The following is a 72,089-nucleotide window of genomic DNA, read 5'->3' as shown; positions in this document are numbered from 1 at the left end:
AAACATCAAAAAGCCATATTGAGTCTCGCCCACAGTCACCTGTTTGGAGGACACCTAGGGGTAGAGAAAACCCAGGCACGGATCCTGCGGAGGTTCTTCTGGCCAGGAGTACATGAATATGTCCGGCGATATTGCACCTCTTGTCCGGAGTGTCAGTTACATAGCCCTCGCCCACACTTGTGGGCTCCTTTGATACCTCTTCCAATAATAGAGGTTCCTTTCAAATGGATAGCCATGGGTCTGGTAGGGCCACTAGAGAAGACAGCTCTGGGCCAACAACATGTGCTTGTTATATTGGACTATGCAACCCGGTACCCGGAAGCTGTTCCCCTGTGCAACACAGCTTCCCAGACAATAGCTAAGGAGCTAGTACAGATCTTTGCCTGGGCTGGGCTACCCAAGGAGATATTGACTGATCAAGGACACCTTTCGTGTCCAAGTTGATGAAAGATCTCTGTTCATTGCTCCATGTACAAGCCCTACAGACCTCTGTATACCACCCGCAAACAGATGGCCTTGTGGAAAGATTCAATAGGACCCTCAAGGCCATGATCAGGCAAGTGGTGAGCCGGGATGGGAAAGATTGGGATACCCTATTGCCTTACCTCATGTTTGCCATCCGGGAGGTTCCGCAAGCCTCCACGGGTTTCTCTCCATTCGAACTACTATATGGGCGCCACCCTCAGGGCATATTGGATATAGTCAGAGAAGTCTGGGAAGAGGAGCCAAAGCCCGGAAGGAACATAGTTGAGCATGTACTGCAGATGAGAGATTGGATAGCCCGAATTATGCCCATTGTACGGGAACACTTAGAGAGAGCACAGGATACCCAACGAACCCATTATAACCACCAAGCGAAGCTTCAACATTTCCAACCAGGGGATTGGGTGATGGTACTGGTGCCCACAGCAGAAAGTAAACTGTTGCCTGAGTGGCAGGGACCCTACGAAGTAATCGAAGCCATGGGAGAGGTGAACTATAAGGTGCGGCAGCCAGGCCGCCGGAAATCGGAGCAAATTTACCACATCTATCTTCTAAAACCTTGGCAGGAGACCCTTCCCCAGGAGGATAACTTACACAAGCAAGTGAGGATATCATCCGACTTGACACCGATCCAAAAGATTGAGGCAGCCGACATTATTAATCGCAACCGAGATGTGTTCTCTACAAAACCAGGGCAGACGACTGAGACCTATCACCATATCCGCACGATCCCCGGAGCCAACGTAACATTGAGACCCTACTGAATCCCAGCAGCCAAAAGAGAAGAAATCAAGGCTGAAGTAAAGAAAATGTTAGAATTAGGGGTTATTGAAGAATCTTACAGTCAGTGGTCCAGTCCAATTGTTCTAGTGCCTAAACCTGACGGTACCATGAGATTCTGTAATGACTTTCGCCGACTGAATGAAATATCCCAGTTTGATGCACACCCCACACCACGCATCGACGAACTGGTTGACCGACTGGGTAGTGCCCAATTCTTGACTACACTGGATCTGACAAAAGGGTACTGGCAGATTCCTCTGACCAAAGAAACTAAAGAAAAGACAGTATTCTCCACCCCAGATGGGCTATTCCACTACACCGTCCTCCCTTTTGGGCTACATGGGGCCCCAGCCACATTCCAGCACCTCATGGATAAGCTGCTGCACCCCCATACTAGTTATGCAGCTGCATACCTAGATGATGTTGTCATCATCCACACGCCAGACTGGGGAACCCACTTGGAGAAAGTTGAGGCAGTACTGCGCACCTTAAGGAGGGCTTGCCTCACTGCTAATCCTGCTAAATGCACCATAGGGCTAGCAGAGGCTAGGTACCTGGGATATATTGTGGGAAGGGGCATAGTGAAGCCCCAAATGAATAAGCTAGAGGCAATTCAAAACTGGCCCTGGCTGACCCGAAAGAAGCAGGTCTGTGCGTTCCTAGGTGTGGTAGGCTACTACCGATGTTTTATTTCCCACTTCGCCACTAGCGCAAGTCCCCTAACGGACCTGGTGAAGGCCCGAGGTCCAGACATGGTAAAGTGGACCGACGCAGCAGTGCGGGCGTTTACAGACCTTTGGACGGCCCTCTGTAATAACCCCGTACTCATAGCCCCGGACTTTAACAGGGAATTTATTTTACAAACAGACGCTTCCAAGGTGGTGGTGGGGACAGTTCTGTCGCAAATGGTGGGAGAAGAGGAACATCCGATCCTCTATCTAAGCAGAAAGCTTCTCCCAAGAGAACAGAAATACGCAGTAGTCAAGAGAGAATGCCTTGCTGTCAAATGGGCTATGGAGGCACTGCGTTATTACCTGTTAGGCTGGCGATTTACTCTTGTGATGGACCATGCACCCCTCCAGTGGATGCAGCGGAATAAGGAAAAGAATGGCAACATTGATGGTCTGTCACAAGCATACTGCCTGGCATCCCATGTTGCCCAACTCTATGGTTGGCTATAGAAAAGTAGTGGGAGATAGATATATTAGCTCCAGGCTAAACAAATCCCTGGTACCAGGATAAGTGAAATGGCAGCTGCTTCAAGTCAGTTAAGACACCTGGGGCCAATTAAGAACTTTCCAGAAGGCAGGGAGAACGCTAGGTTGATTGGGACACCTGAAGCCAATCAGGGGCTGGCTGAAACTAATTAAAAGCCTCCCAGTCAGTCAGGTGGGTGTGCATGTCGAGAGCTGTGGTAGGAAGCTGTGCTGTTGCAGAGACTGAGTAGCACACATCATATCAGGCACAAGGAAGGAGGCCCTGAGGTAAGGGTGAAGTGGAGCTTGAGGAAGTGAGGGCTGCTGTGGGGTGAAGTAGCCCAGGGAATTGTACATGTCATGTTTCTAAAAGGTCAGCTACCATAGCTGATACTAATAGGGTCCCTGGGCTGGAGCCCAGAGTAGAGGGTGGGCCCGGGCTCCCCCACCTTTGCCCCCTGATTAATCACCAAGACTTGGAGACAATAGAGACTGTGCAAGGAAGGATACCTTCTCCTTACCTCCCTGGTTGGCTTATGATGAAAATGGCTCAGTAGATTGTGACCCTTGTCTCTAGAGAGAGAAGGGTTACGTGGAGGGTCACAGTGAGCCTCTGAGGCTAGCGAAATGCGCCAGGAAACGCGGGACCCACTGAGGCAAGGACAGAGCTTTGTCACAGTAGATACATTATGTAAAAGGAAAATCTATTGCATTCTATTGTTTTGGGGGGTGGGGAATAGCTGGTAGGAAAAAACATTCTCCCAGAACTCAGAGTAACAGCCGTGTTAGTCTGTATTCGCAAAAAGAAAAGGAGTACTTGTGGCACCTTAGAGACTAACCAATTTATTAGAGCATAAGCTTTCGTGAGCTACAGCTCACTTCATCAGATGCATCTGATGACAGAGCTGAGTGGATTTTGAGGTTTTGAAAAATTTTAGCATCCCAAAGCAGGATGAAAGGTAAAAATCTCAGAAAATTTTGCAAACTAACAAACAGAAAAGAAATTCAGTTGAAGTCAATTGAAACATTTAGTTTTGATAATTTCAATCATAGATCCTCCAGCCTGGCCTCCAACACCACCCAGCATCCACACACTAAATCTAACAACCAAAATTAGACCAAAGTATTACAGCTCAAAGGAGACTGAACTATTATGCGCCATAGGGAGAGAACAGGAGAGACCAAGGTGCACCAGTGTCTGAGGCCCCTGCAGTGACAGGGAAATGTTTAAGTGAGATATAACCAGCTAATACTGGCAAGTGACCAACACGCACGTGCTGTCGAGGAAGGTGAAAATCCCCCAAGGTCACTGCCAATCTAACTTGGGGAAAGACTCCTTCCTGACCCCACATATTGTGATCAGTTAAACTGTGAGCATGTGAGTAAGAACCAGCCAGCCAAGCACCTGAGAAAAAGAGAGAGTGCTCTTCTCCTCTGTAGCTTCCAAATAACAAAACTTCAACTTTCAGCAGAAATTCTTATTATTAGACCCTAAGTCCATGATCTTGCACTTGGTACTATTCAAATTCATCCCATTTATATCACTCCAGTTTTCCAGGTCATTCAGATTTTCTTGTGTAATATTCCAATCCTCCTCCATATTGATGATGCCTCCCAATTTGTATGATCAACAAATGATCATCATTAGCATTCTCCTACTTTTTTGTGCCAAGGTCTCTAATAAAAATATTGAATAATATTTGTCCCAAGACTGATCCTGAAGGAACTCAACTCAACTACCTGAAAGGGGGTTCCAAAGAGGATGGATCTAGACTGGGGCGGGCAAACTTTTTGGCCTGAGGGCCACATCGGGTTTCTGAAATTGTATGGATGGCCGGTTAAGGGAGGCTGTGCCTCCCAAACAGCCAGGCTTGGCCTGGCCCCCACCCCCTATCCAACCTTCCCCTGCTTTTCATAAGAACATAAGAATGGCCATGCTGGGTCAGACCAAAGGTTCATCCAGCCCAGTATCCTGTCTGCCAACAGTGGCCAATGCCAGGTGCCCCAGAGGGAGTGAACCTAACAGGTAATGATCAAGTGATCTCTCTCCTGCCATCCATCTCCACCCTCTGACAAACAGGCTAGGGACACCATTCCTTACCCATCCTGGCTAATAGCCATTAATTTACTTAGCCTCCATGAATTTATCCAGTTCTCTTTTAAACCCTGTTATAGTCCTAACCTTCACAACCTCCTCAGGCAAGGAGTTCCACAGGTTGACTGCTGAGTGAAGAACTTCCTTTTTTTTGTTTTAAACCTGCTGCCCATTAATTTCATTTGGTGGCCCCTAGTTCTTATCTTATGGGAACAAGTAAATACCTTTTCCTTATTCACTTTTTCCACACCACTCATGATTTTATATACCTCTATCATATCCCCCCTTAGTCTCCTCTTTTCCAAGCTGAAAAGTCCTAGCCTCTTTAATCTCTCCTCATATGGGACCCATTCCAAACCCCTAATCATTTTAATTGCCCTTTTCTGAACCTTTTCTAATGCCAGTATATCCTTTTTGAGATGAGGGGACCACATCTGTATGCGGTATTCAAGATGTGGGCGTACCATGGATTTATATAAGGGCAATAAGATATTCTCCATCTTATTCTCTATCCCTTTTTTAATGATTCCTAACATTCTGTTTGCTTTTTTGACTGCCGCTGTACACTGCATGGACATCTTTAGAGAACTACCCACGATGACTCCAAGATCTTTCTCCTGATTAGTTGTAGCTAAATTAGTCCCCATCATATTGTATGTATAGTTGGGGTTATTTTTTCCAATGTGCATTAGTTTACATTTATCCACATTAAATTTCATTTGCCATTTTGTTGCCCAATCACTTAGTTTTGTAACATCCACTTTCTGATTTTTTTTTTTAAAAAACAAGATTATTTTCCTTTAGGGTTTATTCTTTAGTTTTGCAACATAAAGAAGAAAAGATGGCACTGCTATAATTCAGTTTTTAGGTTAAGGGATAGCACATGAAATGCTAGCCTGTCATTTCCCTGTTACTGTCACAGGAGAACTAATGAATTATTCCCAGTGAATTGATAGACTGAGGGAGTCAGTGTTCATCTATTCAGGAGTAGGCTATTATTTTTTGTCAAGGTCCAAATTTCTTGATCAAGGTATAGGCAAGGTCCAGAATCCAGAGAAAATAATTAAAAAAAAAAGATAGGTAAATAAAAAGATTTCAGGCTTGATTTAAAAGCGTCCAGATGGTGGTCCAGATTTGGCTCACGGTCTGCCTATTGGCTACCCCTCACATAGATGCACAATACCTCACTGGGAAAAGAAACAGTGTGAAAGGAGGGGGAATGGGGATTTGTGTATGAAATCTGAGGGATTAAGATATTTTGCTTTCTCAACCAGGCTTTCAATCAGACCTACCATTCCCCACTGATTCACTTCACACTGTGGTAGATCACTCACTCAGTCATTGTCCCCACAGCAAATCCCTTAGATTTGCTCATTCACATCCTCATCTTTCACATAATTTACTGACCTTCACTCAGTCTCTAACTTTCTTCCTTCCACTATCCACATTTTTCACATCCCCCTCAGTGAGCCCCAGTCTATCATTGTTTTCCTTACTACATCCTTTGCCTTCATTTTGCATTGCTCCCTATCAATGCATCACTTGCTTGCAATTTACCTGGTCAGAAACTACAATACAAACATGTGTAAAGTCAAAAGGAATTAAAGGAAACGCTACCAATGGCACCAGAGTCAGCATAACACCAATACACTGAGATGGAGGAGAATGGAGAACTGGTATGTGGGCATTATTTCAAGAGTATAACCTGTTTTTCTGCTACATATAGTCCACCATTATCTGTCACATTTTCTAAACTCCTGAATTCTTCTACTGGAAGCTAAGCTAGATTTGAGTCACGAGCAGAAATTTGCTTCTTAGATTCCACCAACTGGTCAAAGCAGGTGTTAGATGTCCAACTCCAGGAGAATACATTTTGGAACCAGGGTCCACTTAACAGCAGATGTTGGGTATCATCGGTGTTGTTCTATCACTGCTTCATGCATACATCACTCACTGGATTTCAATCTATCACTAATGATCCAAATTCAGCAATTGGTTTCTAGTGTTAACCTTAAGTATAATTTCTAGGGGCTTGAGGGGGGACATTTTCCAATAACCTACAAGCAGTGGAACAACAATAAACTTTCCTCTGAACTTTGAGCCTGTAGCAGAAAGGAAGGAAGAGGAGGCCAGTCCTGGCTTCATAAGCTCTGATGTTTGCAATGGGGCAGGGTCAACTCTCTCCCCTCTGCAGGGCTGCTTAACAGCTGATGAGAGGAGAGGAGAGCCCTGCATAGCAGCTGAAAAGCAGAGAGAAGCCACACTCAATCAGCATGGGGAGCCAGAGAGAACAGTCCAGTTTTTATGCTGCTGTCCTCACCTGCACTCTCCCTACAGGCCTGGAACAGGTGGGAGGAGACAGAGCAGTGCTTAATTTGTGCCAGAGCTTGCCAGAGCTGAGCCCCAGCACGTCTAGGCTTGGCAGTTCAGAGCCCCAGCACCTCTGGGCTTGCTGCATCAGTTATGAAAGGGGGAAAAAATTGCTTGAGCCCCCAGCACCTCTTTTATTACAAAGTAAACACTCAGGCAGAGGACACACACTAGCCACCCTTTGCATGTGCTGGAGGAAGGAACTGCTAGGAGAAGGACATACAAACCCAGCTGGGGAAGACTGGGCCCAAATTGAGAGGGGAGATTATTTAGAGAGGTATTATAGAAGAACAGAGTGCGCTGAAGGTAGGAGGCATACTAATGCTGGGGCAGCATGTAGGACACAGAGTGCTTGAGAAGGAACAGAGAACACTAGAGCAGGAACACCTGGATGTAGGAGACCCCTGGTTCAAATCCCCCCTCTCTCTGATGAGAAGGGATTGGCCACCTCTCAGGTGAGTGCTCTAACCACTGGATTATAGAATATTCTGATTCAGAGGTTCCCTCAATTGTTCCTACCGAAGTTATTCCACTTTAATTACATATTAATGGGGCCAGTGAAAGAGTTAGAACAACTCTGTAGCCCAGTGCTTAGAGTACTCACCTGAGAGGTGACAGATCCCTGTTTAAATTCCTCATCAGGCAGTGGGGAGACTTGGCCCAGGGATCTTCCACAGCCTGAATGCATACCCAAATTGAGTGTGGTTTAGCTCATGAATTGTTAATATATTTAATATGGATGTGCATGTTATTGGTGTAAGCAGTGTCAGGATGAGCTCCACCCTGACATCTGGTGGTGAGGTGTGGCAAGTTGTGGAAAAGAACTTCAGGGGCCGATCTCATTTGCATAGGCACACCCACCACGCCTAGAATGAGACCATAGCTGCCCAAATGGTCACTTTGGCTGCTGTGGGATCCCCAGTGTCTCTGTTATTGGGGCAGGAAGAATAAATTGTTATTACCCTGATTATGGGAACTGTGCTTGGAACTGTACGTGGCCTTTTGTTATGATGGAGGGATTCACCATCAACTAAGTAGCACTCGCTAGGCAAGGGTCATGGGTTCCAAAACTGTGTGAATGGAGAGAGGCTGGGGACAAGTACTAATACCTGGTGGCATGGGCCCCTTGGTGAGGGCCTTACATGCTAATTGCACTTCCTCCTCTCTCCACTGTGGAATATCAGAGCTAATTTTGATTTCATTAGAAGTCTAGTTATAGGCTGCTGAGCTCATTTTGGGCTGACAGTGCATCAGCACTGGGGCTCCCCTACTACAAACTGAATTCACCTAAGAGCTGAAATCACTGAGTGTTGTGTTAAGTAGTGGGGGAGCCTGAAGATATATTGTGGAGCAGTTGGCGGGCCGGCTGGAGTGCCTTGCGGACCGGCTGGTGGAGCAGTTTGTGGATGGCAGGAGCTGCTTGTGGGCCGTGGAGCTGAGCGAAGGAGTTCGTGGGGCGGCTGGCAGAGCGGAGCACAGCTGAGCGAAGGAGTTCGTGGGGCGGCTGGCAGAGCGGAGCACAGCTGAGCGAAGGAGTTCGTGGGGCGGCTGGCAGAGCGGAGCACAGCTGAGCGAAGGAGTTCGTGGGGCGGCTGGCAGAGCGGAGCACAGCTGAGCGAAGGAGTTCGTGGGGCGGCTGGCAGAGCGGAGCACAGCTGAGCGAAGGAGTTCGTGGGGCGGCTGGCGGAGAGGAGCGCAGCTGAGCGAAGGAGTTCGTGGGGCGGCTGGCGGAGCGGAGCGCTGCTGTGGAGCTATGAGGCGGTCAGCTTCAGATCATGTAAGGTGCCTCTTACCCCCATCCCATTTCCACCCAGGTTGGGAGGTAAAGCTCCGCAGATAAACTTTCGAACTCTGGGGCTGCCCTGACCAGGGACAGAGACTTTTGGGGCATTGGACTTTTGGGACTTTGGGTGATTTGGGGTTGCTGGACTCAAGAACCAAAGGGAAAAGGGCATGCCCCAATTTGCTTGGGGTGGGTTTTTTGCTCATGGGTTTTGTTATGAATCCTGTTGGTGGTGTTTCCCAAACATAATGCCACATTGTTTCTCTCTGTTATTAAAAGGCTTTTGCTACACTCAGACTATGTGCTTGCGAGAGGGGAAGTATTGCCTCTTGGAGGCGCCCAGCGGGGGTGGTATATATTTGTCCCAGGTCACTGGGTGGGGGCTCGAGCCGGTTTGCATTGTGTTATTGGAATGGATCCCCTAGATATTGAACCCGGCCCTTGTTGCTGCCAACTCTGACGGGCAGAAGGGTTACATTGGTAGTGAAAATTATTCTACTGAAATGTTGTTTATGACATACAAGATAGCAATAGTTGTTTCAGGTGCTTAAATATGGTGGTTTTAAACTGTTTTTATTAATTGTATCCCCTTCTGCTTCTGACAATCTAGTCCAATGATTTGTGCCAGGACTACAGCATATCTTTGAGAGAAATCTAATCCCAGATTAGAAACCCCCAAGTGATGGAGGATTTACCACATCCCTTAGGGTATGTCTACACTACGGAATAAGGTCGAATTTATAGAAGTCGTTTTTTTAGAAATCGGTTTTATATATTCGAGTGTGTGTGTCCCCACAGAAAATGCTCTAAGTGAATTAAGTGCATTAACTCGGCGGAGTGCTTCCACAGTACTGAGGCTAGAGTCGACTTCTGGAGCATTGCACTGTGGATAGCTATCCCACAGTTCCCGCAGTCTCCGCTGCCCATTGGAATTCTGGGTTGAGATCCCAATGCCTGATGGGGCTAAAACATTGTCGCGGGTGGTTCTGGGTACATATCGTCAGGCCCCCCTTCCCTCCCTCCCTCCCTCCGTGAAAGCAAGGGCAGACAATCGTTTCGCGCCTTTTTTCCTGAGTTACCTGTGCAGACGCCATACCACGGCAAGCATGGAGCCCGCTCAGGTAACCATCACCCTATGTCTCCTGAGTGCTGGCAGACGCGGTACGGCATTGCTACACAGTAACAGCAACCCAGTGCCTTGTGGCAGCAGACTGTGCAGTACGACTGGTAGCCGTTCTCGTCGTGGCCGAGGTGCTCCTGGCCACGTCGGCTGGGAGCGCCTGGGCAGACATGGGCGCAGGGACTAAATTTGGAGTGACTTGACCAGGTCATTATCTTTAGTCGTGCAGTCAGTCCTATTGAACCGTCTTATTGTGAGCAGGCAGGCAATACGGATTGCTAGCAGTCATACTGTACCATCTTCTGCCGGGCAGGCAAGAGATGAGGATGGCTAGCAGTCGTACTGTACCATCTTCTGCCGAGCAGCCATGAGATGTGGATGGCATGCAGTCCTTCTGCACCGTCTGCTGCCAGCCAAAGATGTAAAAGATAGATGGAGTGGATCAAAACAAGAAATAGATCAGTTTTGTTTTGTATTCATTTGCTTCCCCCCCTCCCCCGTCTAGGGGACTCATTCCTCTAGGTCACACTGCAGTCACTCACAGAGAAGGTGCAGCGAGGTAAATCTAGCCATGTATCAATCAGAGGCCAGGCTAACCTCTTTGTTCCAATAAGAACAATAACTTAGGTGCACCATTTCTTATTGGAACTCTCCGTGAAGTCCTGCCTGAAATACTCCTCGATGTAAAGCCACCTCCTTTGTTGATTTTAGCTGTCTGAAGCCAACCCTGTAAGCCATGTCCTCAGTCGCCCCTCCCTGCATCAGAGCAATGGCAAACAATTGTGCATCTGAGTTGAGAGTGCTGTCCAGAGCAGTCACAATGGAGCACTCTGATGGGGCTAAAACATTGTCGCGGGTGGTTCTGGGTACATATTGTCAGGCCCCCGTTCCCTCCCTCCCTCCGTGAAAGCAAGGGCAGACAATCGTTTCACGCCTTTTTTCCTGAGTTACCTGTGCAGACGCCATACCATGGCAAGCATGGAACCTGCTCAGGTAACCGTCACCCTATGTCTCCTGGGTGCTGACGCGGTATGGCATTGCTACACAGTAGCAGCAACCCATTGCCTTGTGGCAGCAGACGGTACAGTACAACTGGTAGCCGTCCTCGTCATGTCCGAGGTGCTCCTGGCCACGTCGGCTGGGAGCGCCTGGGCAGACATGGGCGCAGGGACTAAATTTGGAATGACTTGACCAGGTCATTCTCTTTAGTCCTGCAGTCAGTCCTATTGAACTGTCTTATGGTGAGCAGGCAGGCGATACGGATTGCTAGCAGTCCTATTGCATCATCTTCTGCTGAGCAGCCATGAAATGTGGATGGCATGCAGTCCTTCTGCACCGTCCGCTGCTAGCCAAAGATGTAAAAGATAGATGGAGTGGATCAAAACAAGAAATAGACCAGATTTGTTTTGTACTCATTTGCCTCCTTCCCTGTCTAGGGGACTCATTCCTCTAGGTCACACTGCAGTCATTCACAGAGAAGGTGCAGCGAGGTAAATCTAGCCATGTATCAATCAGAGGCCAGGCTAACCTCCTTGTTCCAATAAGAACAATAACTTAGGTGCACCATTTCTTATTGGAACCCTCCGTGAAGTCCTGCCTGAAATACTCCTTGATGTAAAGCCACCCCCTTTGTTGATTTTAGCTCCCTGAAGCCAACCCTGTAAGCCGTGTCATCAGTCGCCCCTCCCTCCGTCAGAGCAACGGCAGACAATCGTTCCACGCCTTTTTTCTGTGTGGACGCCATACCAAGGCAAGCATGGAGGCCACTCAGCTCACTTTGGCAATTAGGAGCACATTAAACACCACACGCATTATCCAGCAGTATATGCAGCACCAGAACCTGGCAAAGCGATACCGGGCAAGGAGGCGATGTCAGTGCGGTCACGTGAGTGATCAGGACATGGACACAGATTTCTCTGAAAGCGTGGGCCCTGCCAATGCATGCATCATGGTGCTAATGGGGCAGGTTCATGCTGTGGAACGCCAATCCTGGGCTCGGGAAACAAGCACAGACTGGTGGGACCGCATAGTGTTGCAGGTCTGGGACGATTCCCAGTGGCTGCGAAACTTTCGCATGCGTAAGGGCACTTTCATGGAACTTTGTGACTTTCTTTCCCCTGCCCTGAGGCGCATGAATACCAAGATGAGAGCAGCCCTCACAGTTGAGAAGCGAGTGGCAATAGCCCTGTGGAAGCTTGCAATGCCAGACAGCTACCGGTCAGTTGGGAATCAATTTGGAGTGGGCAAATCTACTGTTGGTGCTGCTGTGATGCAAGTAGCCCACGCAATCAAAGATCTGCTGATATCAAGGGTAGTGACCCTGGGAAATGTGCAGGTCATAGTGGATGGCTTTGCTGCAATGAGATTCCCTAACTGTGGTGGGGCCATAGACGGAACCCATATCCCTATCTTGGCACTGGAGCACCAAGCCGCCGAGTACATAAACTGCAAGGGGTACTTTTCAATAGTGCTGCAAGCTCTGGTGGATCACAAGGGACGTTTCACCAACATCAACGTGGGATGGCTGGGAAAAGGTACATGACGCTCGCATCTTCAGGAACTCTGGTCTGTTTCAAAAGCTGCAGGAAGGGACTTTATTCCCAGACCAGAAAATAACTGTTGGGGGTGTTGAAATGCCTATATGTCTCCTTGGGGACCCAGCCTACCCCTTAATGCCATGGCTCATGAAGCCGTACACAGGCAGCCTGGACAGTAGTCAGGAGCTGTTCAACTACAGACTGAGCAAGTGCAGAATGGTGGTAGAATGTGCATTTGGACATTTAAAGGCGCGCTGGCGCAGTTTACTGACTCGCTTAGACCTCAGCAAAACCAATATTCCCACTGTTATTACTGCTTGCTGTGTGCTCCACAATATCTGTGAGAGTAAGGGGGAGACGTTTATGGCGGGGTGGGAGGTTGAGGCAAATCACCTGGCTGCTGGTTACGCGCAGCCAGACACCAGGGTGGTTAGAAGAGCACAGGAGGGTGTGGTACGCATCAGAGAAACTTTGAAAACCAGTTTCATGACTGGCCAGGCTACTGTGTGAAAGTTCTGTTTGTTTCTCCTTGATGAAACCCCCGACCCCTTGGTTCACTCTACTTCCCTGTAAGCTAACCACCCTTCCCTCCTCCCTTCAATCACCGCTTGCAGAGGCAATAAAGTCATTGTTGCTTCACATTCATGCATTCTTTATTCATTCATCACACAAATAGGGGGATGACTACCAAGGTAGCCCAGGAGGGGTGGTGGAGGAGGGAAGGAAAATTCCACACAACACTTTAAAAGTTTACAACTTTAAAATTTATTGAATGCCAGCCTTCTTTTTTGGGGGCAATCCTCTGTGGTGGAGTGGCTGGTTGGCCGGTGGCCCCCCCACCGTGTTCTTGGGCGTCTGGGTGTGGAGGCTATGGAACTTGGGGAGGAGGGCGGTTGGTTACACAGGGGCTGTAGTGGCAGTCTGTGCTCCAGCTGCCTTTGCTGCAGCTCAACCATACACTGGAGCATACTGGTTTGGTCCTCCAGCAGCCTCAGCATTGAATCCTGCCTCCTCTCATCACACTGCCGCCATATTTGAGCTTCAGCCCTGTCTTCAGCTTGCCACTTACTCTCTTCAGCCCGCCACCTCTCCTCCCGGTCATTTTGTGCTTTCCTGCACTCTGACATTATTTGCCTCCACGCATTCATCTGTGCTCTGTCAGTGTGGGAGGACAGCATGAACTCGGAGAACATTTCATCGCGAGTGCGTTTTTTTTCTTTCTAAGCTTCACTAGCCTCTGGGAAGGAGAAGAAGATCCTGTGATCATTGAAACACATGCAGCTGGTGGAGAAAAAAAAAGGGACAGCGGTATTTAAAAAGACACATTTTATAAAACAGTGGCTACACTCTTTCAGGGTAAACCTTGCTGTTAACATTACGTACATAGCACATGTGCTTTCGTTACAAGGTCGCATTTTGCCTCCCCCCACTAGGTGGCTACCCCCTCAACCTTCCCCCCTCCCTGTGGCTAACAGCGGGGAACATTTCTGTTTAGCCACAGGCAAACAGCCCAGCAGGAATGGGCTCCTCTGAGTGTCCCCTGAAGAAAAGCACTCTATTTCAACCAGGTGACCATGAATTATATCTCACTCTCCTGAGGATAACACAGAGAGATAAAGAATGGATGTTGTTTGAACGCCAGCAAACATACACTGCAATGCTTTGTTGTACAATGATTCCCGAGTACGTGTTACTGGCCTGGAGTGGTAAAGTGTCCTACCATGAAGGACGCAATAAGGCTGCCCTCCCCAGAAACCTTTTGCAAAGGCTTTGGGAGTACATCCAGGAGAGCCGCGAATGCCAGGGCAAAGTAATCCTTTCACATGCTTGCTTTTAAACCACGTATAGTATTTTAAAAGGTACACTCACCGGAGGTCCCTTCTCCACCTGCTGGGTCCAGGAGGCAGCCTTGGGTGGGTTTGGGGGGTACTGGCTCCAGGTCCAGGATGAGAAACAGTTCCTGGCTGTCGGGAAAACCGGTTTCTCCGCTTGCTTGCTGTGAGCTATCTACAACCTCATCATCACCATCATCTTCTTCGTCCCCAAAACCTGCTTCCGTGTTGCCTCCATCTCCATTGAAGGAGTCAAACAACACGGCTGGGATAGTGGTGGCTGAACCCCCTAAAATGGCATGCAGTTCATCATAGGAGCGGCATGTTTGGGGCTCTGACCTGGAGCGGCCATTCGCCTCAGCTCCTTCAGTTTCACGCGGCACTGCTTCGGGTCCCTGTTATGGCCTCTGTCCTTCATGCCCCGGGAGATTTTGACAAAGGTTTTGGCATTTCGAAAACTGGAACGGAGTTCTGATAGCACGGATTCCTCTCCCCATACAGCGATCAGATCCTGTACCTCCCGTTCAGTCCATGCTGGAGCTCTTTTGCGATTCTGGGACTCCATCATGATCACCTGTGCTGATGAGCTCTGCATGGTCACCTGCAGCTTGCCACGCTGGTCAAACAGGAAATGAGATTCAAAAGTTCGCGGTTCTTTTCCTGTCTACCTGGCCAGTGCATCTGAGTTGAGAGTGCTGTCCAGAGCGGTCAGAATGGAGCACTCTGGGATAGCTCCCGGAGGCCAATACTTTCGAATTGTGTCCACAGTACCCCAAATTCGAGCCGGCAAGGCCGATTTAAGCGCTAATCCACTTGTCAGGGGTGGAGTAAGGAAATCGATTTTAAGAGCCCTTTAAGTCGAAATAAAGGGCTTCATCGTGTGGACAGGTGCAGGTTTACATCGATTTAATGCTGCTAAATTCGACCTAAAGTAATTTGTTCCAATGGCTAATTAACTTCTCTGTTGAAATTCTGCATCTTATTTCCAGTTTGAATTTTGCTGACATCAACTTCCAGCCACTGTATCTTGTTATGGAATGTATTTTGTATTTAATGGTTTCCAAAGTAAATGTGTCATTCTGCTTGCTTTAAGTGGGTATAAAAGGTGAAGTTAAACTTAACTTTTCTGCCTATCACTGGGATATTTAGACAGCTTCTTTCATTTGTAGGACAACTGTTGCAACGTGATGACAAAAAGAAAAGGAGTACTTGTGGCACCTTGGAGATTAACTAATTTATTTGAGCATAAGTTTTTGTGAGTTACAGCTCACTTCATCCGATGCATTCCAAGTATCTTAAAGCCTATGAGATATGGACAGGAGATGCTAATAGTGCAAATAGTGATTTTTGCACTTGCACTAGTGCCATCAAAAGCAGGGGAAAGTGTTAAGAGGATTGTTATTTGGGTACAAGCAACAGGAACTAAGATTTTAGATACCATTTCATTTTAAATGGATTCTTCTGATGAATAATAACACCATTCGCAGTGTTAGTTTAAGGATCAGTAGTATAACCACTTGTAGGATGGTGCAAGTAAATGTAAAATTAAATGGCTAGGCAATGTCACCTTTGAATGGACCAACATGTAACTTTCTTTTTCAAAAGCGTTCAGGTTCACAAAACCCTCAACAAATGATTACCCGCTCCCCAAAAAAGTCCTACATTCAAAGTAAAAGTCACTTTTTCAAAACATTAAATGCTGATCGGTCAAAATTGACTCACCTTATTTTCTTTGGGGACTGTAAAATAGCCAAAGTTTATCCCCAAATGTTGGTATCTTCTGTTTTCTGTGGCTTTATGGATTCACAGTTCTTTGGATTCAGATTTTTCTGACATATTGACATTAACTTCAAACAGTAAAATTACTGGGGAGAAGAGTCTAGTGATAACTTAGCAAGCTCCTGTGGGGATAAAATACTCTAAATACGTATTTCTAGTGCTTTTGGGAAAGGATGCTGGGGGACAACATTGTTTTCTGGTGTAGAAGCAGTGGCTATACTTTTTGAGCTAGATTTTCAATTTAGATAGGTGACTCATGGATGACCCCCATGTGACTCCTCCCTGCCCAGCCCGGGCCCACACACTCCGCCCGTCCCCACGTTACCTGGGGGCGGGGCTCTGTCCTCCCGCTGCGCCAGAAACCAATTTCAGGCGAAGTTAGGAAAACGTTGGGCTGCCGGGCGGCCCCAGGCCGGCAGCTCCTCCAGCACGGGTGTACAGACCCCAGCCAGCTGCATGGAAGGGCTGGGGGCAGGAAAGCACTGGCAGCCCCACGTTCTGCTCCTTCTCACCACTGCGGTTCCCTGCTGAATGTGCCCCTCCAGGTGTCTGGGGAGGGGCACGTGAACCTGCTTGCCCCTCCCAAGCGTCGCCTTTTGCTGCTTATTGACCATTTTAAAATGGGAGGGGATGACAGGATCCAAATGCCTGCAATGGGTTTCTGGGTGTTGTTCCCGCTGTAAGTCAGAGTCTGGATTTTTCTGGTGAAATAGCAGTGACCCCATTTTTCTATTTCTGTAGTAGAATTTAGGGCTACACGGCCAAACACTGGCTGGCTCTACCATAGATGGAGCGAAGTGCCAGATCCGATTTTTTTCTGAGCTCTTGCCCCAAAGGAGTAAGTTTCCAAAGTTTTCTAGCTATACTTGTGTATTTCTGTGGTTCTCCAGTAGAATTCAAGGGTTCAAATCCCTAGACTGGTAGCAGTAGACAGGTTCCTGCAGCAATCTCATGCCAGGTACTTAGCTGGGGTCTGTTGGGTTGGTTGTTTGTTTTTTCCTGGTATGGTGACAGGGGATCCACCTGTGTATATGGCAGAATTCAGGCCAAATATTGACTAGGTCCAGTAGGATCTACGTTTCAATGTACACCTTTGACAGTTTGCTTGTTTTAGGATGAATTAGTCACTGGATTTTAGTTTATATTTTAATGTGTGTGTCTGCGTGTGTAATGGCAGCAGCAACATTGTTCGCCTATTTTGAGGGTATGATTTGGTGTCCCCCAAAATTGGCTGGATCAAGCAATCCCCAAGTGCTAGATACAGAGTTTTGCATTATTATTGCATAGCGGTCAATTAGATTTTTTTTTTTTTTATGCAATGGCCCAGGCTACTCTTGTTGAGTATAGACAGCATAATTCAAGGATTCAGAGGAAAAACCTGGCTGAAACCCAGGTGCCAGATACGTGGGGGGTGGCGGGGGGAGGAGGGGTCACAATGCTCTCCCTCCTCCAATGTGAGCTGTGGTCCTGGTTTTTCTGTCGGATTGCCAGTGGCTACCCAGCAAGAGTCAGCTTTCAATTTACGTAAAATCTACCTCAGTTAAGCTCTGTCTCCAGCACCTTCGCTTAGCTCCCTCCCCATCAGCTCCCCCGTAAAGAGCCGCCCACCACGAAGGAGCAGCGGAGCAGCTACTCCGTCCTAGCTCCAAACGCAGCGCCCGAGGAGCCAGGAGCAGGAGAAGCGCGTGCCGTGCCCCAAGTGCTGTGCGCGCCTCCTTCCCTGCTTGTCCCGGGGCTGGACCCGAGCCGGAGGCTGCGGCATTGGGGGCTGAGCCATCTGCTGCAGGAGACAAAAGCTGGCGAACTGCTTTGCGCTCTCCCCGAAGTGCCTGGAGGGAAAGAGCTGTGGTGCCGGGAAATGCTGCAAGCTGCCTGCATGGTCCGTTTGCTTTGAAAGCAGTGATCTCGGGATTTGTTGTCTTTAACAATAACAAAAGGTGGATGGATTTCGAGGGCTAATTCTTTTTTTTTTTTTTTTTTTTTTTTTGGAGCCATGACTCCCCAACCTGGATGGCGGGCAATGCGAAGGCATAAGGAATTATAGCCCGGGGCTGAGCCACGTTTGTTTGGGCTGGGATGAACTTTTGGAGCCCGGGGTGCCACTCAATGACAGACACACAGCCGGAGCACGCAGTGTCGGAAACAGCCACATTCCTGGGCATACCTTAGACGAGCTTCTGGCCCCTGGCAGCGATGGGCGCTGCGGCCGCCGGAGTTTTGTGATACCAAAGGGCAGTGCAGGTAATGGCTGTTGCAGCAAATGCCTTTTCGCTGTCTGGCCCTGGTCGCGTGGCTGCGTGCTGTTCGTTGCATTTTAAGGGCAATGTGTGCCCTTGCAGAGGAGCCCCTCGGGGTGTGGGGGGGGGAGGTAAGAGTTGGAAAAGTGTCTGATTAACTCAAACAAACTCACGCCACTTCAGCCACTTTGGATGTGGCGCTTTCCTTCCCTGGGCTGCTTGGAAGCCTCAGGCTGTAAAGGTGAAATGCTGCCTGAATGCAGCTGGGGTGGGTGGGTGTCACCTCCATGCAATAGGGCCTTGTTTTATTTCTCTCTGTTTGTTCGGTGCTCACTGCCTGGCTGTGTAGGGAATGGACTCCCTTCCAGTCGGCCTCGGTGAATTAGGGGAATTCTTCCCTAATGGGAAGCATCTGCCCTGAAATAGGCTAAGAAGGGAAGCCTCCCACCCCCAGGCTTTCTGAGATTCCTGGCGCAGCAGCTCCAGCAAATCGTGCTGCTGAAACAAGCCCTCGGTGACGGAAACCTGAGGCCACCGTGAGAGGCCAGATACTGGCTTCGGGCTTTTGCAGTCCTTGCCCCGGCGGAGCTCCCGGTGACGTCGCAGCGGTGTCGGCGGAGAGCCGCGCCAGGAGGCTGCGTCGCTCTCAGCTCACTTTGTTACAGGGGGGGGTCCCCACTGCCCCTGCACCCAGCTGCGCCCCCCCCCCCCAGTCAGCCACTCAGCTCCCCAGTGATGCTGTCACTCATACCTGGGCATTGTCAGTGCCCCCCAGTGCAGTTTCGGGAGAGGGGCCACCTCGTGCCCCTGTTGGGGAGACTGAGGCCCGTTGGTTCTCACTCCGCTATGAACAGTTGAAAACGTCCCTCTGGTGTGTGCCATCAGAGGAGCGAGGGACCTGCTACCTCAGACCTGAGCCAAAGTACGCCTGCACGGAGCCATGCTTGTGGGGAGTAGAGCCAGCCCTGGCAGGAGGTGGGGCCTTAAACCCTGCGAGTGTGGGCCGTTCTGGAAAGAATTCCAAGTGGAGCTGGCCAGGGGCTTTCCGCATCTCTTCCCCCCGCATCCCAAACTGCACCCTTTGCTCTCCGAGCTGCTCTTACCTTGCTCTGCTGATTGTGTGTGCGCTCTGGGGGGCGGTGGTGTCTTAAATGCTTTGTACCATGGGCCCCTTCCCCTCACCGTGCCACTCATGATCGTGCAATGTTCCTGTGGCAACTGCATATTTAATTGTGTTGATTGTGACAATGTCTTGTCCTCTTTTTGGGGGGTGGAAATCACACTTTTTTGTTGTTGTTGTTGTTGATTTCCACTCCCCTCCCACATGTTCTGTCTCTCTGTTTTCCTGGTATATGCTTCTCTATAGGTGAACTCTATAGGTGTTTGATTCTTCTCTCCCTCTGTATGTGCAGTCTCAATCCTTCTTCCATCTGCAACACACCCATGCAGCCCCCTCCTGTGAATATGTGTGTTGCCCCCTGATTCTCTTCTCCTGTGCCCATGCTGTCCAGTTCCCTTCTATCCTGCATACACTGCTCACTCAGCTGCCTGGTTCCCAGCTCCCCTAAATATACTGCTCAGTAGCCTGTTCCCCTGCACACAATTCCTAGCTATTTGATTGCCTCCTTCCCTACACATAATGGCCACCTGCCTCATTCCTTGGTCCACTTGACATGCTGGCAAACCTACCTGGTTCTATTCTCTCTGCTCCCATTCTCAGATTCCCATTTCAGGGAAATTCTCAATTTCCCTGAAAGGGGTTTCCAAAGAGGATGGATCTAGACTGTTCTCAGTGAAACCAGATGGCAGAACAAGAAGTAATGGTCTCAAGTTGCAGTGGGGGAGGTTTAGGTTGGATATTAGGAACAACTTTTTCACTAGGCGGGAGGTGAAGCACTGGTATGGGCTAGCTAGGGAGGTGGTAGAATCTCCTTCCTTAGATGTTTTTAAGGTCAGGCTTGACAAAGCCCTGGCTGGGATGATTTGTTGAGGATTGGTCCTGCTTTGAGGATGACCTCCTGAGATCCCTTCCAACCCTGATATTCTATGATTAATGACTCCTAGTGGTGGCTGGCAACACCACACGCACTTGTGTTTCCAGTCCTTCTGTTTTCTCTCATGGTATGTGGCAGCAGCTCCTTGTGGAGAGAAAAAGGTAATTGCTCCTTATTTACACCTGCCTCTACAGGGGTTTGGGCTCTTCCACAGTCTGAGAAACACTGGTCTAGTGATTACTGCTGGGGACTAGAAGTCAGAACTCCTCGGGTTCCATTATTTACTCTCCCACTGACTTATTCTGTGATGTTGGAGAAGTCAGCTAATCATCTGCAAAATGAGAAGAATGCTTCTCTAGTTAACAGGAGTGTTGTAAGATTCAATGAATGTTTGGGGAATAACTGAAAAGTTAAATATCATTATTAGTTACAGAAATTATGGTTAATGATGAAAACATCAGAAATGAATCATGAAACTGAGGTTACAGTAAATGTAACTCCTCTTAAAGAAATGAATCCTATATCAGTTTAAACTTTTTGCTTTTAGTAACTTAAAGTTATTTAGACTCTTAATGGGACTTAGGTGTTTAAATACCCCATGGAGATCTGGGCCTTAGGTTCTCCTTTTTGTTGGTGGTGGTGGTGGTTTTGTCCTTTCTGTCCCAAATCTACATCTTGACGTATCTATCAAGGCCTCCAAAGAGATCTTGCCAAACGAGCAGTGCCTCTTGTAGGACATTTCCTTGAGTTCCCTAAATTTAACAAACTGATCCCTTTCTATTGATAAAATATATTATGAAGACTCTGATTTATCTCTTTTCAAAAATTTCAAATGTTTTTGTGTTATTGGGCTAAATAATATTTAGAATGCTTAAAAAGAGAGGGATTTTTGTACTGCACTGAAAGGGGAATAAATTTTCTTGCAAGTTAGTAAATATTAGGTGAATATTTTTCCAAATTTAACAGTTTCAATTTGTGAGCATTTTGCATGATTGTTATTCATTTTATTTTCTTAAATGGAGAAAAAAATGCAATCTATAATTTCCCACTTAGAAGTTTAATTCTTGACCTTGCTTAGCAAGTCCTCCTGTTGTTGTAACTTCTGCTTGACTCCTGCAAGAATTATATGAAAGAAAATGGAGGTTTAGTACTCTTCAAAAGAAAATGAAATGTGTAAGGTATTTTAACATGACAACTTTCACTTAAGAGAATACCTGAATAAGTGCATAGTTCTTACACATGTTATGTAGTGTTTTTGTTGAGAATAATAACTGTCTTATTAACTTGACCACAGACATTTGAGAAACCTCTTCAGATTGATGGGTCTCTTCTTTGAATTATAATGGTTTGCATATGATGTTGGTAGGAAAATGGCAGTCGTATTGTTTGGAGATTTAAGAAATTTGACTTTTATACTAAGGGTAATATCTTGATGTAGGCAATACTGGATGAGTTTTTAATATAGCTGAAATCCACAAGCCACCATAGACTTGGATGAGTGTCCTTCATTGTTACACTGGGTTGTACAACAATAACAACAAAATTAATAATAAGTTGCCTTTATGTGGCACTTTTCATCTGAGGAACTCAAAGATCTTCATAAAGGTCTAACAATTAGAACTAAATTTTTCAACTTGTTTGCTTGAAGCTAGTCTCTTCAAGCCATAATTAGTCACCCAAGTAAATTATCTGGTTTTCTAAAGTGCTCAGTCCTCAAAGTCAATGACAGCTGCAGGTTCTGAGCAGCTTTGTAAAATGTGGATCGTTACTGAGGTGCCTTAATATGAATTTAACAGCTTAACTTCTGAAGTCCAAGTTTTAAAAATGTTGGCTTAAATTTTATAGATGTTAAGGCCAAACTTTTCACACTTGGGAGCTTAAGCTTCCTCCTTAAGCTTCCATGTTTAGGCCTCTAAATAAGTGGCTTGGTTTTAGAAGTCCTGATTATCCATAGCTCCCATTGAAAGTTTTGGCTTAAATGATGTTGCATACCAACATCAGACAACAAGTGAGAGGTAAAGTATGACAGTCCAGATATAATGACTCCTAGTTCTCTGCCCTAAGCTACTAGAGAATGCCTTCTCCCATAAAAGTTATATGTGTAAACCAAAAGTATACAATATTTTACCACAGAGAAACAGAAAATTAGTATAATTATGGTAAAATAGAAATGAGGGGAAAAGTTGATTTTGAAATAGCAAAGAATAGCTTGAAAGAAAAGCTCTTTTTGCACCATATTTCACAGACTTTTGCCTAAATTGCCTATCAGATTGCATAGAAATAGATTTGTACAAAGTTTTCTTTATTTACATTTTCTCTATTCTATAGCTTAGTCAGGAAGCCTAAAGAAAAGTAGCTCCTACAGAAGCCATCATTTAAGTGATCATGCTCTACAAGTGTGTTTACAAAGATAAAAACATTTTCTTTTACAAATAAAACAGATACAACGAAATGAAGACAACTGACAAGATGCGAAAGAGGGCAAATTTTGGGGCACTATCCGTGGTGCTGATTGTGTCTCTGGGGCTTCCACAAATCGCTTTTGCATGTCCACGCCCATGTGCCTGTTACGTTCCCACTGAAGTTCACTGCACATTTCGATCCTTGGCAGCAGTGCCAGCAAGAATCTCTAAACATGTGGAAAGAATCAATTTGGGGTTTGTATTGCAATTTTACTGAAGTGTTTTACATTTTCTGTGTATAATCCTATATAGCTCAGCACACATGCTGCAAGATGAAAGTGTTATGTATCCTTGCTGAGAAGAATTGCAATTGTGGATGATTATTGATAACTGCTTGAGTTCAAAATGACATCAGAGTCACTGGTAACAAGGAAGTTTTGGTCAAGCCTAATTTTCCAAGTTCGGTTCCCATTTTTTTCAAACAAAACTTATTGTGATGGGAATTATTATTAAATGCTATACACATATTTTAATAGCATTTTATGAACATTGGTAAGACAAATTCAATGTTTTAAAGTCTATACAAATGAGTATTTTACCTGAGATTATATTTTATTAGGAATGTCTGGAATAAGACGTATTTTAGAGAAATATTGCACCCAATAGGAAATTGATAACTGCACTGGTAGTAAACTGTTTTGCACAATAACTTTAGAACAATACTAGAAACCGGAAAAAGTCTATAATTTATGAGTGATAGTTTGGATGTTGATATAATTGCTCTACTGAAGTTGGAAAAAAAGGATCTCTTCCCATCTTAGACTAATTCTGTACATCAAATAATATTCATTTTAGAAGAGGACCTATTTTTATACTGCATCCTATTATAGTTTCGTAGCTTGTTTAGTCTTTCCACTGCCCATTCTGAAATCAATGGGACTGCTCACAGAATAATGTATAACTCCCACAGTACAGAGGGGATGCCTAGTTAGGACAGCATTATTACTCCTTTTCATTGCTCCAGTGGTGCAAAAGGCTATAGAGTTGGCCCAGATCGGGTCTGTGATTATGTCAGACCATCTGCTATTACTATAATTTTTAATGGGCCCCATTTAGAAAATAAATTTTATGCACAAATAAATGGGAAATAAATCTTAAATTACATTAAACAGATATGGTACCCCAGGGAGTCATTTGAGTTGTTGTCTCAAAGCTGTAGCCAAACAAGCTGAAATGAAGAGAGGTTGAATTCTGTCCTGCCATGTGTGCACTGTTCCAGTTGGCCCTAAAACTTTTGGTGAATCTTTGGTTGGAAAATGCAAAAATTATTGAACATTCACAGGAGTCATTATTAAATAAAATTATATCCAAAAATCTATGCTAAAAGAATAATATGGTTGCAAAGTCAAGCACTTAAAATTTAGGAAGTGCCAGACTTAAGGTTGCCTGTGAAAGGTTAATTTCCCCCCTTGTGCATATGCATTATTATACAATCTTTAATTACATGATTTCACTGATTATTTTTTCCACTGAAAATTTACAAAATAATTCAGTCTGAGGCAAACATCTGACATGGAAAATTTCAGCCCAAACAGTTAAAGTCTGGCAAGCATGTGAACAGCATTTTAGATGGAAATTTTTAAGCAACCTTACCTATAGACATCATTACTAGTTCTACCTATAACAACTGTGTGGAGGTCTTGCCCTAAAGATCTGCTCATGGAGGGCACCATCAATATGGGGGGTTCGCCTCCTAATCTGGAAAAGGAATAGAGAATTGGACATCTCCATGGCAGCACTCCCAGCTTTCTTTCCCCAGACAAATGGCCCATTCTGCACTAGGTGGGGGGAAATCTTACCTCCCAGTCAGAATGGTTTAGTAGGAGTTCAGGTTTAGGCCCCTCTTTCAGGTTTTACCACAGGGAGGAGAGAGATTCTCTATTATTTGGTTGGTTTACCCTTTATTTTGTGAATGAACTTAGTTCTCATGAGCCAGACATAGTAAAGACAATCATTACTCAAGCTTTTATAAACAGTTCTGTCTTAGTCCTTATTTACAGTAATCTTGTTCTACTAATCTTTGGACTGTCTTAGTCACATATTTGAAATCATGATGCTAAGTGTATTGCTGTTGTTTTTAGAATTAGGTGAAAGTTTTTGGCTAAAACATTTTCAGCGAAAAATGAAAATTCAGCTACACCAATTCATTTTGTGAATTTCCGTCACTTTTGCCAATTTATTTCAGTCGGGAAAAAAACGGTAAAACAATCAAAACATTTAGTTTTGATATTTTCAGAACAAAATGGTTCGATTTTTTCAGCTTGAAATTACCGGTAATTTTCATTGAAAAAGTTCTTTAAGTTTATTTTTTAAAAATCCAATAAAAACATGTTAAAATGGTCAAAATTAAAATGACATGTTTTGATTTTGTTGAAACAAAACCTTAAATTAAACTTGAAACTATTTTTTTCAATAGTAAGAATTGCCAGTGAACTGCAAAATCTGTTATTAGCACAGCTCTAGTTATTAATTATGATTTTTGGGCCAAATCCTCAGCTGACCTTCAGAAATTAGCATAGCTGTGCTGATTTAGACCAGCTGATTATCTGGACTACTGTTTTTCAGTGACAATGGTGTGCAGGCTTTTTGTTGTGCATAGATGGGAACTAGGATGAAAACACTAATGTTGTGTCTACACAGGGGTTTAATCTGAAGCTTTTTGATACGGGTCAGGTAACTCACAGTACACAAGTTTCACCAATAGCATGCACACACAATGCCTGCTCCATTTTCATTTCACATCAGTGAACACACAGCTGCAGTTTGCTGCCAACTGAGGGTGTAGTGTTCTCCAAGGATATCCCATGGTCCTTTACTCCACTGCTGAGCAGCTTGCATTCTGGGATTATATTTGCTGTGAATTTGGAGATGTCAGATAGGTTCAGTTCTTTTTTTTAAAAAAAATCACGTTTCCAGTGTCTCTACCCTGTGCTTCCTTTCTGGGCTGATTTGTGCCATTTTCAAATTCCTGTTAGCCATATGGCCCCAACAATGCTCTGTGCTGCTATGGTGACATGTGAATATGCGCAGGCTGCTTGGGCTGTATTACAGCTCTCAGAGCTGGACAAATTCGGCATTAGACTTTGTCTGTCATATCAATGAGCTGCAGGACCAGGACAATATTTGATAGCAGTAGCAGCAGCTTCTCTGGCATCAGGAGGGAGGAGGAAGAACAGGAAGACGCCAAGCTGTTGGAACAAGAGGCCTGGTTCTGGATCACCTACACATCAATCAGTGCTGTCTCTGGGCTCGGGAAACCAGCATGGATTGGTGCAAGAGAATCGTTCTGCAGAGCCAGGATGACCAGCAATAGCTAGAGAACTTCAAAATGGGGAGAGCTACCTTTTTGGAGATCTGTAGAGACCTGACTCCAGAGATTCAGCAACAGTATATCAACAGTATATTCAGCAACATATATATAAAATGGGTCACTATTGCCATCTGGAAGCTGACCACCCCAGAAGGTTCTTGCTCTGTAGCCATCCAATTGGGCATAGGAAGATCAGCTGTTGGGGCCATTCTCCTAAAGGTCTCATATGGCTTTGATAAGGTACTGTCTAATTAGGTCATGAAACTGAGTAACACTCAGGAAATTATTGATGGCTTTGCATGCATGGGGTTCCCAAAGTGTATTGGGGCAATTGATGGAACTCATATGCCTATCATTCCCCACCCTCCAGAGCACAGAATGTACAAACAGAAAGGGGTATTTCTTCATAGTGCTCCAAGGACTGGTGGACCACTGCGGCAGGCTTCAGACAAAATTGCAGAGAGGGTCCATGATACTAAGGTCTTTCAGAACTCAGTACTGTTTAAACTATGGAGAAAGGACTGTTTGTCCCAGGAGCTTGGTGGCCATTAACGGTGTGGAGGTTTGTCGGGTTATTCACTGCAGAATGGTAGTTGAGTGTGCATCTGGCTGTTTGAAAGACGGATAGGACTGTTTATGGAATAGGTTGGAAACAGCAGAAAAAAACATTCTAACAGCATGTTGTGTTTTTCACAATATTTATGAGAGCAAGAGAGGAAGCTTTACTGATGGGTGGGAGGCTGAGGCGTGGAAACTTGCTTTGTGGTTTGAGCAGACCTCAGGGAGTTCCACAGAGTTCCACAAACGTGCTGGGGGCATGCTGTCAGGGATGCCTATTGTTCATATATTGAGCCTCCTGCCTGAACATGTTAGCCCATGGAGGGTGTGGGGATGCAGATTGTGGGTGGGTGGTTGAAGTGCTACATTCCTATGTGCTCTTGTAAAATCCTATGAATTATTTCAGCTTTATTTAAAGGATTTTTTGTGTTAAATGCAATCAAGAGTCTTGGATTTATTGTAAGCAGTTTTAGTATGAAATAACAATAAACAACAATAGTTAAGTTTTAATGAAAACAACGGAATAATAATATCTTTGTATCTGGAAAAACATTTAATTTCCCAAACTTCATAAATAACCAACTATATACAAACCTTTAATTACTGCAGCAGTATAAACAAAACTCAAAGTGCTACAGTTTTGTGAAGGGCATAAAGTTAGGCACATGTATACGCTTTGTTTCTGGCTCTTCTTGTCCTCATCAGTTGTGGGTTGAGTGCTCGAGGTTCAAAAGAGCCAGAGTTCAGGTGAAGTGGGTTTGGTGCCCAAAGGCTGAATCTAAGGTTTATGGGAGCCGCTTGGAGTACTGCTGATGGGATTCAGAGGTTAGGAGTTGCTGCTGGTCCCCATAGCCAGCATTGCCCAGGGGCAGAAGGACATGGCTGAGTCACAAATTATGGGACTGAGGCCTAGCATGACCATGTTTTGCAGGAGGGCATTCTGGCTCAGGACAGCGTCCATGAGTTGCCTCTGCACTTCTGTCTTTTTCCATGCTCTTCTTCGCCATAGTGATGCTGTTTTTGGCCACAGCCACTCTTTCCCTGGCAACTGTGACACTGTCCTTGGCTACTGCCAGGCTCTCCTAGGAAAGCTGCATGTATTTGTCCCATTGGGTCCTTGTGTACAGCCTCCACTTCTGAGCCAGCCTAATTTTCCTTTCACTCTGCCATGTGTTCTGCAAATGTCTCATTCAGAGTCTTCCTTCCCTCCCTTCTCCTCCCCCCAGGCTGGCCAGTCTGTCAGCAGTACAGACCCTGTCATTGGTGGTCTGGCTGTTGCAGGTGCAGTGGCTACGGGAGCAGGAAGGAAAAAAACAGTTGCTTGTATCCCAGGCAAGTTATGATCTTCTTCTTTTTTTAAAAAGTATGTACATGTGACTTTACCTCCACTCTTTGGGGAAGCTCAGAGAACATAGAGTGCATTTGGATTTCAGTCTACTGTAGCTGCATTCATCTGCTGGTAGGGGTCAGGCTGGGTGGTTTGAGCTATGTTACAGGTTTGTTTTTGCAGTTTTGTTGGTGCGCTGGAATGCTTCTGTGGCATCAGAGACAAAGTAAAAAGAGGCATGCAGGGGAGTGGTGCTGGATAGTAATCCCCTCTACATCCCCTTGAGGCTGTCCCTCCTGTCGCTGACTATGCTGAGGCAGGCGACTAGGCAGTTGAGAATGGTCTTACTCAGAAAAGCAGATGTTGCTGGTGTGTAATTTGCCGTGAAGTTATTCACCAGGATTGTTCCCCCAGAAGCTCTGCAGGAGTGGAAGGGGCTTGCAAGCTATACCCGGGGTCATGGGTGTTTGGCTATTTCTTATAATGTGCTAAACAAAATGGAGCGATTTCTCAGTCTTAAGTTCTGCTACATCTGCCCTGAAGACAAGGGGAAAGTGCAGAGAAAATTAAATAGGGTCCTGCAATGATTGCCAGCTAGACAGCAGGGTAAAAGACATTTGTACCTCATCAGGGATCAGTATTGTTTGTGCCTTGACTGGGTATGCAATCTGCCCTCATACCTCATGGAAACTATGAAAACTAACCACATTTCTTTTCCTGTAAACCCTGTCTCAATAAACAGTTGAATTTTTGCACAATGAATGCTTTTGGTAGTCAAATCTGCTGAGGGGTAGAGGCAGGTGGGGGATGGGGAACATTTTGTGACTGTGCCATGCTGACAGGCACCATTTTGAATCAGTAAAAGAAGGGGGTAGCAGGAAGGCGGGGGGCTCCTAGCTCACATTCACCACCAATAATCAATAATAAATTGTAAAGATAGGTACTTACATGCTGAAATTCCCTCTGGGGGATCTGACTCTTTGGTCCCAGCCTGGGTTTCTGGTGGGGACTCAGGATCAGTTGATACAGGGCAGGAATCAGGGTCCACTGTAGCAGGGCAGGACTTAGGCTAGCTTTCCATCTGACCATCCTCAGGTTCCTGAATCCCCCAAAGATCCTGCCACATAGAGGGCAGCTCCTCTCCTGCTCATCCCCTGATGGGCTGAGCCAGCCATCCTAGACTGAGAGGGTAGGGAGTGCAGGAAGCAAGCTCAAATAGTTCTGGGATGGGTTGTGCTGTCACTGTGTAGAATCCTCTCCAGTTCATCAAAAAAATGCACAGGTTACATGTCTCCTGCCAGATGTCTCTTTTTATCCCTCCTTTCAGTGTAGTTTCTCCTGAGCTGCTTGTTCTTTATCTGGCACTGGTCATGATCCCTCACAGAGATATGCTTTGCAATGTCCACAAAAAGGTCCTTATTCCTGTGGCCACAAGAGCTTCCCAAATTGATGCTTCTCCCCAGAAGGCGATGAGATCCAGGGGCTCAGCATGGCTCCAGGCAGCTGTGCAATGCATGTTGTGGGGCTTCTGACATGCTATTGTGATTGTATCACATAGGATCCACGAGCAAATGGGCAAAATCTGCCTCTGCACCACCTTTTAAAGGAGGGAAGGGAAGGGTCGTCCTGGAAACTTGACACCAAGGCTGGGAGAGCACACAAGTAAATGGAAAGAACAGTAACAGTGGACCTACAAAGCACTGTAGAATAGCTGTTGGCAATATGCAAAAAGTGGTGCACAGCAATTGTGTGAACACAAACAAAAGACAGAACTAATTACATTCAAAGTCAACCACTTTGTAGGAGGACTCCAGAGTTCCCGATAAACGCAGAGTTAGTGTGCACTGATGGGTTGCATCTTATGTAGGCAAATGCTTTCAAAACAGATTAATTTGATTAGATCTTGTTTAAAATGCCTATGTAGACAAGCCCTACATATGTGGTCTAATCCCAAAGCTCCAGGCCTATACCCTCACCTCATTTAAAACCTCTTCATTTTTAGATGAGAAGAGTGAGAGGCAGGATGCATGGGTAAAATCCTGGCCCTATTTAAATTAATGGCAAAACTCTCTTTGACTTCAGTGGGATCAGGATTTCACGCCATGTATTTTAAAGACATACAAGCCAGCACTATTTCTTGGTTTCCCAGTTTTTGTCTTATCTCTGTTTCTGTCTTTTAGATGTAATACATCTCTCCTCTCCCTCCCCTCCACCCACGCTTTTACTTGTATAGCCATGAGCACATCATTGGCCCTTAACAAATAGTAATTAAAATAAGACCCTATAGCCTGTTCTGTGATTTATAGCTGTGACTAAGGTGGGACTGAATGGAGTGTAAATCAGTTCTCCAGAACTGAGAACTGTGATTGGTCTACCTATTCTTTTTCTTTTAGAGCCCCATCCCCTTCTCTCAGTGAAGTTAGCAGGAGTAAGATCAGTTCCTTCATTTCTTGCATCCATATCCTGCAGCCTTTGTACAGGCACAATTCTCCTTTGTTTCATTAGAAGTTTTACCTATAGGATCAAGTATTTTGCTGCTACATTTCCTCCCCTCTCCCCTTCATTCCCTCAGACACCTAAAGTAACAAATAGAAATCACTGTAGTGCAATGAAGAATTTTATCTTAAAAATAGCTGATTACTTTAAGTCATGGTACAGACAGTATTTGAAACTACAGCTGTATTCTTTCAACTTGCATGCTTTTCTCTTGCATTGCTCTAATGCAGTAAAAATAGGAGGATTTCAGAATTTGTGTATATTTTATGACTCGTAGAATGAAACTGTCTCTGATATGTTTCTTCTGCAGCAAATATTTGTTGCTAAAGGTAAAGTAACTGTAAGGTTTAACATAACTGCAAATATACCTAGGGTTCCAAGCATCAGTGCTTGGCTGTCTTTTACTTCGCATTTCTATTAATCTGACCTGGAAGGAGGGCTAAACTATGAGTTAATTATATTTTCAGATACTATAAAATTGGGATTTGCTGCAAATGCTAGTGAGGACAGAAAATTGAGACAGAGGTCTTGAACTTGATCCAGATTAACTGAAGTCAGTGGAAAGATTTTTTCAGTCTCAGCTGAGCAGGTCAGAAAACAGAATTTCCATGCTGTCAGAAATTCTGACATTTCAAAATTTGTTTTCATCCTAAATTGGGATTAAAGGTCAAAATCTTGAAATATTTCAGGGAACAGAAATTCCAAAATATTTTGATTCAGAAACATGGCTTAGAAATTTTTCATTCAAAAATTTCATTGTGTTTCCACAAAACCTTTAGAGTTCGACAAAGTAGCATTTTCCAATAGAAAACTGTTCCATCAATTTTTTTTGACCAGTTATAGTCTTAATGGGAGTTGGATTTCCCCAATGTAGGTTAGAAACAGGGGAACAAATAGTCATAGGGAGGTTAATAACTGGAATACGGTAGTATAAATAAGACCTAAGAATCAAAGTGGGCAGCACATTGGATATGAAGATACTGTACAACATGATGGCAAAAAACAGCCAATGTGCTTTTTGGCTACATGCACAAAAGTGTCATAGCATGGATCAGTGAGGCCCTCACCTTTTTCTACATGGCACAGGTGAGACCATGCCTGAAGTACTGTGTACATTTCTGAGTACATCAGAAAACGAAAACTTATTCAGAGAAGAGCAACAAAAATGATTATGAGGCTAGAGAGACTGATTTAAATGAATGACGTAAAGTGCTAAACATTATAAACCAGATGCTCAGCTAATATAATTTTGTGTAACTCTATTGTAGATAACAGAGTTATACCAATATTCACCAGCATCTTGACCAAGTGACAATCAAGGGGGCAGATATTTGATAATGGTTGTAGATATACCAAAGCTCTGGTAGCCATATCCAGTCAGTGGATAATAACTTCTTATTTCCTACCGTTTGAGAGGAGTTGGTACAGAGGGTTCCTATGCACAAAGACAATCCTCTGGGAGACATTTACAAAGACAATCCTCTGGGAGACATTTAAGTCAGAGTTATGACTGTTTGTGCTACTGAAGCAGCAGAAATTGATCAAAGAGTACTAGAGAATCATGTTCATTGTTTCCTAAACTGCTTACTGAATTGTGAAAGAGGTACATGAATCAGCTAAAGGGTTCTAATCTTTCTGATGGCTGAATTATTCCCTGCAAAGAGGATTCTTTAAGTATGTCTTTCCACCATGTATAGGAGCTCATAAAATGGGCCACATTGACCTACAGGGTTTGATTGTTTTGTGCTGCTCTGGTGAAGCAAAGTAGTCATAAACCCAACTGAACCTGATGATTTAGAGGGGTTTACTGTGGTTTGGCATTATAAGTTTGACACCAGTGAATCTGACTACATATTTTTTTAAAAAAATGAATTATGATCCTGATTCTGCACCTGTTATGTTGGGTTTATGACATTTAACTCTGAAATACAATGGTGTAAAAATTACATAAGGGATTGGAGAACGAGGCCCAGTAACTCCATTTATTCTGGTGTGCCTGTGTTGTACCATTAAAGTAAAAAACCAGCAGGATCTTATTAAAGGGAAAAAGGCAAAATACCACATTTATTGTGAATACAGAAAGAATCATAGTAAGCAGTTAGTTATAGCTATAACATTCCATTCAATCTCATATTTATTCTCACATTCATTCATACAAACACACACACACACACATACCCACACACACAGGTTCTGCAAGGTTGTTATCATAGTTACCAGCCTTAGAGTTGCTCATGCCAAGTCACTGGCCAGGTGGCCTGGACATGAGGAGGGAGCAGGGCCTTGTCAGATGCTCATCTGATGCTCCTGGAAGTTGGTTTGCAGAATCAGACCCCAAAATTCTCACTTTTTAGAGTCTATTTTTATAGGAATTTCTTCCTATGCCAGTCTATGGGAATTGCTTCATCATGCTGTTGCTGAATCAATCAGCAGATAGCACATTCCTGACGGCTCCAAGATGTTATCTTGTTCTTTGGTTCTCCCATTCTTGAGGCTGTTGGGTGGATTCCAGTCTGCCCTCCGGGTGGGGTCCTCTGGTTATTTCCACTTGACACCTTCTTCAGCCGATGGACACTGGATTCTTAGGCTGGCACCTCCCTGATCATTCAGTTATTATCCACACCAAGCATCCATCCACATACATCCTCTATCTCTATTTTAATCACAATGGTTAATACAACAAAAGGGCGGGGAGTCTCTGGGTGCTGTTTCTGTTGTTAGAGTATTGCTTTGAGTCTCTCTCTCTCTGTGAATTGCTTTGAGAACAGACTCTGTCTTAGAATGTACTAACACAGTTAGCAGCTTGCAAGTTTCACACAGAGAGGGAGAGAAACAGTACCAAAAACCAAGAGACCTCTTAATTAGTAATACCCTGGAATTTAAACTCTGGGGAATCAAACTCATTTGTGATTTTAATACAGAACTTCTTTAATATGATCCAACACCTGTCTCCCTCCAAACAGAATATTTATTTTAGTTTCAGCTTGCTGTTCTTTCCATCTGATGGTATGTATTCATTTAGAATAGAAAAAGGTCAGCCACATATATGTCACCTCTCAATTACAGTATTTTCCACCTCCCTTTAATTTCTTTGATTTAGACTCCTAGATATTCATTCCAAGTTGAGAATGACTATGTGCATATTTAAGGTAAATATGAACTTCCCCTCTTTCCACGTCTGTCTTTCTCCTCTTCTGTCTGTGTCTAACCCTGCCATTCTCTCTGTCTCTCCTCTCCTTTTCCCATGTAATTTCACTCCTTTTTTGTTCTTTCTTGTCTGTCTTATTATTACTATTATTTTGTACTTTAGAAGCAGTGGAAATGTAGAGCCATATTCCTATGTAGATGTTCTTTACCTCTCACACTAGCTACAGAGAGAAAATTATCTCATAATCTTACTCAGTTTTACTGCACTCAACAAGAATAATATAAATCAAATCTAGTTGTGCAGACATAAAATATTTCTTTTCTTCTTTTCTCAGTGTCACTAATGGCAAGTTTCCTTGCTCCCAATAAAGGCAAGGAGGATTTGGCAGAATTTCTACAGTTACCGTCATAGTGACACTGAAGGTTGGACTGTTGCTGGGGACCTGTCAGGGTTCCCTCCCCACTCTGAACTCTAGGGTACAGATGTGGGGACCCGCATGAAAGACCCCCTAAGCTTATTTCTACTAGCTTAGGTTAAAAATTCCCCAAGGCACAAATCCTTCCTTGTCCTTGGATTGGTACTGCTGCCACCACCAAGTGAGTTAGGCAAAGATTCAGGAAAAGGACCACTTGGAGTTCCTGTTTCCCTCAAATATCCTCCCAAGCCCCTTCACCCCCTTTCCTGGGAAGGCTTGAGAATAATCTACCAACCAAATAGGTAAACCAGATGAAAACAGACCAGACTCTTGTGTTCTTAGGACACTTAAAACCCCAATCAGATTCTTAAAAACAGAACTTTATTATAAAGAAAAAAGTAAAAGAAGCACCTCTGTAAAATCAGGATGGAAGGTGACTTTACGGGGTAAACAGATTCAAAACACAGAGGATTCCCCTCTAGCCAAACTTTAAAGTTACAAAAACAGGGATAAACCTCCCTCTTAGCACAGGGAAAATTCACAAGCTAAAACAAAAGATAAACTAATGTGTTCTCTTGCTATACTTACAATTTTTGTAATCCTAGACCTTATTTCAGGCAGGGTTTTAAGAGATGGTTTTTCCTGCCCCGGTCCCTTTCTGGCTCCGTGAGAACACAAAGAAAAACCTCCCTCCCGTCCCCCACAGATTTGAAAGTATCTTCTCCCCTTATTGGTCCTTTTGGTCAGGTGCCAACCAGGTTATCTGAGCTTCTTAACCCTTTACAGGTAAAGGAGGGATTTTATGCTACCCTTAGCTGTATGTTTATGACAGAACTCCTTAATGAACTTCCTAAACCCCTTAGATCTTCCATAATCTGTAGTAACTTCCTTCTTTCCAGCCTTTCTGATTATTTCTCCCTCTTCAACCTGTCCAATATCCTGCAAATAAACATTTTTTCCACTACTCTGACTATATCGCTCCTGTTTCTACTGCTTCCCTCCATGGCCTCTCTCACTCACTCACACACTTTTGCATCAACTCTGAACACCTAATTCTTATTTTCAAGGTGCCACATGAGTCTGACTCAATCTATATCTCACCTTTGTCTCTACCTACTCCCCACAATGTGATCTGTGCTCTGTCAACTCTTCTCACCTTGATACTTTTCCTTTTTCTCTCATGACTTTCTACCTTTTTCTTATGCCCAGAATGACCTTCCAATTTAACTGTCAGTGTGGAGCATTGTGGGATGGCTTCTGAAAGGCAGCAGCAGTCAATGTAAGCAACACAGTGTCTACACTGACACTGTGTCAACCTAACTATATCAACCCAATTCAATTGGTATAGTAGGTGAGTTACATCAGTGGGAGGTACGTTTTGGTTTAGAATAATCTGTATTGTAGACCAGGCCTTATTCTCAAATGCAATTGTGTGGACTTTCAAGATGCATGCACAACATATAGTCCCAATCTCTGTATTTGTTCAATTCTCATCCCTTTCCTTCTCCTTCCTTCTCAGTATTTCCTGTGTTTGTCCAATTTAGATTTTAAGTTCTCCAGAGCAAGGATCATGTCTTTTTATTTCTATAAACTTCCATGTAAAACCCTGTTGCTAGATAAATGTTTATTAATCATCATCATCATCGTAATAATATAATATCTATCTGCTTATTGTAATGGCATTTTCTATTAAAAACTGTTAAAAGCACACTGAGCTAAATTTTTCACCATTGGCCATGAAATTGAGCTTGCAGACAGTGCACCCATTAAAACAGTGAATTGCACATGCAGAGTACATATGTACAAGCACAAAATAGTTAAGCAAAAGGGTACTTGGGTATACAAATATACATTTGTGTAAGCAGTTATTTGTTTTATGCTCACAGAATGTGTTTCTCTTGCATTATTAGCTATTTGTGAACACACTTTTTGTGAGCAACACTCAGGCACTCCTGGTTGAAAATTTGGCTCTGTAGATCAAGAATACATTTTTTCAAAACCACTTATGTGAGTTATGAGGCCAAAGATCCATTTTCAAAAGCATTTTAGGTACTTGAGTCATATTTTTAATCTGGACATTGATTTCAGTGGCAGTTAGGCACCTCAGTTTCTTTAGGTGCTTTTGAAAATCCCACATACGCACCTATCTGCATCTTTAGGCACCTAAACACCTTTAAAAGTCAAGCCCTAAATCACTGCTGAAAATGGGACGTAGGTTTATAATCCATTTAGTCGCTTTTGAAAACATTAACCCAGCAGATGAGTTTTTCATATAAAAGTGACTTATTTAATGATGGTAGCATTACAGTGGTCTTTGCTGTGCTTTAAAGTTAGCTTTTCATTAGTGCAAATAGTGTTTGTGCTCTGGAGTAAAGTATTATTATGCATGTTTGCTGTTGCATTTGTTTTCAGACTGGAAAGTTTTCTTGATAAGTATCATGAAAACAATAGATTTAGGAAGAAAACATTATTTTCCAAATGGAAATGGATGATTTTGAAATCAAGAAATAGAAGGTACAAAACAGATCTTTTGCCACCTATAAAAGGACTAAAAATGTCTTTTTAAAAAAGCCTGAAATCTTTAGAAAAAGAACGAGGAGTACTTGCGGACCTTAGAGACTAACAGATTTATTTGGGCAAATAAATGTGTTAGTCTCTAGGGTGCCACAAATACTCCTCGTTCTTTTTGTTGATACAAACTAAAATGGCTACCACTCTGAAACCTGAAATCTTTAGCAAATTTATCAAGACCATACAACTCAGTATCTAAATGTATCTCCTCCATGCTCCTGATATTCTGCTTTTCCTGAAAAATAATGCATTACAGCATTAGAAAGCATGAAAAATCCAATTTTAAAACTTGGGTGTCTAATTTAGAGTTCCCGGTGCTCAGGTCAGCACTGGATATTCCTGCCTTTTGGGTGCCCAAATGCAGAATTGGGCATCCTAATTTAAGGACCCAAGTTGGCAAATGGAACCTGACATGTCAGTTCAAAAAGCTGAAATGAGTTGTTTTCAAATAGCAAATTCTGTCTCCCTTACTCCTCAAAAGAAAGCTCAAATAATACTCATCTTCCAGTTGCAGAATCTGGATTTTATGTCAGTAGTAAAATATCCAGTAACACCTGGTAACAGCAGGGCAAGCAGCTGAGCTAGTAACTGTGGTTTTCCGATTCAGGAACTGCTTGGCAAATGTCTATTTTCAAATAGTCCTCTTCACAAAGCTTCATTCATTTATTGTTAGTTGCTTTGTTGGCAACCCTGCTATTGGCAACACTGCAGTAGTTTGCCAATCTCCATACTATCATAGATTGGCAACATGCCATTAACTAATACCATTCCCATAATGAGAACTCCATGGAAAAATATACTAACTGACATCTCTTAGAATTTAAACTCCCATTTCCTTTTACTTTAAATTATGGCTAAACTCGCACAAATTGAGTTAAAAAAACATAATGTAAATATGGGCTAAGTACACATGGCCTTATAAAAATGTTTACTGAAACATTTGGTCCTTTACCTGCACATTTTAGGATGCATCCAATGTTTCCTAGAAAGTCAAGTTCTATTAATTTAGCCTTAGCAATCCATGAGAGACTGTCATGCATGAAATATAATTGAATATGTTGTGTTTTTTCCCCCAGGTTTAATAGCATACAGTCCATATCTGAAAACTCATTTGCAGGACTTACAAAACTGGAATTGCTCATGATTCATGGAAATGACATCCAAACTATACCCAATGGGGCTTTAAAAGATCTCATGACTCTACAGGTAATACTAAGGTGTTTCTAAATATAATAAATTACAAATTACACAATGATAAAAGACTGAAATAAGTTGGTTTCTTTAATGCTTTGTTTATTGTCCAACAGGTTATCCATTTTTGTTCCAAATATATTGAAAGATTTTGAATTATAATAATATCATGAGTAATAATGTCCATTAATGGCTGATGTTATTCTGTTACTCTGCTCTCTGTTTCACTATTAGGTATTTCTTTTTTAGGTATTCAAAATTAGCTACAACAAGCTGAAAGTTCTAACAGGCCAAACTCTCCAAGGACTTTCAAGCTTAATGAGACTGCACATGGACCACAACAGAATTGAATTCATCCACCCGAATGCTTTTAATGGGTTAACTTCTCTGAGATTGCTCCATTTGGAAGGAAACTTACTCCAGCAGCTTCATCCCAACACATTTTCAACATTTTCATTCCTTGATTATTTCAGACTGTCAACAGTAAAACACCTCTATCTGTCTGAAAATATTATTAGGACACTGCCTGCAGGGATGTTTCAAGGAATGCCACTCCTGGAGAATCTTTACCTTCATGGGAATCCCTGGTCCTGTGACTGCAGCTTGAAATGGCTCCTGGAATGGGATAAGAAGTCTGGAGGTGAGAAAAGATAAATTATTATTCTATTCATTATAGTGACAACATTCCAGTAATATGCCCTTCTTCTGTTGGGTACATGAAACCATTGGTTTTGCTCTTGGCTGTTCCGCTTATATATTGTGACTTCCCTAAGGACTGCTCTATTTTTTCCACTATCTCACAAACAAGAAACATTTAAAAAAGTAACATGATGGAGAAGTAATTATAAATATCAGGCAAACATTCTGTATTTATACAGGAGGGAAACATGGTCACAACTGATTTAAAAAGCATGATTTCTAAAAATTGTAATTGGAATAAAAAGGTGGTAGAGCACACTATATTAATGGAGAAATAAGCAATAGCCATGGTGCAAGAGCCAAGAAGCTGGCTTTGTTGCAATGAATTCAGCTGCAGTTAACACAGAGAAAATTAAAGGCCATTTCCAAGAATGGATTGGGAGGACAGTCACACCCAGGCAAACCTCATCTCAGGGAAGAAGAAAAGAAGACCAGAAGTTGGAAGTCTTTTGAGGAAGATCAAGAAGGGTGCAGCACTGGGAAGGGTCAGCCAGGTCAGGGACTCTCATAAGTGTGGGACTGGAGTTATACCAGCCTGAAAAAGAACAGGTAGAGGACTCATAAGAGACTGCAAGAGTTGCTGTAGCTGATAGGGCATCAAGAAGGGACTGTTTTCCTCAGGAAGGTTGATGAAACTGAAGAGATTTGGGCAGGGTTAGTGACAAGGTATGAGGGCTGCTATCATGGAGCTGAATCAAAAGATTTATAGCACTTGGGAGCAGGTTGAGCAGATGTAATCAATCATAACAGATTCTGGTGGCGTAGATTTCCTCATACTGTGTGTGTAGCTTATAGCACTTTGTTGGGGGGTCACATTCTTACAGATCTTTGTGTTGTAGAACTTTATTTTCGACTTGCGAGGGAGGGATACCTAACAGGACTAAAATGATTTTAAGCATTTACCTTTAGCTTTGTATTTAGACAGTTTGCCTTCTAATAGTCTGATAAATTGTCCTTAACACACATCAGTAGATGTGTCAAATTATTTTAAATTGTCCCATTTCGCCTTATAGATATTAACTTTCCTCTACACATGCACTAATTTAGGCTCAACCACTGTGTTAAGCACTGTTTTCTTACACAGTAATAGGTTGCCACAGTTTTTATTGGATTAGTTTTGTTTTCTAAACCAGCATGCTAGTGCTGGGAATTACTTTTGGATGTAGTAAGAAAATCATTGTTGTGATTGTCAAATAGATGTACCTTTTATGTTCAGTTATTTTTATACAAATCCTTCACTGACTTCATTAGAAGTTGTGTACATGCCAGTGCATAAATATTGTTAAAGTGGTCATTTGAAATTTGAGGGTGCTTCCTTTTTGCTGAATAAACTCTGAGGCTGAAGGTGCTTTATTTGTTTTTAAAATATCACAATTAATAGTCTAGTTTAATTAAATACTCCACATTTGAATGGGGAGTGGGGGAGAGCCTTACATAAAAGGGCTGTCAAACTGACAAACAATCAATTGTTTAAATAAAAAAAGTTTTAAAACTCTTGCCCCTTCCCTCCCTAATCCTATTGTCATCCTTTCTTTTCCTTCCTCATTTCACCCCTGTTTCATTCACCCACCCCTGCTCCCTCACTGGAAGTCAGCATGACTCTTGTACCCAGAATAATTGCAATATATTTTGTTTACATTGAGTTTCCAAATGGAATTTGGAGGAGGCAGCTGGGATTCTACTAACCAAAATAATGTGAATACAAGTATATAGCAGAGGACAAGGGTCTTGCTAGCCTGTATGGAGGAAAGGATCCTGGCAGGCAATAGGATTTCCCTTTCATAACTTCAACAGCCCCATTTTCTTTTCTGTTTGGTATTTTTTTTCCTTTTTCTTCATGTAAATTGTGAAGATTGTTAGCTTCTGCTGAAGGAAGGGAAAAGCTGATAAAGCCATTTTTGCTGCTGGCAAATAGCTTGAATGTACATGAATCAGTCAGAGCAAAGGGATTATGGCAGACAGAGTAAAAAGGTTTGCATAAATCCAGTATTATTATTGAGGAATAAGCATAAAATGTTTATGTAGAACAAAAACCCCAAGCCCTCACAGTGTGGGGAAATGCATAAATTGAAAAAGTGTTGCTTCCCCTCAATAATTATGTATAGCATTTTACTCTGCATCCCTGACAATTCCATTTCAGCCTAATTATAAATAATCTGCTGGAACATTTGATGAATGAAGAATGTGTGCTACATTCCTCAAGTAAACTCTACAAATATATTTTTTTTAAAGTTTGTGACTGAAGACCTTTGCATGACTTGCAAAAAGCATTTTGAACTTGTTTTAAGTATGCCACTTGTAAACCTAATAAAGTTGCTGTAAACACGTAATAACCAAGTAACCATTCAACTATGTTGGATATTTTCCACAATTTGGCCTTGACTGTTTGTAACAGTCACATAAATCACAATGATAATGTTGAAAGCTTTGTGTAAGCTTGCTACAGATGTTCACCATATCCATTTGTATGCTCCCATTTTTGTCATCAAGTTACAAGATAAAAGAATCTAATTTCATAGTTACCATGCTGTAATGAATGTTTACATAATACTGGAGACATGAAACTCCAAACTTTACAAAATCTTCTTTTTCGAATTGTTGTTCCATAGACTTAAGTAAATAAGTACTTAGGCACAGCTTATCTGCACTGCTTAAGCAAATGTCCATTTGCTTGTGTGAAAAGGTCTGCATGCTCATGTTGTGGGCACAGCACAAACACAGACATGAAAAATTGACTTGTACTATATAGGTAACATTTAAAAAAGTGGCCTTAGATTCCTCAATAACTGGGTGCCCAACTTGAGAGAGAGGGGTCTGATTTTTCAGAGGCTTGGAGCATTCAAACTTCCCATTAAAGTCAATGAGAGCCATGGTTGCACAGCAACTTTGAAAATCAGGCCCTTTATTGCATCAAGTCAAAAATCTAGAAACTGAGGCACCCAAAATCAGTGGCCACTTTTGAAAATTTGGCTGAAGATATGTGTGTTCTTACAACATTCATTTAGCTCTCTAAAAATGCTAGAATTCTATGTCAGAATTCTGTGTTGGTCTCTAGAATGTATCTTTTTTTTTTTCCTTCCAGGTATATTAAAGTGCAAGAAGGATAAAGCTTATGAAGGAGGTCAGCTCTGCCCTAAGTGCACCAGCCCCAAACAACTGCAGAAACAAGATATTCAAAATTTGAAAGATCTTTCCTGTAAGAAACCTATTATACAATCCCAACTGAAACAGAACAGCAGCATTGATGAGGTGGAAGATAGAGCCAGTTATGAACTTCCTGAAGAGGCATTTCATCTATCTCCATGGAACATTACTCTCAATATGACAGATGAGCATGGGAACGTAGTGAACCTAAACTGTGAAATCAAGATGCCAACAGACTCTGCCAAAATTCAGTGGAACCAAATCGATCCTCAGGAAATTGATATCAATGCTACAGTTTCACTTGATTTTGAATGTCCAATGAAACGAGAAAACTATGAAAAATTATGGAAACTTATAGCTTATTACAGTGAAGTGCCTGTTAAATTACAAAGGGAACTCATGCTCAGCAAAGAGTCTAAAATAAGTTATGAGTACCGGCAAGATTCAGATGATGATGCCCTTTATTACACGGGTGTGAAAGCTCAAATAATTGCAGAACCTGCCTGGGTTATGCAACCGCTGATAAACATCCAATTAAACAGACACCAGAGCACAGGGAAAAAAGTGGTGCTGTCTTTTTTTACCAAGTTTTCTCAAACAATTCAGATGAAAGACATAAGGCAGCACAGACGAAGCTGGGTGATGATAGAGCAACCTCAGAATTCAAAGACAGCCCAGAGTGTTGTTGAAGGCTCAGACTGTCAGCTGAGATGCAATGTGAGAGCATCAGAGAGTCCTGTCATCCAGTGGGTGTTGCCAGATGGGAGTAAGTTGACAGCTCCATTTAATCAGAAAGACAGTAGGTTTTCCATCCTCAGCAGTGGCCAGCTAATGATAAAAAAAGTGGATTACACGGATTCTGGTTTGTACCACTGTGTTGCCCAGGTGAGAGATGATGCAGACAGAATGACCTACAGAGTTTTAGTGCAGCCTCCAGTCATTCAGCCCACTGACTCTGATGTAATGAGGGTTGAAAAAAATGTAGGGGACCCAATAGTTTTGCCCTGCAGTGCAATGGCCATACCAGATGCACAGCTGAGTTGGATCCTTCCAAGCAGCCATGTGCTTAATGATTTGTCAAACTCATCCAAAGGGTACGTGTCACACAATGGCACGTTGTTAATTCCAAAGAGTCGTGTCAGTGACAGCGGGTATTACAGGTGTGTGGCTGTCAATCAGCAGGGATCAGACCAGTTTGCTGTTAGGATATCAGTAAATAAGATGGTATCTGACAGATCATCTAAAAGGATAAAAACGAGGAAGCGTCCAGGTTTGAAAACCTCTGGAAAAAGAAGAGGGGGGGTGATAGAAGATGAAGGGGGATCAGGAGTGGAAGTCACAGCTGAGTCCCAGCACAAAAAGAACCATCTGAAGGACCGTGAAGCATCCATTAAACAAAAAAATGACCTCATGCCTGAGGTTCAGGTTAAAAAAAACAAGAAAGGCAGGAGAAAAATGAAGTTATGGAAAGGTACAGATAGAACCCAAGACAGCAATGTTGCAGAAGGCCGTAGGGTATTTGAATCTCGAAGAAGAATAAATATGTCAAACAAACAGATTAATCCACAACACTGGGCTGACATTTTGGCAAAGGTCCGTGGGAAAAATATTCTTAAAACGACCGCAGCAGCCGGCCCTTCTTTAATGACAACATTGCCGTCATTCGTTCAGAAAGCCAGTACAGCTCCTTCTCCTATGGCCAGTCCTCCGCAGAAGCCTTCTCTAGAGACTGCAGCCAATGGGGAAGAGTCTTCTTCAGATGTATCACACTTGGGTGAGGACAAGATCTTCTCAGTCACTATTTCCCCCACCATTCTAGCACAAGATTATAGCCCAGATCAAACAACTTCTGCTCAACCGACATTAATGAGCACAGAAACTAAGCCCTCCATAGAACTCCAGTCTTTAGGAACACCTGAAAGTATATACACTGTAGAACCATCTTTTGTGTGGTCTACATACTTTACTCCAATCTCTCCAACTATATACTCACATCACTCATATGATCAGCAGCATGTTGATGTAAAGACTGATTATTCACCAGTAGCAGAAGAAAGCATTAACGCTGTCACTGAAGAGCCTCTAGATGAACAAACAACTACCTTGCCCAATATTCAAAGCAGTTTGCACACAGTGGAAAATGCAGCTACAACAACGCTGTATATCACAGAGGAATCTTCCACTTCTGCTGAGCTACCAGTGGATGCCACTGTCCTTGCAGAACCTCAGACTGCTGTAAATCTCCCTACCACCTTGGAGACAGAGTCACAGCACAATGAAGTGGATGCAGGGTCCATAAATTCCACAGCTTCTCAGGGTGATAAGATCAGCTATTTAGATTTAATAGCCACTACTACTATTTCATCTTCTGCTTCTCCATTTAAGGAGTTTGTTACTAGAGAGAGTAATGTCATAAAGCATCAGCACAGGGAGGTACCTACAGATAAGACTAAAATTACAGACATTGACTTAAGCACAATTTTTCAAGTTTTCACATTAGTTAATGAGGAACCACAGACCAACAAGGATATAGAGACTCAGGTAAGAGTGTCTAGTAGCAGTTATGGGAGCTTTGAAGGAGCTGCACATGAAGACATGCCTGTTCCAAAATCAGACTCCACATTCACTCTGGCAAGTACCATTGCTCCTCTTAAAAAAACAGAGTCAGTAACAACTGCTGTTTTATTTGGCAACCTGACCACTATGGCCGAGATTACAACTCCCTCTAGAAAGACTACTATCTCTAACACACTGCTTACCCAGCATCCCAGAAGACGACCCTATGGGAGAAGGAGATTAAGACCAAACAGATTTCGACAAAGACCAAAACCTATTCCTCCTCCTGCTTTTACCACAGAGGAGATGCCTGTTACTCAAAAATCACCTAAAATAGAAGATGCTACTAGAAGTTCTCCTGGAACTGTTGTTAAGGGTGATCATAAAACTGATGCTAAAATACAAACTAAGAAACATAATAATTTAGAGATGATTGTTTCATTGATTACAGAGGCAAATGTGTTAGAGAGGTTGACCAAAGTCAGAGACACAGAGGGAGCTTTTTCACATGTGCCTACTGCTTCTCTACCTGAAACAAAACATTCAACACTTTCTAATGCTGGTGAAACCCAGGTACTTCCTGTGACTACAGCTATCACAACTGCATCGTCATATGGTGGACTTAACACAGCCTCTGTTACAGAGTTACATTTGTCCAAAGGACCAGATCAGAAGACAACCGCAACGTACCATACACTAGTTAATGTGTCTGAAGAAAATGTCATTAAAACAAGTTATGAAGTTACAGGTGGTAAGGCACAAAAAACAAGCGATTCAGTCTCCACTGAGTACATTAATAGCCTGCTTAGCCCTGGTTATTCAGTGACTCCGGAATTTCGAGAAGATTCCACTCCTCTTGGATCAAAAGTTGGAGAGAATGGAATCAGCCCAAGAGTATCTCAGCCAATACCTCCCACTGTGCTGCACTCGAGTGCTCCTGTTGGCACAGTGGAAAGTTTCAAGGACCTGTCAATTTCAGATGAACTTCAGAAGCCTTCAAAATCTTTAAAAACAACTACAGTAACCACACCACCTCAGCAAAGAGAAATTATGACTGTATCCTTTCCCTTCAGCACAACAAGATCTCAACCTTTCACACCTACAGAAAACAAGAAACCAATTATTGTTCCTGTACAAATTTGGACAAAAACAGTATCATCTTCCTGGGACAAGAAGGAAACCAAACCTCATGCATTTGATCATGATCAAATTGCTATATACACAACTGAAAACCCTGAATCTCCAGTTGCAACCGTTGACTTTGTTCCATTTACAAAACCTGGCACTCCTCCCCCATCAGTTTCAAGCACTTTACATTTGTCTATTCATTCTTCTACCAAGCAAAATACCACATTCAATCAAGTAAGATTTTCAGAGACCAAAGGATTTGAAATTGATGCTACAACAATCACATACAGCACAAGACAAAACAAAGATGTATTTTCCACATCTCATTCAAACCAAAACAGGATTAAAGCACAACACAAACAAGAGCAATTTAAAGAGACAGTTGGTCTCATTAGGTCTAACAGTAGTTTATTGTTAAATCCAAACTTTTCCCATCAGTCAGCGGGAATGGTACCAATCTTTAACCAGCAACCGGCTGTAGCACCTCCAAAGCATATTCCAGTGAGGGGGACAAAGAGGCCACCATATCTCATGATACAAGGCTCATTTCATCATTTTATAACTCACCAGCCCCTCCATTATACCAACAAACCAGAGATAACAGCATATGCCGCACACACAACACAGGACAGAAAAACCTATGCTCCTCAAACAGAGCCAACCACTACGACGACAGCCACTCCATTATACAGACCTATCCCACTTGCTCCAGGTAGATTTGGCAATCAGGGACAAAACAGATACAATGTTCACTCAAGAGTTTTTGGCAATAACTATATTCCTGATAACAGAGGCACAGCTGGGAGACTACCGAGTCAAGGAATCCCATATTACCCCAACCCTGGAATCTCCTTTGTCTTTAATAGAACCAGAACATTTTCACACTTAGGAGTGAATCCTAAACCAGTGGTGCCTAGTCCACTTGCCCCAGTAAATACAAATGAGAAGAAAGCCATCCAAGTCTCATCTGCTGGGATTACAATACGAGGCACTGTTCGAAAGGCCACAGCTGTTCCCGTAGCTCCATTGTTCCACACCTCAAGTACCACACCACCAGCCACAACTGCTTTGAAGAGCACTCTTCCATCATTCACCTCTCAAAGCATTAGACCTCAAATATCCTCTGACATTCAGTCCTTCAGAAGTGTCCTTTATAATAATCAAAAAGTCCCATCTGTGCCTAAACTGGGAGGAATTATGCCAAATAATTCTAGTGTTATTCAACCTTCAACTAACTTCAGGGCACATGGTGAAAGACCTAAAATTACCACAAAAGGTCCTCAGAGCTTATCCATCCTTGCTGAAACAGATGTTGTTATCCCATGTGATGCAGGAGGAGAACCTAAGCCCTTTGTTACTTGGACAAAAGTCTCTACAGGTAAGTTAGTTAAACATTCGATCTCCCATATAGCTGTAAAAGGGGACACATACAGTAACTTCCATATTTAAAAAAATACAATAGTACTGTACAGTAATGATTCAAAACACAATATAACACTTTTATCCATGTTAATAGTTTGGACCCCTATAATATTTTAGTCTTTTTTAAGGCTACCCATTTCTGCATGTGGATATGAGAAAAACCTCCACTGTCTGCTACTCTCAAATAAAAATGACCTTTAGGTCTTTTGCTAAAAGGTACTCTAAGGACCTGATCCAAAATCAGTGCTTCATTGCCCTTTGGATCAGGCTATCAATGCACTATATTTTTTACCATCCAAAGTTACCCCCACTAAAAAATGTAAAATGCAGGGGGAGGAGGGAAATGTCTTTAAGAGATCCTGGCATCCAAGTGTGCATGTTCTCCTAGGCTGGAATTTATGCTAGAGGAGCCTAGGGGCACTGATTAGTTAGGAGAGTGTTTCAGAGTTCTTTGTTATATGTCTAGGTATATCAGTAAAATGTTCCTGGAAATCATGTGAGAGGTTAATTGACACCCCAAAGCATTAAGAGTGTATTGTACTCTGAGAACATTTTCCCACTGTTTTTAAGTCTTGAACTTTTTGGATGATTAGTTTTGACAACAAAAACTCCAGCCACAGGAGTATATCAGAAGGCATATATCAGATCTTGCCCATGTAGATCATTCTTAACTGAGGAGTCTGTTCTCCCCATTCATCTTCACTCCTAGATTCTACTTCATTATTGTTAATATGCAATAAGTAGAGAAGTTTCCATAAATGTCTTTCAGTGCAATGTTGTCTGTCTTAAGAACAAACTCTCCAATTTTCTTTCTTTTGTCTATCCTCCCAGGATCTCTGATGACAGCAAACACAAGGATACAACGGTTTGAAGTCTTGAAAAATGGCACATTCATTATCCGAAATGTTCAACTCCAGGATCGTGGGCAGTACTTGTGCACTGCTCAGAACCTGTATGGTGTCGATAAAATGATTGTCCTGTTGACAGTGACAGCCCAGCAGCCCAAAATGTTAGTTTCCCGCTACCGAGATGCCACTGTTTATTTTGGAGACACGGTGGCAATGGAATGCCAGGCCAAAGGGATCCCAAGCCCACATATTTCATGGATTTTACCTGACAGGAAGATACTGCAGACAGTAACCAGCTCTGAGAGCAGGATAATGTTCCATGAAAATAGAACTTTGTCTATCAAGGAGGTGACGTTTTCAGACCGAGGAGTGTACAAGTGCATAGCTAGCAACACTGCAGGAGCGGACAGCATAGCCGTGAGGCTTCACATTGCGGCATTACCCCCAATCATCCAGCAGGAAAAACAGGAGAATATTTCCTTGTCCTTTGGTCACAACATTCACATTCACTGCACTGCCAAAGCAGCACCCCTCCCTAGCATCCGCTGGGTGCTCTTTGATGGCACCCAGATCCGACCCTCCCAGTTTGTCAATGGGAATTTATTTGTCTTCCCCAATGGAACCCTTTACATACGCAATGTCTCCCCCAAGGACGGTGGGAGCTATGAGTGCATCGCTGCTAACATGGTGGGGGCAGCCAGGAGAACGGTTCAGCTGTATGTGAAGAAGCAGTCATCAAATGCCAAGATCACTTGGAGCTCTCCGCAGAGAACAGATGTAACCTACGGCAGCACCCTGCATCTGGACTGCACTGCTTCTGGGGATCCCTGGCCCTGGATATTATGGAGGCTGCCTTCTAAAAGGATGATTGATTCTCTGCACAGGTAGATTGCTATTTGTTGTGGCCTGCATACATTATTTTTCTAATGAGGCTGATGCAAAGCCCACTGAAATAAAGAGAAGTGTTGTTATTGACTTGATTTGATAGAAGAGTCTAAAGCAAAAGCTATTTTAAAATAATGACACTAATAAAATGGGAAAAAATCCAATTTAAATCTATTACAGTCACACTGCCAGGGTAGTAAAGAGCCAGGCAGTAAAAGATTTATGATTTTAGGGTCCTATCAAATTCGTGGCCATGCAAAACACATCATGGACCATGAAATCTGGTCTCCCAGCTGTGAAATTTGGTCTTTTGTGTGCTTTTACCTTATACTACACATATTTCACTGGGAAGACCAGCATTCCTCAAAGTGGGGGTCCTGACCCAAAAGGGAGTTGCAGGGGGTCACAAGGTTATTTCAGGGGAGTTACAGTATTGCCACCCTTACTTATGTCTTCAGAGCTGGGTGGCCGGAGAGCGATGGCTGCTGGCCAGGTGCCCAGCTCTGAAGGCAGTGCCCTGCCAGCAGCAGGGCAGAAGTAAGAGTGGCCATACCACACCATGCCACCCTTACTTCTGCGCTGCTGCCTTCAGAGCTGGGCAGCTGGAGAATGGTGGCTGCTATCCAAGGGCCCAACTATGAAGGCAGCAGCACTGAGGTAAGGGTGGCAACTCCTGGCAACGGCTCTGCCTTCAGAGCTGGGCTCCTCGCTCTCCGGCTACCCAGCTCTGACGACAGCGCCACTGCCAGCAGCAGCGCAGAAGTAAGGGTCATAGTACTGCAACCCCCCTACAATAACCTTGCAACCCCCACACAACTCCCATTTGGGTCAGGACCCCTACAATTACAACACCATGAAATTTCAGATTTAAATAGCTCATATCATGAAATTTACGATTTTTAAAATCCTTTGACTGTGAAATTGAGCAAAATGGACTGTGAATTTGTGATATAGCTTTCTTTGGGGTCATACAGCATTTCAGTGCCGTCTAATTGCATACCTGGAATTTGCCTAGTACTGAATAGACACCTGTCTGTCAAAGAAAAGTCCTTCCTCTTGGGAAATGAGAGACTGATTGTTTCGGGGGGGGACTGTTATGAAATGGTTCTTTGTGGGGGGATCCATTGTGTCACGGTTGTACAAGATTACGACAGACTAAATGGAGCATTGTTAACTCCCTTATGAAAAATATAGATCTTTCCCAAATATTATAATGTAATATTATTTAAAATATATTCCAGGTTCAGGAAAAAATAAATCGGAGGTTAAAACTAGGTACATCTTTACAAAACTAGTAATTTTTCCTGGTGTTGAAAATATATGGTGTAATGATAGGGTTAAAAATCACTGAAAATGTCTAGTTTGGTACACATGAAAATGTATGGGCTAGCTGAGCACCCATAACTTCGGTCAAGCTCTAAAGGAGCCGTGGATGCTCAGAACTTCTGTAAATCAGTTCATATATATCCATTACACTAATTCTTATGCTTGCACAAATACCTAGGTCTAGCTGGAAAACAAGTATGTCATTTAAAATTTTGGAGTTTTGGAAGTTATTTTCATTTTGCTATGGAACAAAAATGCGACCTTTTGAATTTTTTTGCAAAAAAAATAGGAGAGAAACCCACCCCAGGTTAGCCAGTACCCAGTGTTTGGAGCACTCACTGGGAGGGGGGAAGATTCCAGTTTGAGTCCCTTCTCCAAATCATGCAGTGCAAGAACATCTCAGGCAAGTGTCCTAACCACCAGCCAGTAAAGTCAGTCTCTTACTCGCCTTTCCACTTTGTATGAATAAATAACTATTCATTGAACCAGAGAGAGAGAGAATGGTTCTATGCAGGACACTCACATGGCAGACCCATCTTCAAGCCCCTGATGTGAATCAGGGAGAACAGAGATTTCATCCTGGGTCCTTTACATCCAAAATGAGTATCCCAACCAATTGGCTACTCTGGATCTCTGAACATTACATGGTGGGAGGTGTATACGCTGACTTCATTTACTTCATTTTCTGTTCTGCTCTGCTCCTTCCCCCTCCCCACCCCCCAATCAGATGAGCCCCATTCTAGTGTGAGCCATTAAATTTTGTCTATTTGACCCATTGGCCAGAAATGACCTTAGCATAATTTCAGTGCTGAAGAAATGAAACCCCCTACAATTATTTATTTAAATAAGTACAGTCATTCCAGCATTAATAATGGCTTGTAAATAGATCTGTGCAAATACAACTCTACGTAGGTTCTTATGAGAGAAATGGATCTCTAATGCTCTTGAAATCAAATCACACTACCATTGTAATAATCAGTCTCACAATTTGCAATCAATACCACTGATATGTTTTCCCCAAAACATAAATTTTCCACACAGATATGTAAAATGCCACTCAATCATTCACTGAGGTCCATAGACAGAGTGACAAGAGATATTTTGCAATTAACAACATGCTTGCTGCCTGATAATGCCAGATTATTTGCCAACAGCATTCCTGATTAATGAACAAGTTCATCATGGTTTATTTCATGTTGACTTATTTAATATTTGGGCAGGCTGTGAGTATTATCCACAGTACATTTTTATACCTTTTAGCTATAGCAACAAAATGGCATTTTGTATAATTTGTGTAACAATAATTCCCTCCTCCCTTTAGCCATCATGAGATCCATTATAAGGTGATTTAATTTTGTGTACAAATATATAACTCTGTTAAAAATTTACTCAAAATTATTCTGAAAGTTTAAAAAGGTTGTATGGGAATCTGTAGGAAGTAACACATTTTGGTTCATAATTGACTTGAGTATAGCATTCCATTCTCCCCATAGTTATGGTATGTAGATGCATGTATATATAAATTAATGTTCAGTGTTACCATGTCTGAATATTACAGAGTATGGTAGATGCACTCCACATTAAAAGAGTAATAGAATGAATCAAAAATCCTTAACTCAGCAGATGGGTCAATTTAAGTTCAGAGAACAACTGTTTAGTTGCAACTGAACAGAATAATTTTTGTATTTTCTTTCTGGTGAAAAAAACTGTTAAAATTTCTAGTACATTCTAGTTACCTAGCTGTAGCAACACTGCTATTTTTAATGGGTTTTTCCATGAGTTACAGTAAATAATAAAATAATGAAAACTGATTTTGCAGCTCATATCGCATTCTCTTTTCTTTCCCCAAATTAGCTTGGAGACTAGAATCAAGGTGTTTGGCAACGGGACTTTGGTTGTCCATGCAGTCACAGATAAGGATGCAGGAGACTATCTGTGTATGGCCCGCAATAAGATCGGAGAGGACTATGTAGTTCTCAAAGTGAACGTGATGATGAGACCTGCCAAAATAGAACACAAGAATGAGAATAACCACAAGGTTATGTATGGCGGGGACTTGAAAGTTGACTGTGTAGCCACCGGTCTGCCAAACCCCGAGATCTCCTGGGGCCTCCCGGATGGCAGCATGATAAACACTTTCATGCAGTCAGACGACAGTGGAAACCGAGCAAAGAGATACGTGGTCTTTAACAATGGGACACTGTACTTCAATGATGTGGGGCTGAGAGAGGAAGGGGACTACACCTGTTATGCTGAGAACCAAATTGGGAAGGATGAGATGAGAATACGAGTCAAAGTGGTGGCTGAGCCTGCAACCATCAGAAACAAAACCTACTCTGTTATTAATGTACCCTATGGAGACGTGGTCACTGTGGCTTGCGAAGCCAAAGGCGAGCCCACCCCTAGGGTGATATGGCTCTCTCCAACCAACAGGCCCATTCCTCTCCTGTCTGACAAATATCAAGTGTATGGGGATGGCACCCTCCTCATCCAAAAGGCCCAGAGATCTGACAGCGGCAATTATACTTGTGTGGTGCGGAACAGTGCTGGGGAAGACAGGAAAATAGTCTGGATTCAAGTCAATGTTCAGTCTCCCAGAATCAATGGGCACCCCAACCCGATCACATCTGTGAGAGAAACAGCCATGAGGGAGAGCCGGAAACTTATTGACTGTAAAGCTGAAGGCATACCTACTCCGCGGATCCTATGGGCTTTCCCAGAAGGAGTGATCCTGCCTTCTCCCTACTATGGGAACAGAATTACTGTGCACCGCAATGGCACCCTGGACATCAGGGGGGTGAGGCAAACAGACTCAGTGCAGCTAGTGTGCATCGGGAGGAACGAAGGGGGAGAGGCTAGGCTGATTGTGCAGCTCCTGGTCACAGATCATTTGGAGAAACCCACCTTCAGGGACCCAGTCAGTGAAAGGATCACTGCCACAGCTGGTCACAGTATCAATCTGAACTGCTCAGTGCACGGGAACCCTGAACCCAGCACATCTTGGATCCTTCCCAATGGCACTGAGCTGCAGAGCGGCAGCCACTTGCAGAGATTCTACCACAAGAGGGATGGGAAATTGCACATCAGTGGCCTCTCCGCAGTGGATGCTGGGACTTATCGCTGCACGGCCAGGAACCCAGGTGGCTATGCAGAGAGGGTGATCTTCCTGAAGGTGGGTCTCAAGCCAGAAATCAGCAACCAGTACAAGAACTTGGTGAGCATTATCAATGGAGAGACTTTGCAGCTCCACTGCATCACCCAGCCGAACCCCCGGGCACACATTTCCTGGACACTGCCCAATGGGATGGTACTAGATGGCCCTCAAGCCATAGGTCGCTTCTCCCTCCTTGAGAACGGCTCGCTCACTGTGCGCGATGCCTCTGTATTTGACAGGGGCACCTACCTGTGCAAAGCAGTGACAGAGTATGGCACCTCTGTTATGAATGTCCCAGTCATAGTGATAGCCTATCCACCCCGGATCACCAGTGAGCCAGCACCAGTCATCTACACCAGGCCTGGCAATGCAGTTAAGCTGAACTGCATGGCCATTGGGATTCCTAAAGCAGAAATAACATGGGAGCTCCCAGACAAATCGCATCTGACAACAGGAGCCCAGTCCCGTCTGTATGGAAACAAATTCCTTCACCCTCAGGGGTCATTAATCATCCAGCAATCTACACAAAGGGATGCAGGCTTTTACAAATGCACTGCTAAAAATATACTGGGCAGTGATTCAAAAACAACTTATATTCACATATTCTAACATTCAAACAAACTCCTTTGACTAGACACAAATGCCCAGTCACTGCCAAGCAAGTGCAGAAGAAAAGTACTGTTTGTAAGCAAAGCCAGGGATACTGAGGGCACAAAAGTGGGATTTTAATTCTCGTTTTCATGAGCAGTACATCACTGCTTTCGTAATGACCATGATCCTGCAGCAGAAAGAGGCAACAAAAATACTTAAATGCGGGGGCTAACACAATTGTTTACATGATGTAACGTAATTTCTCATGGCATTCCACAGCACCTGAGACCTAATGTACTGTACACATACCTGTTGATATTCCAGAGCTATGCCTTGGCTTAACAAGCACTTTAAAAATACCAAAGAAGTATTAACTGTAATAAATGAGCTACAGTGAAAAAAGTGCTTTATTATTTTTTAAGACAGACATCCGTTTTTTTTATCCCCTGCAGTGCATTTCATAACCTAGCCTTATAGAATATGATTACTAACCTTTCTATTAATTCTTCTATTCGCTCTTCCAGATCAAAAATTAATTTAGCAAATAAGAGTGATCTATTTTTAATCAAGGACATTCAGACATTAGTTACTGTAATGAATGAACCTTTTCCAGCCAGTAAGGATGCTCCAGTTGAATTCAATCATTATATATTTTATATATATTTTTAAACCAGACTATGAGACTAGAAAGAACAACAGTGATTTGTCTCATTTTATAAATTATTGGTCTTTACAAGACTCTGATACGTTACTGTATTTTATAATGTTAAGGTCAGTATACTGTACATTTTATAATAAAAAATATTTTCCAACCAACTTTTTTCATGATTTTTCATGGTAATTCAGACAAATGCTAGCTGAAGACAACATAATTAAACTGAAGTAAAATGAGAAAATATAACAGATTGTTAGACATAATCTTCATCCTACTGAATATCATTTCTGAAACCTGCCGGCAGCCTCCCATACACACCATAAGCTATAGGCAGCCTGCCTCACTTTCCCTTCCTGGACTGTTCAAATAAAACTTCCCTTTAGGCTTTTTCTTGGTCAAAATTACCTCTTCCTGGGGACTAGGTTTATTAATGTAAAATAAAACTGCAGATAAAACTCAAAATATCTAAAGTCCATTTCTAAAACCACATAGCACAAGGTTTCTCTTCCTCCATCCAGGCCTTCCTGCCTGAGGCCTTTGCATTCTCTCCTCTGCTTGGACAGGATCTCTCTCAGGTCCCCCTGCCTTCGGCCACTCCCCTGGTCTTAGGGTCTTCCCTGTAGGAGCCTTTCATAGCTCTCTGCAGGCTCTGCCACAGCTTCCTGAGCCACCCCCTTCACTGCAGCCACCTGCTGCCCTTTATAGGGAATTAACTGATTTAACCCAGGTGTCCTTCATTCTGTAATCAGGACTGGGTAGCATCAGACCTACACCCATTAAGGGGCAAGCCGTCCTGCTACAGTTTCCTAACAGCTAACATGGAATCCGTGCTCCATATCTTTTAGATATGTTTTCATGTTCATAGTCTTTTGCTCAGAATCAAATATGGGATTATTTAATAGTGTGATGTCCCCATTTGATTTGCCCAGATTTTGAATACCACAACCACGATTAGAGCAGCAAGTAAAAAGTTGACTCTGAGTTAGGAATGGAAGGATAACCCATACCAGGTTATCAGCTACGATTTTTGATTTCCTAAGGGCAGATTTTGTGAAATTCAGTGAATTTAGTTACTGAAGTCAACTGAATTGAAGAGCTCAAGAGCTTAAATATGGAGGAGGCTTGGAATTTCTTCAAATCAACTATACAAAAACAATCTGAAATTTGCATCCCAAGCAAGGAAATAAAATAAATAAGGAAAGGTCCCAGACCCAACTGGATGAATAACTACCTCCAAAAGGTTATTAGGAGTTAACAGAGACCCTTTAGGGAATGGAAAAAGGGATTGATTAACAAAGAAAGTAACATCGTGGAAGTTAGACAACATAGGAATAAAGTGAGAATTGCTAAAAGTCAAGATGAATTAGATCTTGCCAAGCAAATTAAATAAATAGTGATGGGTTTTAGTTAAATAAATAAAAAAAGACAGAGGGAGGATGAAGTTGGGTCGCTATGCAGTGAGGAGCAGAAGGAGATTAAAGATAAGATAGGTATGGACCAGAAACAGAATGAATCCTTTTAATCAGTTTTCAGTAAGGATGATAATATGGAATGCGGGCATGAAGGCAGTATGGTTGTTTGTTAGAAATGAGTATTGGATATGGACATTGCCACATTTGAGGTGGAAGACAAATGTAAAGAGCTAAATGTACCCAAATTGGGGAAGTGAAGGGAGATTTCCATCCCAGATTACTGAAAGAACTGGCAGATAAAATTGCTAGTCCAGTAGCAAGGAATTCTAATAACTCTGTCTGTTCAAGAGTAATTACATATGACTGGAGAATAGTTAACGTTGTACCTATCTTTAAGAAAGTGTGTGGGGTGGGAGGGAAGTGATCAGAGTAATTATAGACCTGTTAGTCTCACTTCAGTGGTATTAGAACAAATTGTGAAGAAAAGAATAATTAATTTCATGAGGTAACTGGTAAAGGGAGTGTAATGCAATAGGGTTTACCAAAGGTTAGACTGTGCCAAAGTAACCTGATTTTTTTTCTTTGAGAAAATAACTGATATTTTTAGATAAGGGAAGTGCAGTTATTTAATCTACTTGGACTTCAGCAAAGCATTTGACACAGTACTGCATGGAAACTTATTAGTTAAATTAGAATCATAGAATATCAGGGTTGGAAGGGACCTCAGGAAGTCATCTAGTCCAACCCCCTGCTCAAAGCAGGACAAGTCCCCAGCTAAATCATCCCAGCCAGGGCTTTGTCAAGCCTGACCTTAAAAACCTCAAAGGAAGGAGATTCCACCACCTCCCTAGGTAACCCATTCCAGTGCTTCACCACCCTCCTAGTGAAAAAGTTTTTCCTAATGTCCAACCTAAACCTCCCCCACTGCAACTTGAGACCATTACTCCTTGTTCTGTCATCTGCTACCACTGAGAACAGTCTAGATCCATCTTCTTTGGAACCCCCTTTCAGGCAGTTGAAAGCAGATATCAATCCCCCTCATTCTTCTCTTCTGCAGACTAAGTAATCCTAGTTTCCTCAGCCTTTCCTCATAAGTCATGTGCTCCAGCCCCCTAATCATTTTTGTTGTCCTCCGCTGGACTCTTTCCAGTTTTTCCACATCCTTCTTGTAGTGTGGGGCCCAAAACTGGACACAGTACTCCAGATGAGGCCTCACCATGTCAAATAGAGGTGAATGATCACGTCGCTCAATCTGCTGGCAATGCTCCTACTAATACAGCCCAAAATACCGTTAGCCTTCTTGGCAACAAGGGCACACTGTTGACTCATATCCAGCCTCTCGTCCCCTGTAAACCCTACATCCTTTTCTGCAGAACTTCTGCCTAGCCATTCGGTCCCTAGCCTGTAGCAGTGCATGGGATTCTTAGGGAAGATGGGGATCAGTACAAGAAATGTAAGGCCGATAAAGAACTGACTAAAAGGGAGAAGGCAACAGGTTCTGCTGAAAGATGAATTATTGGACTGGAGGAAGGTTATTAGTGGATCAGTCTTGGGAACAGTCTTAGTAATATTTTTATTAATGACCTTGGCACAAAAAGTAGGAGTGTGCCAATGACATTTGCTAATGATACAAAGTTGAAATGCATCATCCACATGGAAGGGGATTGGAATATTATGCAGGAAGATCTGGATGAACTTGAAGTCTGGAGGAATAGAAATGGGATGAAATTGAATAGTACAAAGTGCAAGGTCATGCATTTAGGGTCTAATAATAACCATTTCTCCAACAAGCTGGGAGCTTATCAGTTGGAAGCAACAGAAGAGAGGAGAGACCTGGGTGTGTGGACTGTTCACATGATGACTAGGAGCCACCAATATTATGCAGTTGTGAAAAAGACAAATATGATCCTAGAATGTATCAGGTAAGGCATTTCCAGTAGAGGTGGTGAAGTATGAATGCCATTGTACTAGGCATTGGTAAGATTCCATGTTGAAGAAAGATGAATTAAAACTGGAAAAGGTGCAGAGAAGCACTACTATGATGATCAGGGAATGGAGGTCCTATTTTATGAAAGGAGATTGGAAGAGATTGGCTTGTTTAATTTAGCAAAAAGATGGCTGAGAGGGGATATACATAAATACATTAGGGGGGTAAATACCAGGGATGGTGAAGAGCTATTTAAGCTAAAGGACAGAGTTCACACAAGAACAAATGGATAAAAACTGGCTCTGAACAAATTCAGTCTGGAAATTAGAAGGTTTCAAGCCATCAGAGGAGTGAGGTTCTGGCACAGCCTCCAAATAGTTGGTGTGGGAGAAAATAAATTAACTTTGAGAGAGATGGACATTTTTATGAGTGTGAATGTATGATGGGGGTGTTTGTGATGGTGGGGGGGCAAGGGTCAACAACCCTAGAGCTCACTTCCGATTTATGTCTTATGTTCTTAAAGGTCACAGTTTCAGCCGGCCATCAGGGATTTCCTTCCTCACAACCCAAATGAACTCTGGGTTTGGTTTGGTCTCTGTTATCTCCTTACACTGAATTATCAGGAATAGCCACAGCTGGAGATAGGACATTGGGTGGGATGGGCCAGAACTCTGATGTAGCACTAAGCATTCTCTCTCTTTTAGGTGCTTGGCTGGCAGGTTCTTGCTCACATGCTCAGGATCTAACTGATTGCCATATATGGGGTTGGGAAGGAATTTTTCCCCATGTCCAATTGACAGTGACCTTGGGGGTTGGGGTTCCTTCCTATGCAGCATGTGGGTGTAGGTCACTTTCCAGAATTAGCTGGGTTTATCTCACTTAATCATTTCCCTCTCATTGTGAGGGCCTCAGGGATTGCTGCACCTCAGTCCCTCCTATTCTCTTCCTGCGGCACATAATAGTCTAGTCTCTTGTAGGCTGTAATGCTTTGGTGTAATTTTGGTTGTTGGGTGCATTGTGTGGGTGCTGGATGGAGTTGGTGGCCAGTGATATATAGGAGTTTAGATTAGATGATCTGATGGTCCCTTCTGGCCTAAAACTCTCTGATTCTAATATATGTGATTATATTTCTAAATCAATACCATTTCATGAGTTGGTGAATGCTTCCAAATTTCACACACACAACCTGTGGCTCATGATTTAAATGTTTAGGAGAATTTTATAGTTTTGATCTTTTAAAGTTAATGGTCAAAACTTTGCAGGGGGGGATAATGCAAATATTTAAATATCCCTTTTTTGTCAAATTTTTAAATGTAGATTAAAAAAAGTAACAAAATAAAAATTTGGAAAATTTTGACCAGCTCCAATATATGCATGTGTCTTGGTAGTTTCAGCTGGTCTTATGTTATTTGGTGAATGAGATTTAAGGTTCTCAAATTAGTCAAACCTCTTGAGTTTTCTGAAGGAAATCCTTTGGGAATGAGCTTTCTGCTGAAATTGTTCATATGGCCTGCTGCTGTTTGACCCTGCATGACTGTAACAATACAATCATAGATTCATAGGCCTGGAAGGGACCTAGAGAAGTTATCTAGTCCAGTGCCCTGCATTCATGGCAGGACTGAGTATTATCTAGACCAGGGGTTGGCAACCTTCAGCTAGCGGCCCATCAGGGTAATCCACTGGCGGGCTGCAAGACATTTTGTTTACATTGACCATCTACAGGCATTTTCCGCGCCTCCCCTCTCCCCCCCCCCGCCGCCTCCCCCCGCAGCTCCCAGTGGCCGCGGTTTACCGTTCCCGGCCAATGGGAGCTGCAGGAAGCAGGGATGTGCTGGCCGCCACTTCCTGTAGCTCACGTTGGCCGGGAACGGTGAACCATGGCCACGGGAAGCTGCGGGGGGGCCGTGCCTGTGGACAATCAATGTAAACAAAATGTCTCACAGCCTGCCAGCGGATTACCCTGGTGGGCCACATGCCAAAGGTTGCTGACCCCTGATCTAGACCATCCCTGACTGGTATTTGTCTAACATGCTCTTTAACATCTCCAATAATGGAGTTTCCACAGGCCTCCCTAGGCAATTTATTCCAGTGCTTAACTGCCATGACAGAAAGTTTTTCCCAATGTCCAACATAAACCACCCTTTCTGTAATTTAAGCCCCTTGCTCCTCGTCCTATCCACAGAGATTAAGGAGAACAATTTTTTTCCCTCCTCCTTGTAACGATCTTTTATGTACTTGAAAATTGTTACCATGTCCCCTCTCAGTCTTCTTTTCTCCAGACTAAACAAACCCAATGTTTTCAGTCTTCCCACATAGATCATGTTTTCTAGACCTTTAATCATTTTTGTTGCTCTTCTCTGGACTTTTTCCAATTTGTCCACATCTGAAATGTGGCACCCAGAAGTGGACACAATACTCTAGCTGAGGCCTAATCAGTGCAGAGTAGAGTGGAAGAATTACTCCTCATGTCTTGCTTATAGCACTCCTGCTAATACATCCCAGAATTATGTTTGCTTTTTTTGCAACAGTGTTACACTGTTGACTCATATTTAGCTGTGATCTGCTATGTCCCCCAGATCCCTTTCTGCAGTACTCCTTCGGAGGCAGTCATTTCCCATTGTGTATGTGTGCAACTTATGTTCCTTCTTAAGTGGAGTACTTTGCATTTGTCCTTAATGAATTTCATCCTATTTTTACTTCAGACCATTTCTCCAGTTTGTCCAGATCACTGAATTTTAATCCTATCCTCCAAAGCACTTGCAACCCCTTGCAGCTTGGTATCATCCACAGACTTTATTAGTGTACTCTCTGTGCCATTGTCTAAATCAGGGGTCTCAAACACGGGTTATTTCCTGCAGCCTGCCAAGCTCCCCTGCCCCCCTTTCCCTCCTGGAGTTATTTCCTGTGACTCCCTGCTGGGGAAATGGCCATATAAATTTTAATAAAAATACAACTTTAAAAAGGATTAGAAGTTAATATTCTAGCTTTGAAATATGAATTTGGCACTTTTATCCACTTGTCTGTCCAGTCTTCACTTACCATTTATAGAAATGTACAGATATTATTTCTGGACACTAAATAATTGCTGTATTTTTTCATTAGGCAGTAAAAATATATGTAGAATAAAGAAAAAATACACAATCAAATATGTAAGGTGTAAGGATCAAACCACTCATCTGATTATATATTACTTGCCCGCCCACCCAAAATTTCCAATGACACCAGTGGAAGTTTTGGTTGGATGAGGAATGGAAGATTGCACTTCAACCATTTTCATAGCTGATAGCAAGATCTGCATGCTTGCAGAATTCCCTGAAAAGCAAACTTAAGTGAATTTCTACTATGATTCCCCAATCCTCCTCCTTTACCTCGAAAGGTATAGAAAATATAGTTTTTTTCTGAAAGAAAAAATACAGATGAAAATAAACTCTGGATAAAATCACGTAATTAATAAGATGCATACTGATTTCTCTGTTCAACACTACTTGCTGTTGCATCTTATCCTTCCCTACCTTCATCTGTTTTCTGCTGAGGCCCCAAATAGTCAGTGGTATTCACTGCATCGCCCTTTTGTCCCTCTTGGAGTCCTACTAAGTTCAATGGAACCTTTTGCAAGTACCAGGAACCACGAGGGACACATGAACTGCCAGTTGGGAGAGGCTAGCCCCTGGCCCCACCCCTTGTGCCCAAGGCCCCTCCCTACCCCCCTGGAGCCCAGAGTACTCGCACCATGACTGCTGGCCCTCCAGCCCCAGGCTGCCCAAGTGCCCTCAGCCCCAGAATACCAGGCAGGTGGCATGGCCCCAATGCCTCTGGCCCCAGCACCCCCAGCCCCAGAGTGCTGGGCAGGTGGCATGGCCCCAGTGCCCCCAGCCCTGGAGCACCAGGCAGTATGAACACCAGCCCTGGACACCCCAAGTCCCAGCCGCAGGCCACCCTAGACCCAAGCATGGGAAAGAACATGAAGATGGAAGAGGTCTGGGGGTGGAGAGTGGGTGCGACCACACTGGGCTGTTTGGGTGGTCTTAGCCTCCCCCAGCCGGTGATATCTGCCACTCATGCCAGGGACCTGTGTCTTTTCCAGGGTTAAGGTCTTAGCCCCTAGTCCTACATGTGCTGAACCCCTCCACACCACTGGCAGTTACAGGACTGGGGCCTTAGATCTCTATTTATTTTCATAATTTTCTGCAGGTTGTCCAGTGAATTTTGGATACAGGATACACAATATATAATAATAATGTGTCTTCAAGAAAAATGTGTGATGAAAACAATGAAAAAGAACTCAATGACCCCCTACTTTTTGACTATTAACTTCTCCATGAATAAAACACCTTCTGAAGGTCCATATCTGCAGTCCTCGTTCAGTGCCAAATAGTGACTGACCCTTACACAGATATGTAATGGGGTGGAACAAAGACCCTACCCTCTGCAGGCTTGTCCCAAGGGCCTATCTTACCCTTTCCACACTGGCCTAAAGTGCAGTCTGAGCAGAGTATATTGCATCATCTTGTACAGTCACCCTTTTCATTGCAGTGCGCGTGGAGGGATTGTACCTCACTGAGGCAAAATTTATCCCCAAGTTTCCCATGTGATGGTGTAGCTCTGCGGTACCCCCTACTTGGAGCAGTGCCATAGGTTGTTTCTCACAGGCCTTTTGCTTCAGTACTGCAAAGCCGTGGGGGGGGGGGTGTAGTACTATCATTAAACTGATTAGGTCTATGCAAAACAATAACAGTAGAGAAATATGACCTCTGAAACAGTGTGACAGATTCAGTGGTGATGCCTACTATAGAAATCCATATGTAATTTAAATAACTTAATTTAAATACCCCTTGGCTTCATCTGTTCATTTAAAGAAAATGGAGCAGTTTTTTTATTATTGTTCTTAATTTGGGATGTTTTTAAGATTTACAATTAAAGAATAAAATCAGGCCCTAAGTTGTTTCCAAAGAAGATATAACTTGTCATTACTATCTGACCTGAAAACAGAAAAACAGACTTGTCTGACATAGTTCATACAAAAAGAAAATCCCTCTCAGCTCAGCTGTACAGATCACAAGGTGCCAGGGTTTCACATTTCAATGTAAAATGTTACCTTGTCAAAAATGAGCGCCAGTATTTTCAGGAGACACTATTTCCTTACACTGGTAGAAGAAACACTAGCTTGCTAATTTTTTAACATATGCTATGTTTTGTGTCAATTATAGCAATGAAGGCTTTATGATGAGCTATGAGAACGATTCCTAGACGTTTATTGCATCATGGATATCAGTGCACAGAAGTCACAACTTTATAGAAGCAATACGGTTTAAAAAAAAAGTAAATGCAAATAGAGTGAGATTTTCAGAAGCACCTAAGTGGCTTTGAGACAGAAGAGCCATTGGTTTGCAAAGGTCCATGCTTGCCTGAGTGTCCTCAGCATTGATCAGGATTGTACAGAATGGAAATAAGAGGTTTGGGGTATATTTTACCTGCCCTTGTCTCTATCTCTGTACATGAATCACATTTTTAAATAGGCTTGCACAGAAGTGTGATTCACATTTGGGTGTAATGAGCTTATGTGTAGAAATCCCCTAATGTCCAGAGTTGTATGTGTGTGTTTATGAGCTGTGTGATCATGACCCCAATGTATTTGCAAACATGCACTAATGTGAAAAAGTGTTGAATAACCAAACCTGGTGTTAGTCTTCAGAGAATAATACAGACCCTTAAAAAAAAAAGTCAACACTCCCCAAACAGGATACACAATCAGCAACAAGGAAATCATCACACTGAAAGACAAATCACATAGAAATAGGCAATATAAGATTTAAAAGAAAGTACTAAATAGATGCTGTCATACTATCAAGCTCAAAGGAATTAGTGAGCAAACACAACACGAGGACATTATACAATTGATTGTATATGGCTCAAAAATCATATAAACTCTCTTGATGGTACAGGTAATCATCGGTTAGGATATTGACCATTTCTTAATCTTTTAACCATCAGCCAGTGTACATATTAGCAAAGGCTTCCAAATTAACTTCCCTAATCATTTAAGCCAGAACCTCAGCTGATGTAAATAGATATAATCAATATACCTATGCCAACCAACACTCGCTGAGGAGTTGGCCCAAGTGTTTAGTTATTGTGTAGTCATCACTATTTATTTCTTTGCATTTGTGAGCTTGAGTTTTCTAAATGATGTGATAGGTAAATACATTGTTACCACTTATCAATATTAGCTTTTTTTTAACAGAGTGTTTCGGTTTGGAAATTACCTCATATATATATTTTTTTCACTTTCTTTTTTGTGTAGGCAAATTTTAAATGGATGAGATGCTCTGGATAATCAGATCGATTAAGTGCAAATGGTGCTAGCAAAAGTAGTAAGCTCCTGTGGAGCTCTGCATCATTCAATGCACACTTGACATCATGTTCACATTCCATAGACAGTTAAATTTAGCCAGGCATGCATGGGCCTTACAGCCTGCTCTCACTCCAAAGGTTGGTCAAAGTGTACAAAAGTAGCAAACCCAAGGCTAGTATACATATTCTTGTTCTACAGTGCAAATAAGTATCAGACCCAAGACTCAAATACATCTTCTTGGTTCTGCAGTCCCTTCCTAATGCAGTAGGCCACTATGCTTTCCTGCCAAGTCATAGCACTTTGCTGTGCTTTGATTAGCCTATCTGAAAAAGAAATGATCAAAATTTTCAAGTATGGATGCCTAAAGTTAGACTCATAAATCCTTATTTAATCACCTTCATAACAGGGCCCTGATTTTTCAGCCATCATGAGCACACACAACAGCTACTGAAGTCAATGGCTAAAAAAGCTCCCACTGAAATCAATGGGAGACAGGTTGGACCCAAAACTATCTACAACAAAAAATTTAATAACTGCTTAATTGCAACATAATTTCTTCAAATATAGCTGACCCACACATTTTCAAGAAAATTTGACCCTATGAACATTTTGAATGCCTGGTAACAAGCTATTTATTACAAGTGGAACACATTTTAAGGTGTGTTATTTTTTTCAGATGGGGTAATTTTAAAATTTGTATAATTCAAGAACAGTTTGAATTTTCTTCACACTCTTCTTTAGACTGTACTAGTTATGTACTAAGAGACAGATCCTCAAAAGTAATGGGAGTTAGGTGCCTAATTACCTTTGAAGATCTGGGTCTAATCTGTTTAGGTACTTTTTAAAATCCCATTAAGCAGCTATTTGCATCTTTAGGCACTTAAGTACCTTTGAAAATTTGGTCCTGATTGACTTGCCCCAGGTCATACAGGAAGTTTGTAGTAATGCCAGTGTCATAAATATAAAGGGGAGGATAAACCCCTTTAAAATCCCTCCTGGCCAGAGGAAAAATCCTCTCACCTGTAAAGGGTGAAGAAGCTAAAGGTAACCTCGCTGGCACCTGACCAAAATGACCAATGAGGAGACAAGATACTTTCAAAAGCTGGGAGGAGGGAGAGAAATAAAGGGTCTGTGTCTGTCTATATGCTGCTTTTGCCGGGGATAGACCAGGAATGGAATCTTAGAACTTTTAGTAAGTAATCTAGCTAGGTATGTGTTAGATTATGATTTCTTTAAATGGCTGAGAAAAGAATTGTGCTGAATAAAATGACTATTTCTGTCTGTGTGTCTTTTCTGTAAATTCAGGTTTTGCCTAGAGGCATTCTCTATGTTTTGAATCTAATTACCCTGAAAGGTATCTACCATCCTGATTTTACAGAGGTGATTTCTTTACTTCTATTTACTTCTATTTCTATTAAAAGTCTTCTTGTAAGAAAACTGAATGCTTTTTCATTGTTCTCAGATCCAAGGGTTTGGGTCTGTGGTCACCTATGCAAATTGGTGAGGATTTTTACCAAACCTTTCCCAGGAAGTGGTGTGCAAGGGTTGGGAGGATTTTGGGGGGAAAGACGTGTCCAAACTACATTTCCCAGTAAACCCAGTTAGAGTTTGGTGGTGGCAGTGGATATTCCAAGGACAAAGTATAAAATTAATTTGTACCTTGGGGAAGTTTTAACCTAAGCTGGTAAAAGTAAGCTTAGGAGGTTTTCATGCAGGTCCCCACATCTGTACCCTAGAGTTCAGAGTGGGGGAGGAACCTTGACAGCCAGGAACTGTTCGTGAATGGGACTACAAGACCATCATCTTATCTCCATAGTAGAATTGTGGTGGCAACATTTATAAACATAATGGCATTTTGCCCCATCCTGCTTAACTTCAACAGGAATCTCATGTGCAGGATGAGGCCCTAGATACCTCCATGGAAATCAAAGTAAAAGTTCCTCGGGCCAGTCATAGTGAGAGAATTAAATAAGATTAACACACGTTATATATCCACCAGGCAGGGGACTGTATGTAATTATTAAAGTATGTCTGTAGTCTGTATGATTTGCTCATATAATTCTCATTAGTGTATAGTTGAGGAGTTATCCCCCATAACTGAGATATTTTGTGCTATTTAATTGATAGCTACAATTATGAAAAATTGGTATATATTTAGATCTCACTTCTGACATGAAATATTTTATTTGGGGATGCTATGTAAAGAAAAAATTGCCTTATGTCAAATGTATGTAATGTGTATGTTTTTGTGTGTACACTCACAGGACACTAAAAAGAATAAAAAAATACAAAATTTAAATGTAAAATAAGGGTATCTTGTAGCATACATGAATGATATTTATAACTGTACTGTTCTTCAGGATAAAGTGCAAGTTGTAGAATTTAATAAGAAATTTGGAAAGAAAGTTATTAAAGCCAAATATAAAAGAGATTCTTTAACACTTTAGTCTTCACATCTTTGGAGAAACAGAGGACTCAGGAAAATTACATTTATACAATAATTTTCATAATTTACACAAAATATAATTAACTATACATTCTACAGACTTTAATTAAGAAGTGCTTTGGAATTGAATTTGCAACAGGTTTGAAAGGAAGGAAGAAGTTATGCAGATTTTACCTCACATTCTGAAAGATTTGACCTCAAATAAACTGTATCCCAGACAATTCTCTTAAACTTCCAGGATAAAAGAAACATTAATCTACACCTCAGTCATCTCAATACACTGAACATGAAATTACATTAAATCATGTCCAAGGAGTAATGGGAAAAGCAAGTGTCTCAATAAAATCCCCCTTTCCCTCATTACTGAAGCTATTGAGTGTCCTTGGAAGCACTGTAAAGCGCACACACACAAAACAAAGGATCACCTGGCCCTGGGAACTTACACTGTATGTCATGCTGTTACCTTAATCTAGTTTTTTGCCTCATATGAAGTGACTCTTGCTGTGCCGATGTCATAGCCACAATAACAGGTTAAAAGGAGAGGTAGGGATGTGTACGTGTGCCTAGAAGCATCACCCATGGCATCGTAACAATGCACTGTAAAGACTTAGGGGTTTTTTTTAATGTCTTTCAGGGTTTCAGTACTCACGTGGTTTTCAAAGTGAGTCAGGCTGTAGTTTTAAAACAAAATCAAAGTTTAAGACAACTACACAGCATATCCAGCTAAACTTTTCTGAAGCAATTATTAGTAGAATGGAAATATCCATGGTGATTCATCCAGTATGTCAGTGAAGCTGAAGGAGATGCCCAGCCACTAATAAATAAGAAACAGACTTTATATAATCAGACCCAGCAAAGGGTGAAAAACAAGCATTTTGTTGGTTGGAGTGGAGCAGAAAATCTTTCCTCTTGTTTGTCTGTTATTGTCTGTCCCCTTTTTGATCACCTTAATTAAAATAATATAAAGCAACTTAATCAAGATTCATGTACACATCAGTAGGCAGCAGACCTGTTTGATTCACTCCAGTAAAACAATTTCTGCCTGTTGTCCAAAGTCTAGTCTCCGTTACAGCCACTGCAGAAGACTGAAGACAAATGTGTTTGAAGTTACATGGGTCTCAATGAATTGTGAAAGGCTGAAGTTGTATGAAATTGAGGGATGCAGGGATGAAATTGTGAACAGAATTTAATCCACAGTATTTCCTCAAAATGGATTAAATTCCAGGTTTTGCCACATTTACTCTCATTGAGTACTGTTACTTTGTAAATAATCCCAATAAATAATAAATAATAAGTCAAGTCAATGAGGCCACTCACAGAATAACTCAATATGAGTAAAAGTGGGAGAATCTGGTGCTTAGTAAGGTCTGTATGAATAAAGGGTGTCAAAATCTACCCCCTAATCAATGAGGGCCAGATTCTACTATCTTATCGCATACTATTACTCCGTGAAGTCATTGAACCTACTGAAATGGAGGATACCAGAATCTGATCCAGATGCAATCCTTCAGATTCTGATACCCTTACTCACATTGACTAGCAGTTTACTCCAAGAGTGACCCTACTTCCTGAGAAAGGTGCTATTCAGCATGACTAAGTGTCTCTGAATCTGCCTCTCAGTCTTTATGTAGGCCAAATTTCTACATAGAAGCTCCAGGATTTGGTCTATTGTATGGAGTTAATTAAAAATTAAGGGCAAAATTCTACTCTAATCCTCTGATATTCTGCTTTTGTGCATGTGCAGGACTACAGATCTCAAGATTACTCAATATAATATTCTGCATCTGGTTCTGTGTAGGTAGAGAGAGCTGGATATCAGAGCCAAGATATGGCATGTGGCCCTCAGAGCAGGCACTGCCCTAACTGACTTGACTTGATGAAGAGCAAAATCCAGGATCCATTTTCCTACATTACAAAATGCTAAACCTTGCAAAGGTCATTCAGAAGGAACTCTCAGGAGGAACAGCTAATGCCCCACCACTCCTTAACACCACGCTTTCTTCAAGCTAGTACCTGGGCCATCTTTGGTGGATTCTTCAGTATGTCTTGATTACAAGGTGCATTGATAATTCATATTCAGGGCTTGACCCCTAGCATTACTGATAAGGAGAGACCCCTCCCAGCACATATTGCTGCCCTGGCCCTGCTCCTTTAACTGTCCAGCATGCCTACTAATGGGGGTTCATTGGCCTGGTAGTTGGATCCGCCAGTGGAACAGAGAGTCTTCCATCACTCTGCTCTCCACCCCCCAGCACCCCCCCACACACACATTTCAGGCAGAGATCCCAATTCTGGAGCCCCTTTTCTGGGATTCTACCAGTTGAAGCCAGCAGAACCCAGAAAAGATGTTGATTATACAAATCTGCATCTGTAGAGTGAATAAGATTTCAGACTACTTAAAACTATTTTAAGACTACCTAAGGATGACTTGCAATATGGCAGGTGCTAAAATTGAGACATTAAAAAAATGGTGACCTTTGGTCCTTGACCTTGATAGCATGCTACCTTGACCTGTGAAGTCCAATGAAGGTGATTTCATCTAACAAAATTCAGCTTTAAAACCACACTGATAAAGCTTGGATTTGTATGTGTTCTGATAGCAAACAAACATCTCTGAAGAATACAAAGCTCTGCAGGAAGAGTTGACAGGGGTTTCCAAAAACTACATCTAACACAGTCAGGGTGAGACGCTGACTCTCAAGCTTATGCATGCTTGGCTGGTTTGTCATATTTATATTAGCATGTCCACTTTAACCTTTCCTTCTGCTTTTAATCTAATCTGTAAGATACACTGGGAAAGTTAACAGGAACGATGACATGAAGTAACATGAAAGACACTCAGGACAAATAAAAAGAATTATTCCTGTTATAATTAACGGAGAACACAGGCAAGTGACCAGTTTCATTGCTGACTAACACTCGTACAATCCTATTCACTTCAGTGGAAATAAATGGGTGCAACTAACACAGATCTTGGCCCAAGGGTATCAACTGAATTGCAGCTGACAAACTACCACACCTTGCCATGGAACAATTTCAAACAAAGACGGGGGTTGTACGGTGAAGACAAGAAGAGTCGACAGTCTAAGAGTCACAGCTTTGCAATATCTAGGTACCGATGATCCAGGGCTGTTATTTATTACAATTGTTTTGTTAGGGTGGCCCATTTTTAAAGGAACAGTCTTGTATTTAAGCTGGTGTCCTGACTTTTTCTTAAAAACGGGCAAATTGTCCTGAATTTTTGTCTCTCCCCCGTCCATCAGCACTGCCGGGTTCTGCTGCTCACTGGATCCCTGCTCGCCAGCCGCTCCCCACCAGTGGCGAGTGGGGGTCCAGTGGCTGACAATGGAGGTGGCTGTGCAAGGCTAGTGGCAGGGCGAAGATGCAGTGTGTGGCGCCGGCCACCACCCCTGCTGGTCTGTCAGCACAGCTCCCACTGCATGCCAGCTCTCGGCCAGCAGGGCCCCACCTCCCATCCCGTTTCTGGCCAGCACTGGCTGCGAGCTCTTGTGGCTGGTGAGTGTGGGCAGGCGCCAGGTGGTAGCCAGTTACATGTCACCTCTGCTGCCCACCCATCAGCCCTTTCCATGCTCCCCCTCTCGCTGTCCTTTCCCTCTTTTCCCCTTTCCCCCCTCCCCGGCCCTGCTGCTCCTCCATATCCCCCATGGTGAGGTGAATCCTGCTCCCAAGTCTGTGTGGAGAACCAGCCCCTGGTCAGAGCATTCAATTCACCAACAGCCTGGCTGGCAGGCAGGCTCCTTCCTTCGCCCACTGACTCTGGCTGGGCTGGCACCCTGGGAAAGCCCAACGTCTTCTGGCCCGGGGCGCTGGCCAGGAGGAGCTGAGCCCGGCATGTGCCAAAGCCCTGCACGGTGCTGGCACAGGGAACCCTCTCCGCCCCTTAGCTAAGCTCTGGAGTGGTGCCGGGGGAGGGGAGGAGTGATTTCCTGTTCATGCCCTGAACCTGCAGACTCCACAGCAGCCCCCAGGGCAGGGGCTTAGCACCCTGTTCACTCACCCCACCCCCACCCTGGGTCCTGCACGGGGCTGCTCCATCCCCTAGAGACTCTCCTCTGCTGAGCCACCTCTCTGCTCGGGTTTGCTGAAACCCCTGCAGTCAGGTTCCCTGCGCCTTGGTGCACAATGCATCCTTTGGGTTTAACCCCTTCCTGCCCGCGCTTTAGCCAGGGATAGGAAGTGGCTGGGTTATGTGGATGGCCGGCCTGGAGGTGTTAGCTGCTTTTCAACACTGTGTGGGCAGGAAGGGACAAGCTGTGTCCAGCCACATGGGCAGGAGGGAGAGAGAAGAGTTCTGCAAAGGAACGGGACAGGTCATCCCTTCCCCAGCTCCTCCTCCCCTGCAGCTAGAAGCAGCTCCCTTCCCTTCCCTCCCACACAGTGCCAAAAGGCTGCTGCTGGCCACATTCTGGTGTGAACCCTGGCAGAAATCTGGGGGGGGAGGGACATGTGACTCTGCATGCCGCCGGTCAACATGTTGCCTTGGGAAGATGCAGTGCCAGGTACCAGGAGAGGCAGGTCCATCCCGGGGGCCCCACCAGGCATGGAAGATGGAGAGCGCAGGCAGGGAGAGTCGGGTCAGTCAGCCCCGCTTTGTGAAAGAGGTGTATGGGAGTGTGTGTGTGTGTGTCACTCCTTCCTGTGTGTGTGTGATGGGGAGAAAGGGGATCACCCCCTCTCCATGTGAACCCTAAAGCCTTAAAAATAAGAAGGTAAATAAGAAGAATCCAATGGCACAGTATTTCTTTTTAACGGGGGCTCGGTCAACTTGACGTTAATTTGAACATTTGTATGACTGATTGCCATTGAACTCACTTTAAGACAAATAATTTTACCAGGTGTCCCATATTCAGTATAGAGAAATATGGTCACCCTAGTTTTAGTGCTAGAGCTATGCTTCTAGTTTACAGTTAGAGCTACTAGGAAACACATATAGCATTCATTATGTTTGGCATCACTTTTCAAATCACAGTAAAGTAGTTGGCAGATCTTTTGCAAGACTAATAAAGGAAAATGAACACTGAAATTGTTGCAATGTTATTACAAGGAGAAGACAGTAGAAAATTATAGATGAACTGACAATACTGTCAGAGGGCAACTAAATTGAGTTGAAATTGTGACTCTACACTGCAAAATGCATTTACTTACTTATATGAAAAGGGAATGATTAAATTCTACCTAGCTAAAGTTTTTCATTTCGTTGGTACCTACCACGGTTTTATTTACACATGTCCCTTTTAATATTATTCTTACACAGAATCTTAATCTTAAATGAACATAACACTGAATTTGAAAGAATTTTAAACATGAATCCGCACAATGCCTATCCCAGCAACCACAGCCTTTATATCTTTTATTTTTATACAAATTACATTATAGGCAACGCTGGCAATGGTGCCTATAATTATGATTACCTAACACTTTCCATTATAAGCTTCTGTTTTCAGTTTACAGCTTTGCCAAGCTAACTACTTGGGCTGAAATTTTCCATGCTGGCTTTCTGCCTCCAGCTGATTTTTGTATATATTTTAAGTTTCACTGAAAATGGTTCAGATGCTTCCAAGGGTGCGGTTTGGGGGCGGGGGGGTTTGGGAATGGTAGTTTTACCAATGTTACACATTTTTCCCAACTATTTAATTGAAGAGCTCTAGCACCTCTATGCTTTGGAGCAGGCACTTGAAATTGTGTAAGGGTCCCAATCCTGGGATCAAAGAGGTACCTTCTGCTGTTCCTTTTGGCTGAGTTATAAGCCTAGGTTCTTGTTCAGTAAACCTACTTAGAGACTTGATGCTAACATTTCTGAATATTCTATCTGCACTGAGCATGCTCCAGTCTCATG

At 43.0% G+C, this 72,089-nt stretch overlaps 1 protein-coding gene across 1 annotated transcript; it reads left to right on the top strand.

Moving 5' to 3' along the window:
• The first annotated feature begins 17,979 nt into the window (after positions 1 to 17,979).
• Positions 17,980 to 54,162, top strand: MXRA5 (matrix remodeling associated 5). The gene is made up of 7 exons (XM_073354198.1): positions 17,980 to 18,219; positions 22,651 to 22,866; positions 37,573 to 37,702; positions 37,937 to 38,327; positions 41,469 to 46,592; positions 47,468 to 48,368; positions 51,550 to 54,162. Exons 2-7 carry the CDS (start codon positions 22,661 to 22,663, stop codon positions 53,456 to 53,458), a joined length of 8,661 nt encoding a protein of 2,886 aa, XP_073210299.1. The 5' UTR covers positions 17,980 to 18,219; positions 22,651 to 22,660; the 3' UTR covers positions 53,459 to 54,162.
• Positions 54,163 to 72,089: the final 17,927 nt, after the last annotated feature.

Source organism: Lepidochelys kempii, chromosome 1, assembly GCF_965140265.1.
Source record: "Lepidochelys kempii isolate rLepKem1 chromosome 1, rLepKem1.hap2, whole genome shotgun sequence".
Lineage (NCBI taxonomy): Eukaryota > Metazoa > Chordata > Testudines > Cheloniidae > Lepidochelys > Lepidochelys kempii.
Note: the sequence above shows the minus strand (reverse complement) of the source record. Positions and strands in the feature narration are given on the sequence as shown.

Bases quoted from the DNA above. Each gene is read 5' to 3' on its own strand.
- MXRA5 (XM_073354198.1), top strand. From the start codon at position 22,661: ATGAAGACAACTGACAAGATGCGAAAGAGGGCAAATTTTGGGGCACTA. The intron at 46,593-47,467 runs GTAAGTTAGTTA...CTATCCTCCCAG, and splicing joins TTGGACAAAAGTCTCTACAG to GATCTCTGATGACAGCAAAC. The intron at 48,369-51,549 runs GTAGATTGCTAT...TCCCCAAATTAG, and splicing joins ATGATTGATTCTCTGCACAG to CTTGGAGACTAGAATCAAGG.